The 72,089-nt window shown below is 37.0% G+C and overlaps 1 pseudogene; it reads left to right on the top strand.

The window, feature by feature from the left end:
* Nucleotides 1–36,352: 36,352 nt before the first annotated feature.
* LOC149773021 (snake venom 5'-nucleotidase-like) lies at nucleotides 36,353–68,120 on the top strand (annotated as a pseudogene).
* The last annotated feature ends 3,969 nt before the right edge of the window (nucleotides 68,121–72,089 follow it).

The following is a 72,089-nucleotide window of genomic DNA, read 5'->3' as shown; positions in this document are numbered from 1 at the left end:
CACAGATTACTCAACTGAGCGAAGACCAATTATCCAGTTAGTCTTGATGACTTTGTTTTTAAAATCACCAATATCTGTTTGATGTTCAAGTGTACAATATATTAAAAAATACATTGCTCCGTGAGTTATCATTAAAATCATTGCATATTGTTAGATTTTTAGGGAGGAACTCTAGGCTCGCGAAGGTAAAAAATATTCTTGCAGAATATGGAAAAATCTTTATAGAATTATAAAAATACACAAAATGTCCTTTTCAAATTCTGCTTCAAGTTTAAACTAAATCAGTAATGGGCGGGGGGTTGGGGGGGGAGGGGCGGGTAAACGAATTCGGTGCTGATTTGTGCATTTCTCAAAAAATGCTTTTCGCCTGGACGGCCTGGTGTCAGGATAATATGATAGGGTGGGACGTCATACTACATGTCTGCGGCATGATGCCCCAGTGCTAGACATCACAATAAGCTGCCACACTGCACACATCGTAACGATATGACTTGTTAAAAATTGTTAAAAATCCAAATCGCTCTCTCTCGCACACACACACACACACACACACTGATATGTACCATTTGTCCCATTGGTTGTGCATTGGTCCCCTTTAACAAACCATGATGTTAATGGAAGCCCGCTGAAATAAAAAAATGGTCCATGAAGAGAGTGGTTCTCCGTGAGGTGAACGTGTGTGTTTGTGGTTTTTTTTTAAACATAGCTTTAACAATTTTAGTCATATGACTACGATATAGAGTTCAGCCCAAAGTGTTATATGTGTCTTTTTAAATGTTCGGCTGGCGATAGAAGACACACTGTATGATGCAGATCATATATGGGGTCTCTCCAACAGCGAGATGAAAGTGACAGGGCATATAAATATGTCTTCTTTAGCAGGTAATAAGAACGGTAATATATATACTTACATATTTGCATCTTGAATTTTCTCAGAATTTACTTTCTTAGTTCTGCAAATCCAAATGACGTGTCCTGCAAAACCTGCTACACACCGAAACTGTACTGGAATTTCGAGCACAATTCCAACTGAAATCACAATCTTCTTTTTGCATTGAACTGACCCAATAATAAAGTCCATCATAATCAGAAAAGCAGAATGGAGTTGGATCAGCATAAGAACAAAATCCATTCATTCCAGAACCAACGGAAAAGTTGCTGAAATGCACATTCCTTCATAATTCTAAATTTAAATTTAAGTCGACCAAAACGACAATCCTTTTTGAAACTGAAGTTCAAAGGTTGGTGGTCGGTGCTATGTGTACATTATTATTGTTATTGTGTATTGATGAATCTATGGTTATGTATTTTTTTTAAAAAATAGTATGATTTCAATTACTGTGCTTCTTGTATTGTATTTTTATAGTTAAGCCTTAGGTAGAATAAGAAAATGAGTAGGCCTATATAATAAAATGGTTACTGCATTTGTATGGGAACATATGAACTCATTTTCTCGGATGAATACGTCACGCCCAACATTGATCCGTAAATAAAGTGGTTCATATTTTCCCATACAAATGCAGTAACATATATATATATATATATATATATATATATATATATATATATATATATATATATATATATATATATATATATATAACAAGTAAATCGCATTTGCTTTTTTCTGCATTATTTAATAAATGTACTAATTTAATTATCACACAGCTAATCTGTGATTTATCAAACAGCTGTATTTTCTACACTTATAAGGAGCCCAGTCTCTTAAAGATTTAAATGAACAACTGCAATGCAAAAATACATTCAATCATTAATTGCTAAATATAAAATAAAAATAATATATGTACTAATTTAATTATCACAAAGGTAATCTGTATACGGATGCAATGATCAGCTATCATCTATACTACTGAAAGCCAATGATACATGGGCCTCTGCCTCAATCGCTTTGGTGAATTCTTGGGGAATTAGGGCCTCCATTGAACGAGGTAACATGTAGGGACACTTTTTGGCTTAAATATAATGATATACAATCAGCCTATCTTTTTAATTTTTGTCAGTATTTCTGTCTAAATGAAAGTTTAATCTGCATTTCGATGACAACTCTGATTGGCACAAACTTTCTCCAAGATATATTCCTTACCCTCCCCATAAACTCGTTTTTGCTGCTTGAAAGGAAGTTTGTCAGGATTCCCCTTAGTCTTAAAGACGACTGTAAATGTATTCCCTTCATTTTTCAAGCAGAAATCTCGTTTACTATATTTTTCTCATGTAAGGTGTGCGAATTAATAATGCATATAATTTTGATTTTAAAATTCAACAAATAAAGTTCTTTCCTTCTGCCATCTGAAGACTATATATATGTATATATATATATATATATATATATATATATATATATATATATATATATATATATATATATATATATATATATATATATATATATATATATATATATGGAAGTTATTAGTAGTCTCCCTTAGACGTTCAAAATTAGTCATTCGTTTTCATTCGAGTGTTTTATTTATCGTAAACATTCATTCTTTAACTCAAGTGATAATAAAACTACTCAAACCTGTCCCAGCGGAAACTTTCAAGTATAAAGAATAACTGTTGATAAAGTACATCATTTACATCCTTCTTTAAAATGACTTATAATTAATTGTAAACCTCTGCATGAAGATTACCATCCATTCAAAGGGGCTTTTTGTAACCCAATCAGTGTCCTTAATACAGAGATTGGACTGTTCTCCAATTTGCAGGAAATATTACCATGGGTAATGTCTTTACTATAATTAAGCAGACAATGATTCAACATTTTTCTCTTATTGAGTCGTATTTTTGTCTCGTTTGAATTAGACGATGTAGAAACGTAATGTTATTACTAATTACTATCCATCAGAGGTGTGTGAGTATTTTATTTATTTATTTTTTTTCTTACTTTATGTACGCACTTAAAATGGTAGGATTCATGTAATAAAGGAATAATTTGCTTCTTTTTAAATAAAAGGACGTGCGACTTGTTTGGTAGTCAGAACTACTAGCTTTATTTCCCAATGACAAATCAGTATCAATAAACAGAATGATATTAAATATATTCACACTAAATTTATAGTTTCAAGTGTTCCCTAGCAGCAGAGGGGGCGAATCCCACAAAATATTTCGCTTAACAGAGCTTTCTATCGAGGACATTTTAGATAGAGATATTATTTTTCAGAAAATAAACACTTCAAGTCAGAAAAACATGACAAAATGGGCTTTCTCTGCTGACTTGAAGGGTTATCTCATGAAAATATCTACCTATACAACTATTTCTTGATACAAGGGTCTATCTTGCGAAAACACTCGGGGATGTTTGCCCCCTCTGCTGCTCTGTGAAAGTCCCTGGCAGAGTTTGCCTGTAGTCGCCCTTTTTTGCTGCTGTGAATTAAAAATTTAAGTTAACAATAATGTGTGCCAACATCGGAGAAGCACATTCCGCTAGACTAGCTCGAGAGCGACTAGAAACAATAAAAAAAAATTCTTCCTGTACGAGATAGTGTAAGACAAAAACTTCAAGAACGGCAGCAAGTGCAAGTTGAATTTGCGACAGGTGCAGAAGAATTATTTAAACCCGTTACAACACCTACTGAAAAGGCGGCGATGGTCACCGAAAGAGCTTTACTGGGAGAACCTAAGGATGATATCAAGGAGGAAGAGGAACGAAGAAAGGGTATTCTTCCAGTGTTACAAAAAACCGCTAAGCGAGCCAAACAAACAAAAAAACTTTTACGAGATCTTCCAACTGACATAGCTGCAGCTCAACCCGGCGATGAAATACTTGAAGGTATTGAACAAATTCGTACTGAACTCGCGTCTAAACCAATAAAGGAAAATATTGGACTGGTTGCAAAATTTAGGGAGGGTTTTACTGAAGATATTAAAAATACTACAAGAGAAGAATTGCCCAGAAAAATATTAATTAGTATGTTTAATAAATCTAGTATCTTAAAACCCGGGTTTGAAAAAATAAACGATGATAATTTTATTAAATGGATATATCGAATATATAAAAACAAAAAACAGGCCAGAGACGATGATTTAGAATACAGAGGTCTCCTTGATGAAGTAAGAAGCGTTTATGACGAATATGTAAAACAACTAGAACCCCCCCCCCAGCAGAAACCTTCTACGCCTTTGCAACAACCACGGCGGAGGATAATAGACCCTGACCTAGTCCCGTTAGGTGAATATGAGGTTGCATCTGAACAAAGTCCACGTCGTCAAAAATCCGAGCCATATAGGTCGCCGATAATTGGTTTAACAACATCTCCTGAAAGTTTACCGCAAGATGTTTTAACCCCGAGAATTGTACGACCAAAAACTGGAAAGGGTTTAAATATTTGTCCTGATAATATCATCAATGATGTATCACGGTTAGAAGTTCTCATCGGAGGAAGACGTGCCGGAAATAACTCACCAGAAATAATTAATGAAGCAGCTGGTATCTGTCAGCGATTATTTCGCGGCGGCATCATGGATGCTCACATTTATCGAGAACTTATTGATGAACTTGTTGACAGCGATTAGATAAATAACAATTAAATAAGATGATCATACATGACTCTCATCATATGTCTCAACGAGTCAGAGTGGTTGATTCGCGATATCCTGTTTACAGTGCATATTATGGAGATGGACTTGGAAATGTTATTCAAGGATTGTTTACAAGAATAGCTCCCAAGGCGGGGCCAATTGCAAAACAATTATCGTCAAAAGCTATTGATGTTATTAGAGATAAAGCTTCTGGTGTAATCGGTGATGCTGCCGGCAAAGCGTTCTTGGCAATCAAAGAAAGACTAGCACGACTAATACGCAGAAAACCTCAGATGGTAAAATTACCAAGCACCGCGGACATGCCCGCAGATGTTAGCAAAATAATAAACGAAAATGCAAATCGAAAACTAGCGTCGCTGATACCTTCCAAAGAAATAGAAAAAAAAATATAGCTTCAAGTAATCCTTGCGCGATTATCAATATTATTCCTATGACGCAAAGACACCCAACGCGCAGGGAGAATTGAATTTTAAATTCATGATACGAGTAGATATTTTCTGCCTTGTGAAGCTTATATTGAAATTGTAGGTAGAATCGTAAAAGCGGATGATACTGGATATGGGATAGGCGATCATGTTGGTTTTGTTAATAATGGTGTGATTGCGTTATTTAACAAAGCCACATATTCGATTGATGGAAAAGATATTGAGTCGTGTTTGGACAATGTCGATGTTGCCACGACGATAATTGGTCTTGCAAGATATTCTGATGATTACACAAGATCAGCTGGTCCAAAAATGATGTTTGTAAAGGACACATCTGATCATCCCGAAAATAGAAATGTAACGATGAACGCGGCTGGGGATGCAGTTGAGTCCATGAATGAAAATTTCAACTTGGGTTTTCCTGTGCTATTCCACTATCTCATATTTTTGGATTTTGTAGAAATGTCCGAAAGGTTATATTTGGCACTAAACATACAGTAGTACTCGTCAAAAAAAACCTCTGATAATGATGCAATATGGCGAGCTGATGGAGTTCATCCTGGTAAAGTAGTGTTAACAAAACTATCTCTGTGGATGCCAACAATGGCTCCATCAGTCACTGAAGAACAACGGTTACTTTCTTTTATGGATCAAGGTGGAAAATCGTTGTTATCATGGTTAGCAATGACAACAGATAGCACTTCTATTAACGCTGCTGGATTGTTTACGTGGCAATTGGGATCACAACAGGGAATATCAGCAGCGCGACATATATTTATCGCGTTTCAGGCAAATTCTAGAATAAATAACCAAGAAGCAAGTCCAATGATATTTGACACATTTGGAGTTTCTGAAGTTTCATTAAGAATAAACGGACATCAAGAACCTGCTGAGGACATTAATCTAAATTTTGAACAAAATGATGTTGTACGGGCATATTATCGATTGATGTCTTATGATGGGCGTGATCAAAACGTTGACACTGGGTTGCAGATATCCCAGCGTGATTTTACAACGTTGTATCCAATCTATTACCTTTCGCTGGAGCATTTGGATTTATTCAGAAAATCTGTCGTTGATATAGTTATTCGGGCTCGCCTGGCTCGAGTACCAGCAGCAGTAGTTGGTCCACTAGCAGTTCCTGGAGGTGCTAGAACAATCGCGGTCATCCTCAGTGACAAAGCAATGTTGCTTGAAGGTGCTGGTGGTCGAATGAGAGTCGTTGATGCACCAGTGGAAAACATGTAGACAATTAGATCAATCATGAAGTTATAAGAAATGTCATACAGTCACGTTAATGTCACTCTGACTCCTGGTCAGGCCAAGAAATTACAATCGAAAAACGCGAGCACACGTGGGACAAAAATAACACTAAAACATGATCAAATCGCTAATGGCGGTCCAAACAAACTGTCATTAACTAAAACACAACTTAATCATTTCAATAAGGCGAAGCAAGCGAAAACTGGGACTCAGCTTGATTTCTCTTCTGCAGCTGTCAAGAACATGGTTAAAACCGGCGGTATATTTCCTCTTCTCGCGGCAATAACAGCGTTGATAGCCGCTGCTGCCCCAGCTGTTGCTAAAGCCGTCGCGTTAGGAGCTGTTGGAACCGCTGCTGGAATGGCACTGAAAAAGGCGACAGGGAAAGGATACAAAAAAAGGGACGCGGGTTAAGACTTCCAGGAACTCCGCCATCATGGTACCCAAAACGGTTCTAAGTGTTTTCACACCGATGTCAAATTTTGATTTGCTCGATGCTGTTAAACAATTAAATATAAAAAATTTCAGAGGCGTCTTTATGCGAGATCAGCTACCACGACAACCGAATAATCCAGAAACCGGAATTATTAATCTTGATAACAGCGATGGTCCAGGAACTCACTGGGTTGCTTACGCGATCGATCCACGTGGAATTATCTATTTTGATTCGTATGGGTTAGCGCCGCCAGTTGAATTTCTCCGATATACAAAAGACGTCCCCGCGACAGTTTGGTACTCAACGCTGCCAACACAGACACTGACCGATACTCCGATATGTGGCCAGCAAGTATTGAATGTTCTTGATGCGATATCAGCGTCAACCAAACCACCTCACAAAGTCGTGCACGAGTATACCGCGGGTCGATTTAAACAGTTTCCTATCAAATAATGGTTGATATCTACGGAAGATCTCTCCTCAACAGAAAAGTGAAGCGCACCGATGTGGATTTATCAAAATATGCGACCAAAGATGCAGTCGGTAATCTTTTAAGTCTGACCGGGATAGACCCAGATGAGGTTGTTATTTTTCAGGACCGGCACGGAAAACTAAAAACCAGCGATATCAAATGGCATGAAATAATTCGTAGGGTTATTTGAGCTACTCCGGGTAACATCCCTGTGTTCACTGACAGCGGAAAAATCAGAGATTCGCTGATATCAATCGCGGCGCTGCGAGATGATATGCACAAAGTTGCAGTAAAAAAGACCGGTGATACAATGACAGGTGAGCTCAGCATGAACGGCAACAAAATAACCGTTTTAAGAGATCCAACATTGGCGGAAGATGCCGCAAATAAACAATATGTTGACGCAAGCGCTAGCGCCGTTGACATTAAACTAACAACGTTGCGAGCCGAGTATGATGTTCATGTAAACGCGTTTACAAATCTCTGTAGAAACTTTAGAAAAACTAATGAAACCGCAGAGGAATTCTTTGGTACTCCGCACACCGTTGATATGAAGCTTTCTGATATCAAGACCAACATTGACACGATCAAACAAACACAGCAGGATATCGTATCGGGGATTCCTGAGATCGTTAACAAAACTAGTTTGATTAAAATCCCATCTGGAGTAACTCCCGGGCAAATTACCAACATAGTATACACGGTATCATCTGGATTTGCAACATGGTCTCGACAAAATAATACTATCAAATATACCGCAACAGTCACTGGCGTGTACAGACTGTCTGTGTTCAGTGCCGCTAAATTTGAAATCTTCACAACATATCCCTGGAGACACTCCACCGACAAGTATTCCGGGGTTGTGACTATCATATTAAATAGCGGAACCGAAGAAACATTTATACTGGAATCCGCGGACAAGAAATTAACCGCAACATCTTACTGGTGGTGTTTGGAATTTGTAACTGAAACGCCTCAATTGGTTACTGCGTAAAATAATAAAATGGCCTCATTGACGAAGTCAATGACGAAGTCAACGACAGTGACGCAGTCACCGACAACAGCGCAGCAACATAGATATGATCAAGTACGCGAATGGCAGTCAGAGTTAAAAAATACCATCAACGAATGAACAGCAAAGGTAAAAAAATACAAGCGGCGTGTAACCGTGTTAGACACAATAGTATATTCGGTGTCAGCGATAGTTGCGTCCATGGGTGTGTTATTATCAGCGTTAACACCAGTGACAACTGCAATTGCAATCACAATTACAGTTTCAACTTCAGCGACAATTGCAGGAGTTGCTAATATTATTGCGAAAAAAATATCTTCATGCGCGCTAACAAAATTGTACGAGTATGAAAAGTTAAACAGTGCGGCCAAGAGCACCTACTCGAAATTGTCGTCGCTGATATCATCCAGTCTTGACGATACAACAATATCAGATTCCGAATTCGCCGAAATGGCAAAGATGTACAACGACTACACTCAGAGCATAAAGTACTTCGATTTGAAACGGCAGCAGATAAATAATGACGGAATTACTTCAGCAGATAGTCGCAAATACAAGCCCGGCGCGAACATCTTTGTTAACAGTAACATCAACTAAGCCACAATTCAGTATTAATTTTCCAACTGCGATTCCAGTAAGCGAGATCGCGTTAGCACAATTACGAGTATATCACAGTTGGCCCAATATCAGATCAAGATCGTTTGGCGGATTGCCAGCAAATAATTCGTTTGTGTTTGCATATAAAAATAAACCCGATGGCACGCCAGACTGGAACGTCATTGGGTTACCAACCGGGTCTTATCAAATCGAAGAAATCAACGAGGAATTACAACGTCGAATAAAAAATATCACAACAAAGGAATCCAAAATAGCAATAACTGTTCATGAGCCAACGCTGTCTTCTGCCATCGAAATAAACACCCCAGACTACGCCGTGGATATATATAATAGTTCAATCAGAACAGTGTTAGGATGGCCTGAATCAAAACCGCCTGAAATACCACATCCACCTGAACCTAAAAAGTCTGATTATATCACTGACAAACAATCATATCACGAAATTACACCGTCATACAAAGATATCTTACTTAGAATAAAAAACGAAACGTTGGGTAGTGAATTTAAATTCCGTGGTGAGTATTCCACTTTTGAGTTTCCTTTAAAACAGGAGTTCATAGTGCCAGGGGAAAGAACATTTGTAGCTTTATGGTTTTCTCTAAGGGATATCACCCGCCAGTTCTTTACGGTCATTAATCAAGAACATAAAACACAACTAGCGCGACTACAGCAATATTTCCAAGAACATCTTTTCGATATAACAAGTTCACGCAGCGAAATTATTACGCGGATTGAAATATTAAATCAGCTTGCGGCAGACATGGAATATATCAACCAGCTAGCAATTCAGGCAATAATTGACAATAAAACCAATCATAAACAAGATTTTCTAACCCGTTATTCACTGACAACAGCCACACTGCCAAATTTTAAATTTCCCGGGTATAACGTTCCCGAGCTGAAGAAATCAGTCAATGATCTAATCAATGAGTTCTTTGATGACATACTTGCACAACACAGGCGATCACTACCACCGGCAACTATCCTCAGACATAACAATAACCCCGAAGGGCAAGGCCGACATGTATCCCCGGGCATCGTAAACATCACCGATGTGGTCGCGGTCAATCTTGTGTGTGATGTCATTGATGGCAGCTACAGCACAGACACGACAGTATCAAATCAAGCCCAGCAGGGATTTATTCTTTATTCATTTACTCCGAAAGAACCACCTGGATTTCAGATTGTGCAAGAGCCAATCAATCAGGTCTATCTACGATGTCATAATCCGTGACTGACCAGAATAAATTTCGCGCTGACAGACCAGCGTGGGAATCCTCTTGATTTACGGAATGAAACACTACATATTAGTCTCCTGGTGAAGTCATAGACTTCCAATCAGGGTGAAGTCATAGACTTCCAATCAGGGTGAAATTCTAAGGACTTTCAATCCTAGAAGTTGAAGACTTCCATGACTTTCCAGTAAAAATATAATATTTTGTGCAACACTGACAAATTCACGGCATTTATAGGGTAATTACTAGTAAAAATCACAGAAATCGTCCAATTTTTCAACCTTGATAGGGTATTTACTAGTAAAAAACAAAAAAAATCGTCCAATTTGCTAACCTTGATAGGGTAATTACTAGTAAAAATCACAAAAATCATCTGAAATTCACAAGCAAGTACAAGCAACAGTAACAATATTTTATTTTATATATATTTTGTACACACTGACAATTTCTCAACCTGGAAGGGTACTTTACTAGTAAAAAGTAAAAAAATATTGAAATCTGCAGAAAAATACATTGAAAAATCGCAGGAGATTTCCACAATTAATCAAGCAAGTATTATATAATGTATCACCGCGTGAAATGTTTCATACATTATAAAGAACTTCTTGATAAAGCTGTCAAAACCGGAAAAGTTACCCCGGAAAAAATAATTTTTGATGTATACGGGAATGACGATTTTATACTGACTGACACGCAACTACAAGTATTAGAAAAAGATCATATTGTGATCGCGCATTGCGGTATACATCAAATCCTCGAATATATACGCGTATTTAGATCTTAGATTAGACTTATGAATATGTACCACCACACAGATGTTTTCGTGTATGACAAACAAGCGCTCGAGCAAGCAGTTAGGGCTGCATTTACACAAGAAGAAATTAACGTTAAATTCATCATTGAAGAATACGGAGACGAACATTTCTTACTAACACAGCAACAGTTGGATAATCTCAGACGCGAGCATATTACCGCAATAGTATGCGACAGAGATCAAATTCTCAATTATGCACACTCCTGCATTGAACCCAACCGATTAAGGGAAATACTATCTAACTCGGACTGATGCAAGTAAAAAAATACCGTTTTTTTTACTTTCAATTTCACTTCCAAGTACTTGACTTCTAAGTAAATCAGCGTGAGGTATTTACTTCCTTGATGCTTCATTTCATCAAGGTGAGGTATTTGCTTCCTTGATTTCGTCATTGACTTCGTCCTTGATTTCATCGTTGACGCTGTCAGCGGACATACAATTTTTTAACTTCCTTATCCGAGTATTTATTATCTTTTTCATTTCATACTCGGCCGCCAATGCCAGCCTAATCTTTTCAATTGCACGAGACAATGAAACAAATTCATTTATCTGTGCTTCTTCTACGGTAGCCAGCGATTTATACAAATTATTTTGAATTCTTTTTATAAACCGATACTGAGCAGGAAGAGTATAACGCCCTGCGCATTTAGCTTCATGTAATGATTCAAAATCAGACATGATTGTTTCAGAATTTAGTGATATATTAAATCCGCGCTCTTCTAATTTTTTAATAGCAGCAATCACATTATTGATATTTTCGTAATTCATATATATAATATTATATATTTAAAAGAAAAAAACATTACATCTCCTTGAGCCTCTAGCTTATCATATGATAGGCTACCAAACTCAGGAGTGGAAACACGACCCCCATGTGAGCCCCCAACCTGTCAAATAACAGTCTAGAGAGCCCAGAGGGTGTGTTTGCGAGCGACGAGACATTCCCCATGTGAACCCCTAGCTTACCTGAATGATATGCTAGCAAGATTCATACAGGGACAACACACAACATGTAGTATTTACATTGTAAAGCTTCTAAATTGCCACCGCATTTTAGCAAGCTTACAGTAGGACAGTACAACATATAGTATTTACAGTACTGTATTTACACTATATAACTTATCCTAGGACAGCACAACATATAGTATTTACAGTAGTAAGTAAGGACGGCACAGACAGATAGTATTTACAGTACTTATCCTAACGGAGTCATTTTCTACACTCAACAGCGGGATATATACCATCCCCTCAAAATCAACCCTTGGATGACGCAAAAAGCATCCGCCATGAGCGGATATGACGAGATGGTATTGATTGCTGTTGAATTTCGAAGACTCCGTCTTCTAATAGGATCGTATCGTATATAAACCGACTAATACTTGAAAGTTCAAAAATAGCTCAGCGTGATTTGTTTAAAATGTTTTTTCTTAAATATGATTGTGTAGAAAATACAGATGAACCATAACCCCGAACAAGTGCAATAAAATAAAGATTTCATCTGTGAAAAAAAGATAAATAGACAATTACGCCTTTGTCTACGATAAAATCATTCTTGACGCTGTTAAGGAATAAGGGGAAGTTATTTACTTCCTTGTACACAGAAAACCGTCTGCTCGTTGTGTTACCTCTGTAGTGGTAACAGACAGTTAACAAATTCTAAATTGAATTTAAATTGAAAAGTACGTGAACGCGGAAGTGTTATAAATAATAATTGTATACCGCTAAGTTGCGCTGGATAAATTTACCTGTAATGACATCTCAAGGAGTACTGCACAAAGGCAGGGAACTAATTGCATGAGATATGCCTAACGGAGTTATCTCCGTTTGGAAAATCCTTGGATTTTAGTGATAATTAAAAATAATCTTCTGCTTAGTTTTTGATAGAGCTGATTTATATATTTTTTCTGCGACTTTTCGTACCGAGGATATACAAATATCAAAATACTTGCCAGCTGAGTTCATAGATGGGAATATTATTTCTTCACTGGTACTTATGTTGAAAGATTTAACTGCTCTGGGAATTTTTACAAATTTACCAGTGCCACCTCGTGCAGAATTCTCGCTCTGCGTGATGGCTTGTAGATTGGATAAATTATTATTAAGTCTTTGTCCATCAATGTGATCAATTACAAGACCGTCTTTGATCTCTCCATGGAAACACTCGAACACAAACCTGTGATTATAGTGGGCTTTACCCCCAGCAACCTTAAATTTAAGATAACCAGAATTATTAACAACACCAACTGGTTTTTTCAACCTACTATTTCTGACTATTCCCTCGACACCGAAGTCATTGATGCTACAATGAATGATGCACGAGCGAAAACAATTATTGATTATCTCACCGCTGATGAACATCAAGGTGGTCGGAAATATTTTTTCAGAATAAAATTTATTGTGCAAGCAGATTCTGATACGTGGATTATCCGTGATAAACATGATCCTGTTCTTGCTAGCGGAAAGACCATTCTGTTAAGTAGTGGTTGTAGACCAGGAATGCTGACCGGGATTGATAAACCATATTACGCGAGAGCTTATCCTGTGACCGCAGTCATTTATGGAATCTATCCGATAAAAAAAAAAAAACAAAATTGATAAACTCACCCCGATGAGGACGACTTCGTCGTTGGCGCTGAATTGTGTAGCCGAGCGAGTAATGGAACATTTTAAAAATGCGATGCGCGGAAACGGTTTGACTGCGTTAAGACAGTCAAAGATACCAGCGTGGGCGGAGTGGTCAAACACACAGGAGCGTCAATAAACAATGTTGCCAAGCTAGAAAGCGCATTAAGATTTCCCATAACCGTAACAACGATAACAAAGGAAGTATTATACAAATCGAAATATAATCGATACGGGGCTCCAATAAATATCATTGATCATAACGCTCATGCTTGGACTAACGCAGTTACGATAATTCCGCGGGATCGTGTTGTGAAATATTATCGCGGAAACATATTGGATGCTATCAAGCAGATAAGCATCAACGACCCTGTGTCGATGTGGCTGTTTAAAAGTTCCGAAGATTCCGAGTATGATCAATTTGTAAAACCCAACGGTGAATTATACCGGACGGAGTCGTTGCAACAACAAATGAAAAAACTCGCAGAGAAATATTCAGAAAACACTGAGCAGTTGTTAACTAATTGTTTGACGGTTCCGAGTGTTGCCGCTCACGCTGTCAGAGAAAGAAATTCGTGGAGACCAACCCGAAGTCAGTTTCTTTCGGATATACAATTGAGTTGTATCACGTATGGACATGGCGGACTATGGAATACCCGGTATGACCACCGGGATATGATTTCCGTGGATATGATTGCGTGTTATCCGGGAAGCTTTCTCGGGATGGGCGAGTGCAGCGAATACTTTAAGCGATTTGGACATCCCACGAACTCGATGACACGAGTTGCTATAAACGGTCCTTTACCCGATTTTGATTTCACAGGATTTGCTCGTGTAACTTCGTTTGAATTTGCTAAAGAGCTACATCCGTGCTGTTATGTTTGGTTTGGCAGACACTTCAGTGAAAAACGCTGGGCACCAATGGTGTTATTGCGATATATGCTTGACAGCCGAATACTGGTATCGTTGACTGTCAGTGAAGCAATCATATCATATCGACCGCACACCTCAGTTTGGTTACCAACACCGGAGCGTGTCAGTGTAGATGATGTTATTAGCGAGTATGCACGAGAGAGTCCAAATACTCCCATGGATGTCATTATCGGTGAGGCTCCTAAAGTTATCAAGATCAAACTCAGCAATAGTGAAAAAATAGCAAAAGATCTCGGACGAAAAATAATCGGTAAATTTACTCAAGGTGGCGCATATGATCATAAACTACATCACTCGCGACTGATTATCGATGTTGCTGAATTAGATTTTATAATTGCTGACGCCGTTGCGAGAAATATATTTTGTAATCGGGAGGATGCTTACTTGTCCAACGGGGAAAAGTTGGGCACAATTGTAAGTTATATCGACGGAGAGTCACCTCAATACACACATTTAAGATCTTTGATGCTAGCTTATGTTTCTATAAATTTGCTATCAATGATAAATCGATTTCCTGACACTGCAGTTAGAGTTGCAACGGATTCATTTTATATCAGTAGCAGATACTTAGAATCACTGGCTCGTTTTACAAGCAGCGATGAATCATGGAGTTCGTGGAGAATAAAAGCGGAGATGTTACATGGATATTGTGAATCCGCTGATGTTACAATTAAGGATGATTATTGTAAATCAGAATTACCAGAAATATCAAACGCACCATCTGTGTATGATCCAATCACTAGACACAAAACTATTTATTTGAACGGACCGGGTGGGTCTGGCAAGACAACTCGAGCGATTGAATTATTTCGAAATTCGGATATGATTGTGCTAACACCTACACACAGGCTTGCCAGGGAGATGAAACAACGAGGAGTCAATTCTTGTACTTGGCACAGCTTTTTCAAATACAGCGGCGGTGTGTGGACGTCAGATCGAATGGGAACGAAATATATTCCTGGGAAAATAATTTGGGATGAGATATGTACAGTACCGTTAGATACATTAAAAACGTTTGTTGATTGGCTGCTAACAGCGAATACTGCAGTGATAATGTGCGGAGATCACGGCCAGCCACCTCCGTTTGTCGGCGCATCCCCACATGATTGGTTAAAAGATTTTGTTGATTATTATGAAGAAGTGTCTGATGATCATAGAGCACTTGATGCAACATTGAAGGAATTTAAAACATTAATTAGATTACAACCGAATACAATTCAATGCGAAATTATGCGCGAGATGATTCCTGAAACTTCAATGAGAGACTTTTGGAGCTCGTGGAAACCAGACGATTTGATAGTGGCAAGTAGAAAGATAGTCAGAGACACACTTCAGCAACAGCTATTTCAATTACAACAAGAAAAGTTTCCAATGTTGCCAGTGCCGTTATGTTATAGACCAGCTGATACGCGGTTACAGAATATAGATATTGATATTCCTGGGACCTTAACAGAGTCAAGGAAACAGAATTTAGTATTAAATGATATTGTGCTAGTTGATATCAACGCTGTCAAAGATGCACTAAAAATGAATAAATCCCCGTGGACGCTAGGATACGCAATGACGATACATTCATCTCATGGACTAACTATCAGTGATACAACTGTCTGGATCGTTGATGATCGAATCGAATGGTCAAATTTAGTTTACTTAGCTGTATCCAGAGTCAGAAGAATATCTCAACTGCGAAGAATTGTCTTGGAAGAGTTAATAACTGATAGCGATGAAAACAACAGCGACATAATAAAAAGAAAATTAGCCGGTTACAAACAGAGTGACAAAAAAAATAATCGCGATTTTGATCTTGATGTTGAATTTATCAGCGCGCCGAAACAACAGCAGAATAATCACTGTGCGAGCTGTATTTGTATAATGATATGGCAGTGTTCGAGTAATAATCCAAGACAATCCACCGTAGATATAAAAGATAACAGTCGCGGTCATACACGTGATAATGTGATGTTGACCTGTCTTGAGTGTAATTGACGTCGGGGTGCTGGCACCCTTGGCGCTGGTACCCTTGGCGCTGGCACCCTTGGCGCTAGTTAAGTGATCGCGGTGGTAATTGGGTGTCCTCGGGAATTACTTGTAATTGCTCACGTGTGAATCCATGTTGAGGAGCAGTTGAATCCAACCTGTAGATTGCTGGTCTGCCAGTAGATCTAGTTATGTTAGATATCTTGTGTGTGGTAACACTCCAGATAGGTTCAGTTGCTCTTTTTTTACCACCTTCAAGTTCACCTGGTTCATATAAATATCTTACAGTGACATCACCCAGTATTGGCTGCGCTGAAGAATCACGTTGCACGGGTATATATTTTTTTGTGCTCGCGATGGCAGGTTTCATGTTGGTTGTTCGAGTTATTTCATTATTTAGCGCAGCTATCACACCTGGTAATCTTGCAACCCATTCACGCGATCTCGTATCCTGAATAAATTCCTTTGCGTATTGATATCCAAATAACCGCTCAGCAAGTGTTCGATTAAATCGCTCAACAATTGCCTGATCACACTGAATTTCAGTATGCCCTCGTTTGATGGTAACGTTATGTTGCTTCATCAGCGACGATACTGCACCTTGAAATTCTTTGCCAGGATCAACTTGTAGCAGCTGTGGCCATCGTAGAGGTCCTCGTTGATAAATTTGTTCAAACGCAGAAGCAACCTCAGACGCTGGTTTAGTCGCTAACGGTTCCGCATCTTTATATCGACTTGCAACATCAAGTACAGTTAACGCGTACCTAAATGTGTTTTGACGTCTTCGGATTTTAATAGTATCGTGTGGCAGAAATAATATATCAGCCTGATGAACTTCATTTGGCACACTAACATTAAAATGTGCAAAGTGAATTTGTTTAGGACGCGGTAGATAAATTTGCCATATTGCCTGCTTGGATAACCAATTTTTAGCAGTAACTCGCGTAACTTTTTCCGCTTCAGCGAGTTTACTAATTGCTGCGCTACCTCTCCAGTATCCGCTTGGGAAATAATAAATCGACTCCATTATATACCAGCACCTAGCGCTAATTTACCTTTCATTGCGGATTTTATTAACCAGGATGCTAACCTCTCCTTGAAAGATTTATCAGTGATGGCATTTAACGCGTGAATTAATTTCACATCCGCGAGATGGCACTGTTGCAAATCCTTGCTTTGGTATGCTACATCATGCGCATGACATGCGCTATCGATAGCATTTATCGGATACTCACCTAGATTGGGCTGATTCTGGTCATTAAGTCTGATATCAAGTCGGGTTCCAGGACCACAGTAATTATATCCCGGAAGATGTTTTTCTCATGGGTATTTAGCCCACGGAGCCCCTGGTAATTTTCCTAACTTGGCTGCGATATCACCTCCTTTTTTTTTACTCGACGGAATAAATCTAAACTTGCTTGTGCCACATCGTTCACACCTGCCTGTAAGCGCTTGTCGATTATTTTTTGTTGTAGTGGTTGTTATGTCTGCAGTTGGGGTACGTGCTCTACATTTCACACAATATAAATCCATATTATTTTATAATATATCTAATGGAGATCACTGACTTTTCTGCTACAAAACGACGAGAGCCAATCAAACATAACTCAGTGCTACCAAATTCAATTCGAATGATAATTATAGGCCCATCTGGGAGCGGTAAGACGCAGTTGTTACTTAACCTGATCATGAAATGGATGGCGTGGGATAAACTGTATTTGATAGATCCGTCTGTGGACGATCAGCGATGCTACAGCGTGTTAAAAGATTTTAATGAAAGTGTAAAGTCGCTAAACGACGGTGATGATGGTATTGAATTTATCACTGACATCGATCATCGATGAAGCACCAAGTATTGATGATATTGATGGGAGAATTAACAATTTAGTCGTGTACGATGATGTGATGTTGGACAAGCAATCAAACCCCGCAAGGATATTTTCACGCGGCATACATAAAAACACTGATGTGATTTATGTAACCCAGCGATATACACAAATCCCAAAAGTGATCAGGGACAACTGTAAAATTCTTGCGATATTCAGCGGCGTTGACGCACACACGTTACGAAATATACATCAGACTTGGTGCAGCGGCGACATGGACATAAATAAATTCAGAAATTTCTTTAGTCGTGCTCAGGCAAAACCACACGGATTTGTAACAGTAAATTTACATGATCCTCGAACACGGTATCGAGTTGGGTTAGATACAATTTTTAACTAGACAGGCGACTACAGGCAAACTCTGCCAGGATATTGTCCAGAGCAGCAGAGGGGGCAAACATCCCCGAGCGTTTTTGCAAGATAGACCCTTGTATCAAGAAATAGTTGTATAGGTAGATATTTTCATGAGATAACCCTTCAAGTCAGCAGAGAAAGCCCATTTTGTCATGTTTTTCTGACTTGAAGTGTTTATTTTCTGAAAAATAATATCTCTATCTAAAATGTCCTCGATAGAAAGCTCTGTTAAGCGAAATATTTTGTGGGATTCGCCCCCTCTGCTGCTTCCCTTGATGTCGTAAACCGAAATGTTGTAGTTTCAAGTGTTATATTGATGTGGTCAGCCAAAGGGTTATGATTACAATTGTCCTCTTCATGTGTTAATGCGAAATGGTATAGTTTCGAGCGTTCCATATTTGTGGTCGGCCCAAAGTATTATAGTTTCAAATGTTCCAGTGATGTGGTTAGCCCAAAGTGGTATAGTTTCAAGTTTGTCATTGATATGGTCAGGGCAAAGTTTTATCATTTCAAAAAATGTCCCACTGCTGTGGTCAACTCTCCGTCGTGTAGTTTGAAGTGTTCCATTGATGTGGTCAGTCCAAAGTGTCATATCTTCAAGTGTCTCATTGACATTATCAGCCCAAAATCTTCTCGTGTCAAGTGTTCCCTTGATGTCGTCAGCCCAAAGTGTCATAGCTTCAAGTGTCTCATTAATAGTATCAGCCCAAAGTCTTATCGTGTCAAGTGTTATATGTGTGCTTTTAGATTTTATTTTAGCTTTAACAATTTAAATCACATCGCTTCGATGTCATGTCTGCAGTGTGGCAGTTTATAGTGATGTCTAGCACTGAAATGTCATGTCGCAGACATGTGACATCATGTCCCACCCAGTCATATTATCCTGACACTAGACCAACCAGTCCAAACACTATGCTCTTAATGCGGCGCGCCAAGCGAGGCAGCTGATAATGCCATTTTTGTACCAGTGTCATAGTTTCAAGTGTTCAATCGATATGGCCAACCATGAGTTTTATAGTTTCAAATGTTCCATTGAGATGGTCAGCCCTGGGTTTTATAGATTCAAATGTTTCATTGAGATGGTCAGCCCTAGGTTTTATAGATTCAAATGTTCCATTGCTGTGGACAGCCGTAGGTTTTATAGATTCAAATGTTCCATTGAAGTGGACAGCCGTAGGTTTTATAGATTCAAATGTTCCATTGATATGGTCAGCCTTAGGTTTTATAGATTCAAATGTTCCATTGAGATGGTCAGCCCTAGGTTTTATAGTTTCAAATGTTCATTTGATGTGGACAGCCCTAGGTTTTATAGATTCAAATGTTCCATTGATGTGGACAGCCCTAGGTTTTAAGGATTCAAATGTTCCATTGAGATGATCAGCCCTAAGGATTATGGTTTAAATTGTTTCAATGACAAGTCAACCTTGAGAGTAAGTACCCAAGACATTCTGGGCCCGTTTTCCCATCCAAGGAGGGAAGGATACAGTTTGTCAACAGAACACCGATTTTAGACTCCATTCAATTAAAACTCTCCGTGCCTATATTTCAAATACTATTGTTTTTTATATTATTATCTAATGACAACGCTCTTAAACTAGTCTTAAACGTAATACTATAATGGAATTTGTGAATTCTCATTTTTACCATTTCGTTCCTGATAAATCTTGATCGATATGTTGATATATGGGACCAAAAATGGAAATGGGGGCGGGGCAGATAAACCCATATAAAATAACGTTGATTCGAATACTGAAAGAATATGTATATTCGCTTATTGGAATGTTGGCGGCAGAACGTACACATCACATAATATGCATACAGGAAAGTGCGAATATTCACAGAATCATAACAATAAGTATTATTAATTTTCCTAAAATGTATGTAAATCAGCAAGCTGATTGTGGCGTTCTATATCGTTCTGCTATGAGTTGGGGTGGGGTGCTCCCAATATTTTATTTAAATTACTATGGAACTCCCACCCTGGCTCGTTTGTAGGAAGAGAAATTAGTGATAGAGAGAGGTAAAGCTCCAAGCCCCCAGTCAGTAATGCCGCCAATTAAGTTATTGAGAACACAGAGGTGAATTTCAAAAGAATAACAATTTAATACAATTTAAACGATATTAATTTCTCAACCAATCTTCTTCCTCTCGACCATGTAACAACCTATTTCATCATGTGATTACAGTGTGAGATGGCTTTCCCTTGTACTTGGTTTCTACTCATCTGTGTTCTACTCTGCCAATTCCTTTCCTCCTTCCGGCGTTCTCCGTATTACGATTCCTCCTATACTCTACCACTTCTTGTCTCTTTTTCTCCTCCTCCTTCTCTCTCTCTCTCTCTCTCTCTCTCTCTCTCTCTCTCTCTCTCTCTCTCGGGACTAGGCTTGTTCTCTGCCTACTGCTTTGTTCTATCCTGTCTCCCCTCTCTGAGACTCGGGACTTAACTATCCGGTAGTTCTGTCCCGAAAAGCTTCCTGCGAAAAGCACAAAGACGTTAGCATGTTTCGTTAGCAATCTCGCCTCACACTAAATCAACAATGAATCAACAGATAAAGGCTATCTACATCATCGGTCACGCATTCGTGCACATCGAAAAACCCACACGTTCTTTTAGAAAACAACGTTGCAATAAAGAGCGGTATCATACTTATTAAACAGACATCACTAAATTGCGTCATATATATATATATATATATATATATATATATATATATATATATATATATATATATATATATATATACACACATATATATATACATATATATATATATATATATATATATATATATATATATATATATATATATATATATATATATATATATATATATATATATATATATATATATATGTCCACTTCGCCTAGCGCCATGTGACTTCCCAGTTGTATTTCTTCCAAATTTGGATTTAAGACCCGTTATGATGTTATATTTTATCTTTTAATTTGTTTTATGGTTTTCGAATTTTGACGATGGAACGGTATACTATTTAGACATTGTTTAAAAAAAAAATCATATTGTATTATTCGAGTGATAATATGTGTCGTTCCTCGTAATAGTTTTTAAAAATGTTGATATGTAGGTTACGCTCGATCCAAGGTCCACACTTCTTTATTCTCTATGTGTTTCTCCTGGGTCGAGTTAGGCCTCCTTTATTTATCTGAGTATTCTTTATTGAAAGATCCAAAATTGTTTATGAGACCACATTATTGTGTAGTGGTCAACCATACAGTGCGGGAGCTGTGTGGTTTTGAAGATATAGAAGAAGTTAGCAGGGTTTTAAACTAAGTATTATCAAGTTTGTATTTGTGTCTCTGTTTTGTCTGTTTATGTTCTACATGGGGTGTTTTCAAGGACTCTTTCATGGGCCTGTCCACTTCGCGTAGCCATGTGACTTAGCCCCATAATGTCATCGCCTTTTACTTCCCCCATATAGTTTCCCTGTATCCCTTACTATATATGTCTTTAGAATTTTCTTTCAGAATTTTTTTTTTCTTTTTTGTTCTTTTTTTCAAAAAGGTCATATGTTTTTTTTTTTGTGAAATATTTGAAATATAATTTCAAATGTTCTTTGATATATGGCTGTTGTGGGTTGAGAGGTGGGGGTTTGGGTATGGCATCGGCTCGCAATAGCGCTACTCGACCCTTCGGTATGTAATACCAATTCCTCTCTCCCCCTCTCTCCCCGAATTCCAACATAAATTGCGTTATATCAGCCTGACGGTAAGTATCCGTTCGTCGTAAGACGTATTGAGTTCGTATTGTGGTTAATATTCTTATTTGTACCACCTATCTTATTTAAAAATCTTTATCACCTGTCCACAGGATATCATCGTAGTTACTATATAGTCTGTTATTTTTAGAATCATTTTATTTTCGTAGTCTACATCTAAGAAAAAAATGTTATTTTTGTTATACTTATATTTTTGCAAATTTCCATTATTAACATTATCCTATTATGTTTACTTTTATCACATTGGGAATCGTATGCAATTTGGTGAAGTTCGCTGTTTTACATAAAGGGCATTTCGGCATTATCCTGATCATACGACGTTGCAACAATCGAGCAAATAACTCAATGACCTTTACGAAGCTTTCTGTCCTTAGAATGAACTAAGGGTTTTCGGCCAGTTCACGAGTGGCTTCCTCGGATTAGATTGCTGCTTGACCGATACGATGGCTTACAATCCGTTCACAGCCCAAATGACTGTTAAATTCTGGTTCGAATTGATGACCCCACCCTTCCTCAGTTCCGATTGTATATCAAGTCTACCCCAGTCGGTCCAGATTAACACACGAGCCTCAGGCCATCTGTCAACGCGGGGAGATTTACAACAACAACAAGGGTCCTTTATTCTAGTACAAAGCTTCCAACGTCTACATGTGAGTTTTGACACCCAACGAAGCAGGGCTCTTATACAAACACGAATTACTACGATAACCGCAGGATCTACATTTACACATGTCTGCTAACCCATTTCTTCCTCAGTCTGCAGCGAACACAGAAGAAACAACACGTAACAATGGCGAAGACACTAATCCCTAACCAGGCGTTGAACTCAATCAAAGGGCTTGGCCTAACGATAGCCTCCGGCTGGAGCTTAAGGGCACAACACAAAAGAACTACGCTCTTATTGATTTGGGAAGAAAAGGAGGAAAAAAGAATTAGGCCTAGCACTCGACGTGGCGGGAAGAAAAAAAATGCAACAACAGCGGGAGCCAATTAAGCAGACCCAGTATGCTAGCAGCCCCACCACAACGAGAACAACAAACACAACTTGCCTGCAGCCGACAGTCCTGAATACAGAACCCACGCCGGAAAGTGTGGTTCTGGAACAAGGGGCCCAGGAACCAAACTTAGCTGTAGAACAAGTAATATCACGGATATCGGATATGTTAGCGGAGATTGGAAAACGCAACGCTCCCTCTCCGATGTCCCGGGCAGTCGAACCTGAAAGGCAAACCACCACAATGGCCAACGTCATGGCAGCTGACTTAGAGGTGTCGACTTCAACTGAAAAAGAAGAACAAGTATCAGCGGTTAAAGAGTGGGCGACGGAGGTAGCAGAAGAAAGAGAGGAGGATATTGACCCCCTAGTGGAGAAGTACACTGAAATGGGGCTGGATCTGCCACTACATGACATAAAAATTGCAGGTCAGTTCACCAGAGCTGTACAATATGTCGCATTCCGGTCCCTGGACACTTCTCAACCAAGACCATATCAATGGGCATTTGGGACCAGAGTCCACCGCCAATTCTACAAACGTGCCCTCTCTGGATACCCCCTCAGCCAAGTGACAGAAGCCGCCTCCTACATCGGTACACATCATGGATACGCATTCCCTGATATCATCAAACAAGATAAAAGGACTGCGGAACAAATCGTGAGGCTGGACGAGCGGCGTGGCACCTTTCAGTACTAAAAAACAGCCCTTTGTAGGGCTCTAAATATTGCCTATAATATTTGGCTTTCATTTTGACCCCCGAAAGCCTTTAAGGCGAAAACTCTGTCCCTGAAAAGATACAGATTGACAAGCTGCTAAATAACTTACGAAATGTGACACTAATGGAGATCACAAAAATGTTATGGCTACTCCTAGCCAGATCGATTGGTTTAATGTTTTGCAAAAAATAAAAGTACGCATTGTACACGAAAATTATAAAACTCTACAATAGGTAAATTCACAACTCGGGAATATTTGATTCGGATGTGACTCTCACATATTTGGCATTAGGTTAGGGACAACCCGATAGATAGGAAACCTGGCATGGATTCGATATAATTGTAAATATAAGGTTGCAGCCTCGGTAGCGGAAGGAGTCATTTTGGCGCCCTTATCTCGGTTGCTTGTATGGGAGGCATTGTTGTAATAGCTGTCTTAATAGCGGTTAAACGCAAAAATCAAAAAGTACACAAACGTGTACAAACTAACCAGTCGCACATACCAAATGGTGCACGCGACTTTAATCCAATAATGCAATGCCCATTCCTTTGTTCCTGACTTACGCAATCGCGGGCAGGCAAACGTGACAACCGAAGTAATGGAGAAAGAGGGAAGCACAAGCCTGATTAAATAAATATTTAGGCTTGAGGGATAGAACAAATGGAATCATGGCAATAAGAATCTAGACTAATACACCCTTTCTAAAATAGTTGAACCTAATGCAGAACAGCGTGTTCCAAATTCTATTATATTTGTTCAAGATATACTCTCTCAGATAGTAGAAAATAGGGATGGGGTTGGGGACCACATAAAGATATAAAGGTCTTTATGTTGCAGGCTGGGAAGGAGGTGGTGTCACCTCATAGGCCTGTTGGCGTCCACTTAGCTGGGGATATTGAAGTTTCCATACAAATAAAAGAAATAATTGAATGGAAAATCAGATGAACCTGCACTAATTACCCATACGGTAATCATTTAAATGAGGGATATTAATTGGACTCCCTCGCAAGGAGACCCAGAGAATACGTGACAGGTTTTATCTAACAAAAAAAGCTAAAGTCATTCAAACAAATTGTCCTGTTATTTTAATTAAGGACGCTTTACATATGCAGTGGAAACAGGGAATATACATAAATACATGTGACAGGTTTCCGGTGAGGTTTACTAGTAGACTTTTAGCATTAGGGTAAATGGCGGCAAGTCTGTTTGTGCAATGTAGGGGTCTGTAATGATACTATTTCAAATTTCGGTTAACAAGTGTCACTGTGTGCGAATGTTTGCAGAAACCAGGCATTTTTGTTATATATTTGTTAATAAGTTGTATATATGTTGATTCCTTGGAATTTGACAGGTACCTTAGTCACAAATAATATTACCTGGAAAACAGAAGCATATAAGGATTAAATTACCCGAAATAAAGTAATTTCTATGAATATTAAACCACAGGTATACAAAATATAATCATCATGTAGGTTTCAAGCGCTGGTAATGAAGATAATACAACCACAAATCGCGTGCATCATACAGATAAATGCTCAACCCCGTAGCTCTCAAAGCTACACCTGATGCTCATCTGGAATGCAACTTTCTTTCCGAGTGCCGCCTGATTTAGTATCCATACATCTGCAATTTAACTCGACTTAAGTGGAGAACAAGTCGGTAACTTTTTCGTCCTGAATATGTACACCCTTTCGTCTTTTTAATACAAAATCTTTGCTAAGTTTCACGTTACGAATTTGTCATTAATATAAAATTCATATCTTTAGCGGACCTAAAGCTAACTTGTTGTTTTTTTCGAGCTTTTTGTGTCAAAGACCTTCAAAAATATTTAAATAGTCCCTTTCATGAGACCCTTATGGAAGCGTACATGACACTCTGTGACAGATGAAGTAACTAATTATTGATATCTATAGCGAATTACATTCTTAGCCATTCGTATAAAACAAAATGATCAAATTTGCAAATCCTGCGGTAGTTCTTTTATGAACCTTTAATGAATACATCATATGAGCAGAATTAAATATGTTTAAAAAAAACAGAATTATCAAATGACTTGACTATGGGAAGATTTTGTTGTTTGTATACCATTAAGAGTCAACACGTTGCTACCCTGACTTTCATCTTTCCTGAAACTTGATTTTCGCCTGAATATCCAAAGTCAACAATGTTTTTTTTTCCAAAAAAATCTTTTCTCATTGGTTAAGGTGCATTTTCCCTTTTTGGGCATTGCACTATGTATTTTGGGCATCCAACTTCAAATAAGCGCAGCAGAAGCTATACATTTTAATTAATTCTAATTAACAGAAGTGCCTAGATTATTCAATTACATATAGGTACAATATTTCATCACTTGTCACTGGAACTAACAATTTAGCTGTTCTTAGTTTCCAGTCATTTCCAATATCAGACTTAGTCATAAACATCCAAATTAATGTTTAAATTTACCCGTAAACATGAAATTGCAAAGTTAATTTAACTTACCTGTATCATCATACACTATGGCTTGAATATATGAGTACTGCGGTGTGAATAAATCCGTGCTTGCGCTCTTCTGTATATTTTATACGGGCTGTTTCACAACAGTTTTGAAATGTTTTGGACCTGGCCAGTGTTTGGTGAAGTTTTGGAAACTGCATTTAAAGTATGGTAATCTAATATCAGTTAGATGTAAAACATTTAGCTTTTACTGTGCTCATTTGTAGTGATGTATGATGACCAAAAAGGGGAGATAAACCTTAAGTTCCGTAAGTGTACTAATTTTAAGGCCAAACATGCCGCTCATGAATTGTTCCATATCTCCAGGCTATTCAGGTGAGAGTTTATGAATTCAGATGAAAAAGCGATTTATCCAATGCATACAAACATCTCTCAGTTTAAGAAACCCCTTCGAATGTGATTAGACTAATTTAACATATACTTGGTGATATCTGAACAAATGCACACGGGGGAGACTTAACGAGAATAATTTTCGTGATAATAATATATATTGTATCCATAATAATTGGATTACGTTTTGCCCAATCCCATTTCAGAGGTTCAGTATGAGTATAGGTAATTTTCTCAGATAATATTGTTCGAGTGCTGTGACTTGGTATACGAATGTTTTAAAATGAATACTAAAGCCCTCAGTGACTGTGGCATAGTTCGCTGCCGCCTTTGCTGTTTTTAAATGATTATGTTTTATGGTTTGGATCTAACATTCGTGTAACATATAGGAACTTGCAACAATTTTGTATGAGTTATAGAGCCAGCCTATATGTGGTGATATAATGAATACTGTATGTAAAGGAAGGAATGTATCTGATCGGCTGGTAATAATTATAGGTAAAAAATAAATAAAAAGTACAAAAATAATAAAACCATGTACCAGGAGTTACATAATATAAGTGTGCATAAAATCTTGATCTGCCTTGATCACATGGAGCAGTCTCCTCTGCATACAAGTCCTTCAGCCCATCTCGACCATTCCTGTAGGAACAAGTAGAGGCCAAAATTGTTGTTATAGGGTTTAACGCCATTTTTCAACACAAGATACATGATGGCTAGTACTAATGGTGGAGGAAGAACCCGTAATAATCCGGAAATAACCACCGACCCACGAGAAGCTACCGGCAAGCTTTCTCACATACCCACATTGGCCGAGCCCGAGACTCGAACCCACGCAGCCAGCGGTGAGATGGCAGTGTTCTGTAATGATGAGCACTTTAGACCATTCGGCTACTCGGGGCCCCAGAGGCTAAAGTACAGTGTTGCATCGGGGTGCTGCTTTTGAGTCTCCAGTTTCCTCAACAATTAATGATCCTTTTCTCCCTCGACATGGGTCGCAACCCAGGGCCAACAGGTTGCTTCCACTCAATCGCTTCTTACAACACGCAGCGATTACTCATCGGGCTTATATTACAAATCCGGACCCGCCGTGAGAGAGAGAGAGAGAGAGAGAGAGAGAGAGAGAGAGAGAGAGATGTCTGATACAAGGCAAATATCAATAATATTCTCGAAGAAATGGTCACTCTAATATAAAAGTAGAGTGATGTACAACTTTTTAAGAACTTTTACCCATTTCATCGATTTTAATGCATAGTTACAAAAACAATGATTTGTGCTAAACGAATCTTTGAAGTCATGGCAGTCTCCTTTTTGACGTATAATAAACTGTACGATATCTACTTTGATAGAGAAAAAACAAGTATTAACCTTTCATGACATCAAAAGAACTCTTTTTAATTGCAGATTTTACATAAATGAATTTCTAAATAGGTTTTCATTTTTTAGTGCTTATCCAGAGTCCATTGTATTTTGTTTTGTTTTGGTTTATTACCACAATCATACATTTATCATAAAGAAGAGGCTTTATAGATTTCAACAGAACAAGCATATGCACAGTGGAGCTTGTATATAAAATAATTTAAAATTATTTATCGTGTTTCCGATAAAATAATGACACCTGTTTCTCTCTAAAACTGGCATCTATGAAAGAATAGCAAATGTAGAACACTCGTACAAATCATTCAAAAATTAGGCACATATTTATTATTCTCTGAAATATCTTCACCCTTGAATAACACATGATTTTTGTCTTTCGTTTTGCGTTAAAGTTTGGTTTGAAAGCTTTTGATTATCCTGACGTAATAAGCAAACTCCACCAAGATCCAGAAGAGTTACGTGACAGGCTGAACCAGAACGGCACGCCGATTATATAAAAATGGCTAGCAAGATGTGCAAGTTCTACCACATCTAGAAAAATTGGTAGAATTTTAACACATTTCGAAATAAGGTAAAACCTTTCATGAGAGGAATTGATGGAAAATATTTTTCTACTTTAATTTCCGGTATAAGAACACAGAACGCAACAGAAAGGATTTCAAAGACATTATCGCATCGGATTTTTAAGCATATCTGTCAAGAACTTACAATTGTGAAAATGTTCATAAGGAACTCAAAGTCACAAATAGCACATCCTGCCATATAATGACTACCTTACACGTGTCTCAATAACTGCCCGCGTTCCTTGTTCGACAAACATGCCCCAGCTACCAGCTATCAATTAAAAAAGTGTTCTCCATGTTATAGCAGTGTTAGGGACCAGCTTCACCCCGCTAAAAGAGACCGCCGTAAAGCTGAGAGGCTTTGGCTTTCCACCAGACTCACTATTCATACCAAATCTATGAAGCCGCTAAGAAGAATGTCACAAATATAGTCCATGCAGCGAAATCAGCCCACTACAGTACTAAGATCATGGAAAGTTCCAGCTGCAAAGAGCTCTTCGAGATTACTAACAAGCTAATGTCAAGGAACAAATCTACACCCCTTCCAACTACCTTCTCTCCAGACGACCTTCCGGACCTGTTTGCAAATTTCTTCCGTGACAAAGTACAAACCATTAGAGATAAGCTTGACACCACAATTTCAACTGACTCTTCGTCACCATACAGTTGGGATACAGAATTTCAGCGGCAACCATTAGCAGCATTTGAACCTGTCTATGGATTTCGTACGTACAATCCTGATGAAGAGTTCACCAAAGTCATATGAACTTGATCCAATTCCAACATCACTGCTGCTTGAGTGCTTAGATCCAGTATTGCCTTCGCTAACTGATGTTATTAATACCCCTCTCTCATCCGGGGAATTCCCATCATTTTTCAAAACTGCTGAAGAAATCATCACTAGACCATAACGTTTTAAAGAACTACACCCAGTTTCTAATCTTCCATTCTTTTAAAAATCTTAGAAAGGTTTTTCTAACCCAGCTTGTATCTCATCTACATTCAAACAGTTATTTTTAGCAATGTACACTCTGCATATTGCCGTTTCCACAGTATTGAAACTACTCTTCTAAAAGTAGTTAATGACATTCACTCTGCTTTGGATAGCGGAAAGATTACAGTCCTCACCCTCCTTGATTTGTCTGCAGCATTTTACACAATAGACCATGATATATTACTTCACCGTCTCCAGCATGTGTGTGGCATTCATGATACAGCCTTACTCTGGTTCAAGTCCTACTTGGTCAACAGGACACAAATTGTGTCTGCAAATGGAATACACTCCAGCCCAGTTAATCTCTGTTGTGGTGTTCCACAGGGGACTGTTCTTGGACCTGTTCTCTTCATTCTATACACTCAGCCGCTCTCAAGTGTCAGAGATCATCATCCAGTGTCTCACCAAGTGTACGCTGATGACACCCAAATATACAAATCTAGCCACCCAACTGAAGTTGATGCTACCATCCAAGGTGTAGAGAGGTGCATTGCTGATGTGATATCATGGTTGACATGTAACAAGCTGCAGATGAATGATGATAAAACTGAGGCCATTCTGATCACAACACAAAGACTTTCTCATTCACATCCTTAACTTCAAACAATAAATATCAGCAACACCAACATTAAATTCATACAGTCAGTACTAAACCTAGGTGTTACCCTGGAAAGTACACTCATATTGCACCAACATGTCATGAACATATGCGGTGCCGCGTATCTTGAGCTGAGACGCATCAGCTTCATTCGCAAATCCCTTTCCGTTGATGCCACTAAAACACTTGTGTGTTCATTAGTACTTTCAAGACTGGACTATTGTAACTCAATTCTGTCTGGTTCATCTCAATATTTACTCCAGAAACTTAAAAAGTTCAAAATACAGCTGCTCGGATCATACATAGAGTACCACAATCAGAGCACACCTCCTCGCTGCTCTTTACCCTCCACTGGCTATCCATTTGATCCAGAATCAAACACAAAATTTGTTCTCTGTGCTACGTTTCACTGACGGACTCTTGTCCAACATACATATCCGACCTCACCCGTGTGTACACACCAGCAAGATACTTACGCTCCTCTTCTGACAATAGTATACTCATTATTCCAGCTATGAAAACAAAGTCATATGGACAGAGTTCTTTTGCATACTAGGGTCCAGCAACGTGGAATGAATTGCCCACTGAACTTAGACACAAATATACAGCGATCACATTCAAGAGTGCTCTTAAAACTCACTTATTTCGACTGCAAGAACAAACTTAAAGACCTAATAATGTTTCCTACCTTAAATATTCTCAGCATATTTTTATGTTTTCGAATTTCATGGTGCTTTTTGCTTTTGGAATCATATTATTATATAAATGTTTTATCTTATAGGTGTTGTCTAATGTTGTAAAGCGCTTAGAGCTTCTAAAGATTAGGCTCTATACAAAGTCCTCATTATTATTATTATTATTATTATTATTATCTAATAAAGTTTCTTTTCTGCTCTTTTCACATTTGGCTCAGGTGGTATATCTCGCCCATTAATGGCCGGACGAGATTCTAAAAATAGGAGAAAACAATAACAACGCACAAGTGGATTGAAAGAGCAATACAAACAATCTTAACATTTTCTCTCATATTTACCCCTGTGTGGCAACATTGTAACCTGGTCTAGTCGTCAACATGAAAGTGGGATGTAATAGTTTACCTAGGAGGTATAATTATATGATATTCCAGTAGGATGCAAATATCCGCTAGAAAAGGCACAAATTCACTTTAAGATGGTTATGACTGCGTATTAAGTGGCGAGATGACCATACCTTATTGTATTGCTTTTCGATAAACGTTATCTGACGTAATATTGAATGTGAATATTGTTCTATCCCAGAGAAGAAAATCTGACACGTATTAGGTTGGGTATTATATTTTTATTTTTGACGAAATAGTAGCTCCTAACTGTTCTGCACATTGGACCGTTAGCGACCCGAAGAGAGAGAGAGAGAGAGAGAGAGAGAGAGAGAGGTGGGTGGGTGGGTGATATTTGGAGAGACTTACCAAAATGCATTTATTTATTACTGCCCACCCATTGCCAACACTGATTTGGATAGGAACGGAGGCACCAAGTGATGTCTAGATGCCGGCAATTTGAGTTCGAAAAGTCACTCAATTGTATGATGAAATTTCTTCTAAGCATCAGAGAATGGTCAATTGTATTTTGCATAAAAAATTGTAAACTCTATTTCTAAGAAAAAGTGAATAATTCAAATGTCATGTTCAATTTCATTTTATTTATATGATTGATTTAATTGTTATATTTTACATACAAAGGCTCATTTTGTTCTTTTCTATATCTCGGGTCAGATCTTCTTTATTCATTCATTGATGTCATATTTTATAGTATTATTTACTAGAACCGTGTAATAACACCGTGGTCGATCATCTCCTAGATAACGATAACCGTAGCACCATACGGAGTGCGAAATCTCTCACATCATGCCACCACTACCTCCTGACATCTGAATACAACGCCTTCCAGTTTTTACTGTACTGGAAAATGTTACCTGACACGTACTGATAGAAAAGTGCGTTATAACCGGTTTGCTTGTGGTTATTCTTACACTCCTTGTTGAGAAGTACAGTTTGTATTTGGCAATGGCGCGTACCAAGCAAGGACAAAGCAAGTTTAAGTGAGAATTTTGGTGAGACGTTTATACACACAAACACCTTTTGTATATTTGATATTGTATTTAACCATACATTCTATCTCGACTTTATTTACTGCATGTATTAATCCCGGCTGGGATTAGCATGCAGCCGGCAGGACTGAGATATATACTTACCTCAGTTTAAACCTTTTGTTTTAAATCTTTTGCCTTAAGCTACCAACATAATACCAAAGAAACAACAAACATTGGCTTAAAGAGATTTACAAAAACCTATTTTTGAGACACATTGACCGCCTTAATTTCCCCAAAAACAAGATTGTTCTTAGCATAGCATAATTATAGTAGTGTGCGACCTTTCAGCCTTGACTTCAGCTCAAACGCCTACCCGGAAAACATAGAAGGAGGTACAATGCCAGCCAGGTCAGCGCCGCGGGGCTCTAGACTTGAGTAATATTTCCAAACCATGGTTGAGGACACGAGACTCATTGTTTGCCACCCCGAGGGAGTACAGACACTGGACTTCGGGATAACACAAACCATGCCGAGGCAAAGTGAGATACTAAAAGCACTAAACACCCTAGGAATCGACATAGGAAAAATAGACGCACTGTAAAATGGAGGGCTCAATAAACTAGTGTTATACCCTAAACAGAGAACCCCCCTAATAGAGACGGATACCCTACAGATCAAAGGAATGCTGGTTACGGTCACCAAAACACCACCATTTATAAGAGAAATCGAACCCAAAGCAACCGAAATACATATTATGGGTCTCCCACTTGAAGTTGATAACACGGAACTGGTGCAGAAGATTGAATAAAGTTCGGAACCAAAGTCATCACACACAAGATGGCTACTGTGTGGGGCTTTGCCCCTATCAAATCCGGGATACGCTTTATCTTCGTGAACAGAGAAGAGGCAAAGAGGATACCTATATATTTCCATGTATTAGGTTTTAGACTAAAAAGCTGGTATAAGGGCTGTGAAAAAGACAGAGCGTGCCCCTTATGCCATCAAACAGGGCATGGCCCCAGAGAATGCCCAGGAACAAGAGCAACAACAGAGATAAATGCAAATGAAACAACTTATGTAAGCAAAGTTACCGCAAATAAACAGATCGATCAGCAACAACAACAACAACAAAAAGAACATCAAGAACAAATACTCAGCTTAATCCGGCAGATAACAGAAGAAAAGCAAGCAGCGGAAGAAGATACCATACACTCACTCCCGGAAATTGACATTACAAATATTGGAGATGGCCAAAAAAAACTCGGAATGGGAAGAAATCTTGAGCCCGAACAGAACTGGAAAAAGCCACACACCTGCAAGGGAGAGTAATATACTCTCCAAAAATAGATTTGAAGGACTGGAAATAGAAACAACATAAGAAGAAGCAGAAAATGAAATGATGGGAATTAAACCATTGACGTCGACACCCCTATCCAGAAGAAACCTACAAAAGAGAAAAGCGGACTTCGTATCACCACAAGAGAAAAATACAACACCCATGAAAGAACCAACCGAGATAAGAAAAAGCACACCCAAAAAGATAAAGGAAGATGAAGACACAGATGAGGATGAAATGGGAACCGAAAATGAGAGCGAAAAGGAAAAAGACGTGACTAATGAAGAATAAGAAATAACAAAAATAGAGACAGAAATTGAAGCAGAAACAGAAACGGAATATGACAGCAAAGAAGGAACAAGAGAGACTGTAATAACAAGCGAACCAGATAGCACGCTACAAGAAACAAATCATACAATGATAACAGAAAATGAAACCTCGCCCAACTCTTCTGCTTCAAACACATGCATGATGCATGGTTGACGGGAGAGGCTGCAGTGAGACGGCATATGGTCAGAGTACCCCCCAAAGTGTCCACTGTGTAAGAAAGGCCCTTTTAGTAAAACACACACAATATTACAATGCATGCAAACCAAAAACAATAGAGAACAAGTTATAATAGAAATACAAAAAAATGAGACATACAAACCACAAAACCTTTTGTACCTTGATGGGAACTTTAACAAAAATACACTATACAAAATAACAAATTACAACTATGAAAGCATGTGGACAGATGATAACAATAGATAACAGATGATAATATCCCCTATGAGGAAAGTACAGATAAGGACGCCATGGGGCTATGCCACATGGCGCTACGCGAAGTGAACAGGCCCATGGAAGAGTCTGGAAAAGGAACCCTTATGGAAGGGATGACAAAAATATAGAAATAAGTGACACTTTTAACAATATAAATACATCACACTAGGTCCCCCCCCTTTTTATATAAAAAATACTAACCATAGTACAGCTCCATACTGTACTAAAAAGACAAAATATAATTAAAAATATTTTGAAACTTTGGCATAAACTTAAATAAAAGAGAACCTGCTCGAGATGGGAGACATACATAAAATAAAGAAAGTACAGACCCCACCTCGAGCACAGTTCAATCTTTCTCAATATACGAGAGCGACATATAGCGCACACATAAACCAGTAGGGTTTTAAAGTTATATACAGTATAACGCTACTCGCAGAAAATTCCAAATTAAAAGAACACTCCCGGTGTAATGTAAACACGGGAGAAAATAAGACAACTGGGAATAGATTTGACCCAATATGCTGTCCCCACAAGAAAACAAAAAATAGCAATCATAACACATAGCACACTCATATAGCAAACATGGGACATAGGCGACCCTAACAAGGTCGACAAAAATACAAGGGAAGGAACTCGGAGAGGGTAATGGAAATCACTCTCGGATGAACAACCCTATAGACACGCTAGGAAAAATTTTGAAATACCCCTTTCGAAATTACTAAATAATCTTAAATTCTAAATTTAAAAAAAAAAAACAGCAACCAAACAACACACCTTCGGGGGAAACATAAACACATAAACCCTTTACAACTTTTTGGCTAGATTGGGGGGGGGGATCTGTCTGGTGCACCCCCCCCCAAAAAAAAAACAAAATTAAAAGTACATGTATTTTTAATGTAGGCCTCTACGAGTCCAACACCCTCGAGTCCAATCCCACAACCATTCAAATTATAGTTAAGGTTTTGTGGTCTATTATTGCGGAATCTAGTAGCGAATGCCAGGTACTATTAGATACAGTAGAACTTGATGTGTATGCAAAACGACAAGAAGTAAAGCAGATGACACCTGATGCATATTGGTTGTTTGAACACAACATTATGAAAAGAGTTAATTTTTTAAAGAAAGAATTTGAAAATTATTTTAAAAACAGATCAAATAACCACATTGGGACTGTAAGAAGGAACCTCTGTCAGAAGTTAGCATTGGTATTGCCCTATAAATCACATGGGGGTGTGTGTCAAAAGTCGTAAAATGTATGAAATTATTCTATATAAAACATGTTTTGTTTATCAAAAAAAAATATGAAACTTTAAGTGCATGTTTTGCATAGTTGTATGAGTCTAACACCCACGAGTCCAGTCCCACAAGTTCTAAATAGGGAACAATTTAATGAAATGAAGACAAATAACGAAAGAAAAATATACGTGATTCAAAATAGACCTAATAAGCGACAGCGACGCTGATTTCTAGGACAAATATTTACTGTATCTGATTATGAATTAGTCTCGACTAACATAGCAGAGGAGACGGTGTTCTAATGAGGTTGAATGAACAGTTGAACTCCAGATGCATATACTATACAGGATTCAGGTCTGCCAACCGGTCAAAGGTCAAATTAAGGTAACAGAGCGTAAACAGGGGCAAGTTTAAAAGTTAAGGCATCAGAGTGTAAACAGGGGCAAGTATAAAACATCATGTTTGATCGGATGAGGTGAAGTATTCCTGTACTAGATACCGTACTCACGGTGTATCTTGGCGATTACTGGTAAATCATGGGCGTTTCAAAGACACACTTGTTGTTCTTTATTGCTGTCGTCGATCTAGTGTCCGTACGCTGTTTTAATCTGACTATACTTCATACAAACGATTTTCATGCTCATTTTGAACAGATCAACAAGTATTCTAGCGACTGTACAGTGGAACAGGCCCAGAAGGGAGAGTGTTTCGGTGGCATTGCACGAGAGGCGACAAAAGTTAAAGAAATCCGATACACACATCAAAATGTGATTCTCCTTGACGCCGGAGATCGGTTTACTGGAACCCTCTGGTTCTTGAAGTACAAGGGCTTCGCATCTGCGTACTTTATGAAAACATTACAGTATGATGCCATGGTAAGTTACTACTACTACTAATAATAATAATAACGTATTTAAAGAGGGGAGCATACTTACATTATGGCCGCATTAAAAGTTTATACGTAGAACACTCGTAAATTCATAAATTAAAACTCGTAATCCCAAATGACATTGACCTATACAATAGTAGAAAATGGTATTGTTAATTTAAAAGAATAAAATACGAGGACACTAATTCTGCTTCAACCTCCCTCCCATTTAATGATTGTTTGCTACGCAACTGATTTATATTATGGTACAAAAACATTGCATTTTCACGAATATCGAAGATACCAGTCAAACTATATGGGATTTTGTGTTGCAAGATGAACTATATATATAAAAATTATAAAATAAACAACACCAACATGTAGAATGTGTGACCGATTTCGCATTAATGCTTCATCAGACTGAAATCAAATTGAATTCAATATCACTTGTATCTTTATTTTATAATTTATCAAGAAAACCTTGACAACACCATGGCATCAACATATGATCCACGAATTAGCAATAGAACGACTTATTTAAGTGTGCATTATACGTAATACAAATATTGATACAACTGTTTATCTCCATTTAGTAATAAATATATATGGCGTTCTAAGACGTCTGCTATGAGTTGGGGTGGGGTGCTCCCAATATTTTTTAAAATTACTATGGAACTCCCACTCTGGCTCGTTTTTGTAGGAAGTGAAATTAGTGATAGAGAGAGGTAAAGCTCCGAGCCCCCAGTCAGCAATGCCGACAATTAAATTATTGAGAACACAAAGGTGAAATTCAAAAGAATAACAATTTAATACAATTTAAACCATATTAATTTCTCAACCAATCTTCTTCCTCTCGACCATGTAACAACCTATTTCATCACGTGATTATAGTGTGAGATTGCTTTCCCCTGTACTTGGTTTCTGCTCATCTGTGTTCTACTCTGCCAATTCCTTTGCTCCTTCCGGCGTTCTCCGTACTACGATTCTTCCTATACTCTACCCCTTATTGTCTACTTTTCTCCTCCTCCTCCTTCTCTCTCTCTCTCTATCTAGCTACTAGGCTTGTTCTCTGCCTACTGCCTTGTTCTATCCTGTCTCTCCTCTCTGAGACTCGGGACTTAACTACCAGGTAGTTCTGTCCCCAAAAGATTCCTTTACGAAGCTTTCTGTCCTTAGAATGTACTAAGGGTTTTCCCGCCAGTTCACGAGTGGCTTCCTCGGAAAAGATTGCTGCTTGACCGATACGATGGCTTACAATAACTAATCCGTTCCCAGCCCAAATGACCGTTACATTCTAGTTAGAATTGATGGCCCCACCCTACTTCAGTTCCGATTGGATATCAATTCTACCCCAGTCGGTCTAGTTTAACAGACGAGCCTCAGGCCATCTGTCAACGCGAAGAGATTTACACAGCAACAAGGGTCCTTTGTTCTAGAACAAAGCTTCCAACGTCTACATGTGAGTTTTGACACCCAACGAAGCGGAGCTCTTGTACAACCACGAAATGCTACGATAACCGCAGGGTTTACATATACACCGTTCCATTATATCGCGATTATAGCCGTGACGTTATTGGGGATAACCACAGGGGTGGGAGAGTCTCACTGGTTTTGTTGTCAGAATGACCATTGGCTTACTCCATGTTTGACGACTAAATGCATTCCAAATTTTACTGTCATGTTAATTTAGAATAAATGTTTCTAAAGAGAGATTTTAATGGTAGGGCTAATAACGTCAATTGATTTATGAGAAAAGACCAGTTTCGTTTCAAACAAATCGATTTTTGTTCCAACTACGTTTCTTTCAATAATAGAGCAAAACTTATTGACGAGTTTCTATTGCCTAAGCATCGAATAATACTAAGTGAAGGTGGTATCACTGAGGTGTTAAAATGTTGGGTTTCCGGTCTCTAAGCCTAACCCGACCGATGACATCACTGCTAGTTGCAAACAAACCTAGTTTCTCCCACCTCAGCAAGGTTATTCAAAGGTAATAACCGAGAATTTGACAGTACCGCAATGGCTAATTCACGGACAGGTAGTTTCTTTGTTTCAGAATCGGTCTAAAGTTGTAATATTATATAACACGTACTGAGATTACCCAAAGTACTTAAAATTACAAATTCTATCAGAAGACATTTATAAACATGAAGCTGAATTGTTGACAAATTTTCTCAGACAACGTGACATGCATCAGATCTGACTTCACATCACGAGGAAATAGTGGTTACATATCTTCACAAATGGCTCTACCCACCTTTCTAGCATTTTAAAACACGATACGTTAAATGAATTTTTCATTGGACAACTTACTGACGTGACTGCTTTTGTGATCTTCTTGGCGTAAATGTTCATCTCACTGTGTTATATTTTCGAACAATCTATGAGTGAGATTAGCAGCTGTAAAATTAGGACACTTACAGAAGGGACAATCCATTATCTATTATCAACACAGAGAAGAGAAAAAACCAAATAAATCTACTATCAACACAGACTAGCCAAGGAGTTACTGTATATAGTCACACTATTCCACTTTCACAAATATTCTTTAGTTTAGAGACAATGTCTATTGTTAGGGGAAAACAAACACACACACACACATGCACACACAAAGCCACACGCATACAATGAAGTGTTTACAGACAAACTTCCATTTTTTTACAATTCCTACAAACAAACACACAAAGACAGATAAATCGCTTGGCAACTTGAATTAGTCTCTTTTCTAGCGATCTCGTTAGCCCTGAGAAAAGCTGTTTTTCTCTAACTCAAAATAAACATGGTTAATGGTGAAATCTCCCTGGGCTGACACCACAGACATAACGGCGGCTCAAGTCATTGTCCCAATTGACTGTAGCTGCTGGGAGTGCAGAGGCAGCTTCAGTGGCCTCACCATCCTATGCTTCAGTTTGCGGGACCCTGAAGACTCTCTCCCTTATTATCCTTTGTCCTGCTTGCTGATGTGGCTGTGGAGGTGTCCTCACCTCAGGATTAACCTCACACAATGGCCTTAGTATGAGGTAAAGCAGGATCATTTTCTTCTATTTTTTTCTTTTTCCTCTCCTCCTCCTACTCTTCTCTCCTGGCTGATTCTTCTATGACCTCCATGGCCAGATCGTCAAGTATGTGCATGGCACACTCCATGTGCATTTGGAGTTTGAGTAATTTACTGATTCTGCTGATGTTGTCACTGTTGTTTCGTTGACGATGGTTAGCCAGACTTACTAACGCTCTGCTTTATATTCCTGAAATGCAGACGTGAAAAACATTCCCCTTACGCAAAAACTAACAATGCCCATACCACCATCAATAACATGGAACGTGCGGACTTAAAAGAAACACTCATGTTCACGTTTTTACCTAAAGACAAACACATACTATCATATAAGTCATAGAAACGAAGTGCTTATAGACACACTTTTCGTATCTACACACAAACACACACACACTATCTTACAAAGTGAAAGAAAAGAAGTGTTTATAGATACACTTCTATTTTTTATCTACACAATCACACACTATTTTACATAGTCAAAGAAACGAAGTTTTTATAGGCACACTTCTATGGTTTCATAGCACAGACAAACACAAAGACAGCCAAATAGTTTGTGGTAATTTGACTATTATCTCTTTTCTACAGTGCTGGGGTATTCCTGAAAGGGATGTTTTATTGGGGAGTTATGACAATCTCTTATCGTCTAGGACTGCGTCCCCGTTTGGCTGCAGGCTTTCCGACAGGATAGTGTCTGCTTCAACGGAAAGAGAAGGAGATCTCTTTTCGTGTCCACTTGACAGTCCACAAAACTTCAGTCTGGTTCCTGCGACTGCTGCTGCTGCTGCTGATCTCTCTGCTTCTGAAGTCTATACTTCTCCGTCCATTCTTCTTGTCCCTTCTTGCTTTCCTCTTCAAACACTTCTCCTATTAGGTCTTGAGCCGTATTCAACATCCTGACATTCTCTGTCTCATAAGGTTTGGGTATCAGGTTTTGCCTGACACGATGTGAATTCACGTGGGCTTCGTTCAACTTGGTTAGTCTTGAAGTCGTCTTCATAGGTGGACGAGTGAACATAGGATGGTCTGACTGGAGATCGCCTTGATTTATATGGTTGAAGCGCAAAAGCGATTGAAAACATCCCTGCTGTTTTTAGAGTCTGAACGTTATAGTTTATCTTATGGTGAGGGATAGAGAGAAGTCAATAAGCATGCATGGAAGTAAAAAAATTTAAAAATAAATCACCAACAATTTTCCAAACATAAATTTTTTATTCTACAAATCATTAACCAACACATCATATAACATCATTACAAGTTTTCAAATAACAAACTACTTTTGACAAGGTTGACAAAGTTGTGAAATTAAGTTAGACTTTGACTATTGAAAGTCATTGGGCCATTGACGTACACTACTTGTCCTACTTAAAGACACGATATATCCATAATGGTCACAAAACCATCGATCTACTTTTTCATCGTTTCTAGAAGAACCACGATAAAAAAGTCATTAATTGTTCAAAGGAATATTAAAAACTGCGTTGATGAAGAAAATACACACAATATTGTCCACACACCATGTATTCTGTGATTTGTAATTACACGTTGTTTAATCTTGTCGTCTGGGCATTTCTTCTCATAAAGACGATGATGTAGTTTTCCAAAGGCGGTAATCCATACGAATCAAAATACTCCACACACGCATCGTTGGGGAAGGTAGTCGACTGCCCAGTGGGTTCCTGGGAGATAACTGTCGTCCGTATTGATGACATAAGCTTGATGGTCATTAGGTTTGCGACGAGGCGGTTCATCTTTAGCGCACACAACAGGATTTCAAGAAGCAGTGTATAAACTGTTGCTCAAAAGGTAAAAAAGTTCCCAGGTATGCATTTTCTTTTGTTTTGTTGCTGGTCTCACAGGTAATAATTAGTCATCAATTCAGTTCTGACGTTTAGCTTGAAAATCTCTGTCAAGTCATTGTCTCTTCGCTTCGTTTCCATACTTTGGGCCAAGAGAGCTTGGATGCGATGGATCTCTAGAGCAGTCAATGGAGGGGATGAATGATCACGTAAGTCTTTATACCACTGATGCAACACTGGTTCTTCCGAAATGAGACCTGAATCGTCCTCTAGATGCTCGTCCAATTTTTATTCTTGAGTCATCACCATGCATTTATCGTGTTGAATTTGACTGGGATGATCGTTTGTGACATCCATAGCAATTTTTGTTGATACAGCCTGTAATGGTTTCTGCTAGGTCTTTGGCGAAACAGGGGACTAAATGTTGTTGTTGTTCTAGCCATCTATATATGACCGTCCCGTCTTCGTCTTTGTTGATGGGTTTTGATTAAACGATATTATTCCATTCCATTTCCAAAGATTCTCTACCATTCAAAGAGGTATTCCATAGCTTCCAGTCGTCTAGAATGACTTCTTTCATACTGTTGAGTTGTATCGTATTGTCAAATTTGGCATACAAAATGACGTTCACCGTCTTGGGCAGAGGATCTTTAAACTGAAGTTCCACACGATTTTGGCCTGATTGTATAGGGTGGAAATGTTCCTTGTCGCTGCCTTGGTCTGGAGTGAAATCAAAAGTTCATAAAGCGTAGTCTCCTGCATAATCGTCGTTAGAAATACCGTGCCTGTTGTTTTTCCGTTACTGACATGTAGCTTCGTACGGGAACAAGTACGATCTCAAGTAATTATTCTCGCCAAACTTAGGTTCGAAGGGTCACACAACGTCATGCCATCGCGACTGACGTCAGGAGCGGTGTCGTCCAGTAGCAAATATCTTGTCGTCGGGGTGCTCGTCTCTCCAGGCTACTAAATTATCTCCTTCGATGTTAGGGTGACGGTGACACAAGCGATCGATGTAGATGCAACTGTCCGTGTCAAAATAAGCACACGATCTTCTAACAGTTTTAAAGCTTCGTGCAAGGTTAAGCGAGCATGGGCTGTCACGTTGGCCGCAATGATGACATTTCCAAATTCGTCATCCTCTAGAAAGTCCAGTTCTTCTTTGTAATTGACTAAGATCAACGTTTCACGAAGAACGTCCACTTGTTTCATGTATTTGGTTTTGTCGTGAATCATCTGGAAGTAGCCTGAAAGATCGGACAAATACTATGTCTTGGGTAAACTCGGTTGTTGTGACATTTTTCCCCACAAACAGTACAACATCACTTTGGCAAAGGATCGTCGACCTTCGTTTTTCTCTACGTGGTCTAAAGTGATGCCTTTCTGTTCCAAGTATTTCTTTTGGTCCTCGAGTGGCCGTCATGTCGTTAGCGCGCAGGTCAAAAGCACGCCTACCAATGCGCGCCGATAAAAGCGTTCACCGACAAAAGCGCACAAGGCATACATTATAAAAGTTATTATGTCAAATAGATAAGTAAATATTCGCTATTTAAAAAATGTTTAATATTATTAATATGAGTTTCAGTGTATTATTTCTGTCACTGTTCAAAATGCAACGATATGCGCATAATCAAGACAAACAAACAAGGCAAAATGATTATAAAAATTGATATAATTTTCATTTTTTATATCTATAATTTTTCAAATTGCAACATTATGTGCGATTCCGCGCAGATATTCGATCAAGGGTACGTTACCATATTTTGGAACCAAAGCTAGCAGACGTCAGTTATGTCTGACATACTTTGATTTCGATGCCTCAGGCTGTCTAAATCCTGCTCGATATCCTTCGATCGTAATCTCAGCATGATCTTGCTTATTGCGAAAGTGGTCAACCAGCTTGTAGACAGACGGATGATGACAGTCTACTGTCTGTTGAAACGATCAATGCCATGTCTCAACCAAATTATTAGTGCGTGGTAACCTGTCGTTTACACGGTTGCGTATGTCCATAAATTAATAGGAAATCTCGTATTTCCTCTACGGTTTCTTCTTTGTCTTCCCACATAGTTGTCTTCCCAGTAATCTTTGATTGGTGTATGTTCCGGAGGGTTGCTTTCCACCAACTCATCAAGAGCGTCTGGAACATCTTCAACTGGAACAAAACTGAAGGCTAAAAACATTTCGACATACATGTGAACATGTACATCATCACGGTAAGCATCCGCTAAATGATATTCCTGTACTTTGCGCCACAAACATTGTTCTTGATGGAAGAAGCATCCTGATAACCGTGCTCCTGCGAAAATGGTTGCACGTGCGTTTAGACTAGCTTTATCGAAATCGGCCATAATGCTAGCAGGATTAAGACCAGGCTACAGTTCGAGAAGTTTCTGCATGTCGCGTTCATAGTCATGCTGTTTTCTCCTGCAGCAACACGTACAGGATAGGCCGAGTTGCTAATTAAAGCATGGATAGTGAATAGCTGAGTAAATGATGTCGGCGCAACTTAAAAAGTACCATCGATACATTAGTGATCATTTTGCTGTATAAGGATAAGTTTTTCAGTTGTTCCGAACATCAGAATGCGAATATCATCATCCGCACCCGAACCCTACAGAAGCAAATGAGTGTCTCTTGCAGATTTTTGCAGAGATTATAGAATGGCAATATCGTTTTACGAAATTATGTTGGCGTATGGAAGATGTTTTTTTTTTCTTCGTCGTTCGATCGCACTCTGTGAAGCCGTATACGATGGCAACATACTCGCTGTCTGCAACGAAATTCCGAGATAGCTTTGCATGATTATTTCCATTGGTCTCTCGGCGGTATTTATTGCTCTTCAAAGGATCTCTGCTACTGTCTTCTTCGCTTCGTTGCTGTCCGGATCTGGAGCATGGTTGAATGAAAAAAGCGTGTTCTGCTTTTTCTGCTGTTGCAAAAATTTCCCAAATTCTTCTTTCTGCCTCTGTTTAAAATCCTCGACGTGTGGTACGGAGGGAGAAGGCGGCAAAGTTGCTGTTACAGGAACAAATTCTTGTGAAGTAGAGAAAAAATCCATTAAATCCCAATTAAAATCGGTCTCTTCTGGAAGTAGGACCGTGTTTACTTTGGTAGCCAATGCTATGCCATCACTTCTCGTCGTTACACCCGGTGCATCCCATTTCATCATCTTCTTAGTTTCCGTCATGTTCTAACATTGTCGCATTGATTCACTGTAGACAGACGCTAGCGCATCTATATAAGGAATGTTATATCACAGGTAGCTCTCTTCGGATTGGAAGACAGACTCCGCACTCTGACTAAATTTTTTAACCCGTCTGTTTGGGTTGGTGAAAGAACTCAATCTGTTTCGATCCGCTCTTCCACAATAGATAACCGCAGTTCACTTCATTCACTTCACATGTTCTCTTCACAAGATGTCGACAACTTAGAATCGTGTACCCTCGTATCGTCTATACTGTTCAACTCGCACTATCCCATGTTTGTCAAATCATCATGGGCTATCACCCAAATCATAGAGATAGCCCTTTGAAAAAGAAGGATCTATGTGAAGAGACATGGCTGTCTGAAGAGAGTCTTAATCTACAGACCAGAGGCCAGACGATGTTTGAAGAAGAAAAGAAGATCCGTGAGATGCCCTCTATGTTAACTGAATGGTGTTAACATAAAATCCCAAATGCTTTTTTCAGGGCCACTCCAATGCTTCGAAAAGACAGTTTTTTTTTATTGACATATTAGTGTATTCGTTTTTTTTTGGTTTGTTTGTTTGTCTATGTTTATAAAGTTATATGTTCCGCCTCGCCAGGCGTTATATAAAATTATATGTCTCGCCAAGCGTTATAGCATTTTTCCGCTGTCCTGCTTCGCCGGATTGAGGTCAGCTACTTGTAACATTGTTGCCAGTGTCCATTACCATGACATCATCCTGTTCCGTTTCCCATGACGCTAAACAGGCCCAATCCGTTGTTAAAATTCCCTTGACGCTGTATACGGCCACCTATGTTAAAATTCCCCTGTTAAATTCCCTTTGACCCTAGGGTACATCCAGCCGATCTAACACTAAAGTCCCCTTCACACTATAATGCACCCATACACTACTAATATGACTCATAGGCAGTATCTGCAAGTCACCTCTCGTATTAATTTTCCATTCTATGTTCCGGTATGTTTTTTGCTATCATTCCGGATTCCGCTACTCATTTCATATCTTGGTCAAGTTTTATGTTAGTCCCTTTTTAATGTAGGCTGATTATGTTATCTCATTTCGTCCAAAAATTTGTTCTAAAAAAAATAAAAGGCCAAACGGCAAACAAAGAGTAAAAATAATATATAAAGATTTATTCTCCATATATGACGGTGTGTCCGTGTTTGCACGTGTTCTGTTATTGTGTGGGGAAGCCATGCTAGTGGTATGTACATGTCTCCCCTTGTCTGGCTGTTTGAGTACCCATGTGCTGTGCACCAGTGTTTTATCTGGCTCCTCCTCATGTCTGTCTGCTTCGCGTAGCGCCATGTGATAGAGCCCCGTGGTATCTACGCTCAATACTTATTTCGGCACACAGGACCCTTGTTCCCGTCTGGAAGACTTCTTGTACCTAGATTGTAGTTGTTAAAGTAGTGTTACTTGAAAGTGAGTTTCCCTTATGTATGTGGTGAATATTAGGTATTCGTATACACTTTGTTTTCCTTCATCAAGCCTGTGAAGCCTGGGAAATGGGAGAGAGGAGCACACCAGCCAGAGCACAGTCTGGAACCACAGCCTAGGCAGGGCGGTGTACCACAGTGGTCTTCTTCCTGCAGGGTTTGGGAGGAAATTGTTGTTCCTTGAGTAATCTACCTCTTTATCCTGATAACCTGCCTGCATTTCAACATTGTTGTAATTACATGATCTATAAATGTTTGGATTTTATTTCTATCTGAAATTTGGTCTAAATACAATATATTATTATCATGGTACCTTACGTTCTGGCCGATTAAGTTCTTTAAACGTTCCCTTTTTGCTCTATTTTCATCACACTGGGTGATTACGTACTTTTGTGTGTAAGATTTGCTCTCCTGCATTGTGGGCAGTTTCGGATCTTTTTTTTTATCATGTGTCGATTCAGCACCACTTCTCCCGTAAGAAATGTGTCGTGCATGTATTTCAAGAACATACTTTGGCTCTTTAGAGGTTTAACCCCCAACTACTCTCCTCACACTTCCACCCATTTTATCTGCCCATTCTTTTGTTCGACTTTCATTAGCATATTCTTTGTTGAGTCTTCTCTAACCAATTCGTACGTTTCTTTTTCTTCAGTTTCCCACTCGTGTTTTTTGTCCCTATACTTTAATAATAATATTTTTTTTAAAATCTGTACATCTTGGGTGCCTCTAGTTGTTTAACTAAATTATCATTTCTCTGAATGTCTGCATTGTTTCTCAGCGTAAATCCAAAACCAAGAGATATATAAACTTCCCATGCAAATGCTCGTTTGCTTTTATTAGCTTTGTTCTATTTAGTATGATTACGAATTTTGTATAGAGTAGATTTGAAATGTTTATCCCTCTCTGTTCTTTGTCTCTGAAAAGGTATTCTGTTGGTAAATAATGTAATGCTCCGTTCCATAAATAATGGATACTTGGCTTATCCAAATCTTCAATTTGTTTGTTTTTGATATCAATTGATTTCATTTCATAGTTAGCGTTACTATACACGTATGTTTCTGCCACTTAGGCACTATCCGTTATGCTGAGCAGCGCATACACCCAGATGTCCATGTTCACTTTTTCCTGTCCATGTTTATGTAATTCTCTAAGCTGCCTTGTGCCCTAAGATTATACCTAGGACCTTGACCTTGCCCTTAATAGGATAGGTGGGGAAGAGTGAGTCCTGTGTGATTCCCCTTCGAGTTTACTATTAGTAAGATTTCGGGGTTTTTTTTCGTGATTAATTCTATATCTCGAGGCCTTTCTGAAAGTTTCAAATTCAATTTGTAGGTGTTTAAAGGAAATTTACATCAGATATGAAATCAGTAAAGTCATCACCATGTTTAAGCATTTCAAACTTTTTAGTTCATATTTCAAATATGGTATGGGTATTTCTGCGATGTTTTGGATGCCTCTTATATTTTGGCATATACTTTATATTGCTATTATGTATAATAGCAAGGACAGACGGCATACATGCCTTACTGATTGTTCAACGTTGTATATCAAATTTCTTTGTTACCGCTCCATTCACGTGTTCGTTTGAAAAAATTTCATTATACAAGATTTGGTCCAATTTTGGAGAAAAACATTCGGAAATCAAATTTCTCTAATAACATTTCTAGGTACTTATGTTCTATTCTGTCAATGGCTTTTTCCGGGTCAAAAAGTACCATAGCACATTTATGACCAGTTATTTTTAAATAGTCTATCACGGTCTGTATACTGGGGATGTTGTTTTGAATAGCCCTCCCTTTTTCCCCGCAACTTTGGTTAACATTTATTATTGTTTAAATGGTTTGTTTGTCCAGTTAGATATAACTCTACTGAGAATTTATTAGTCCACATTTAGCAAGGAGATGGCTCTCCAGATTTTCAACTAATCCATATCCACCTTTCTCTTATATAATATTGATATTAAATCCTTTCTCACTGATTTCGTCACCCCCCTCCTCAAATGCAGTTGTATAGGGATTCCAATATTGGTATTGGTTCCCTATTTAACTTTATATACAAACTACAATTAGTCTGTCTATCCCTCTGCGAATTTCCTTTCGCGAGAGAGGTTATTTTTTCTTCTTCTATCTCTGTACTTCTAATAAAATCTTCGCATTGTTCCTTCTGCTCTTTTAGATCTTTCCCCTCATTCTACCCCTTGCATATAAATATTTGCCTCCTCCGTATCGATGTTCTGCTAGGCATATATGTTCTCATAGTATTTCCTTATACAGATTAGATCACATAGGTATATATGTATATGGATGTCATGTATATTTAATTTAAATGCTTGTCTGTTAGTTTGAATTTTTAAAAATTATTTCATCACATGTTATTGTGATGTAACATTGTTTAATGGACTTGACCTTGTCATAATTTAGTTTATTTCTGCTTGACCTGATTGACTTTTTTATTTTAAATTTCATTAATGTAAACAACTAAAAATAGCTTCATTATACTCTATGTGTATGAGCTTATTAGCCAAATCATTATTCAGGTAAACAAGAAGTGGTAAATATGTTCATCAAGGTCAGGGACCGTGTGAATTTAATAGGTTATTGTGTTGTTAGTAAACAAGGCTCATTAAGATCATTCTAAGAAGGTTTTTTCCATTAGGTAATGGTTGTTTTTAGAAAATGCTAATGTGACCTGAAGTCAAGTAGACAAGTATATTATCTTGTGACTGAACATTTTCCCAGTTGTGCTTTAACAACTAGCACTATAAGTTGTATGATGTTGTGTCCAGTTTGGGCTGAATTTTATTTTCTTCAAAAGTATTGAATTCAAGTTATTATTTTCTCTGGAAATACAAAAGTGCTCTGACAAAATTCTTAAAGACATTCATTTGAATGTATACTGAATTCAAACCTGGAATAATATTTCTGTTATTCAACAAGAGACTGTTGACACATTAGCACTTCGCTGACCATAACAGACACGTCTTTCCTTCAAATTTGGTTATCATCGGGACTTGAAATTCAGTTAAATTCAGGACTTTTATTACTAGGACTTGTATCTTTAATTTTTGGATTATAAATTGGATTTAATTCGCAATACCGTACGTTCGTTTATCTCATTTTTCATTTTGCATTCTAGGGAAATAAATTATTTGTTAAATTTTACAAGGCTTGTTGTCTTCACTCTTTTATGTTACTTATTTTAAGAGCATAGACTTGTTACATAGGTCATTTATAGGTAATTTTTAAAAGCAGTACTCTCTCATCGGACTTTCTCATACTAGTACTGGACTAAATGTTAATTGGTTTCTTTTGAAGAAATAACTTAGCAACACGTGAAGATGGTTGAACACGTGTCACATTGGGATAAATAAGGATCTTGATAAGAGTTTTGCGTTGTAATAGTCTTTTGTCAAAGGTTCCCTTCCTTTTTGCGTCGGAATTTAACAATTCACAGCAAAGCAGACGATATCGTCAAATTTCTTTGCATGTAATATGAACAGCAAATTGATCGTGTTTGACGTATCGTTATTTTTTGTAACTTATTTTACACAAATAGCCGCTGTTGAAAGTGGCTCCCGGTCCGAATAGAGGACACTCAGTTTTACTTTTGACCTGAATTAAGCCCTGAATATCACTGGATATTATGGTGACACCCCATAGCCCATCCTGACATGTCTTGCTTGTTAGGACTTAGAGATGACACATCGTTCTTCCTGAAGTTATGATTTGGTATCATATGTTTTATTTCTCTCTCTCTCTCTCTCTCTCTCTCTCTCTTTATATATATATATATATATATATATATATATATATATATATATATATATATATATATATATATATATATATATATATATATATATATATATATATGTATAGTTGTGATAAAAGAATAATAAATACATATCATAGCTTTTCCTTATTACATGTTTGTCGAGGTTGTTTTTTGTTTTGTCCTGTCATATTTGATAGTTATCTTATCCCTTGTTTGTATTGACCATGGGTTTCGTACTCCCATCTCATTAGGCACTGAAAATCCAGCAAATCCGTTTCCTTTGTCCGGCGTTCCCTTTTTGTTAAATGGTTTTGTAGTAACTGTTGCCAAAGTCAGTTTCCTTTTGTCCTCTTTTGTGGCGATATAGAGTTTGCAACGTTGTTTGTGAATCCCGTTGTAAGAAGACTGACACTGGCAAGATCAAATTTAGCTTTTATTCTATCGGTAAATTATTTGAAGAGATACAATAATGTTCAAAGGATGAAATTTAAAAAAAGGTGTCTTCATGCTTGTGTCGTTGTTTAGTGGCTTCTTGTTATTTTCCTATAGGGGTATTATAAATTGGGTTTTTAATCTGTGAAGTTGTCTACGATTTAGCGTAGGCAATCTTTATTAGTTACTATGGTTGTATTATGTATTGATGTTTTAATCTATATAGTTGTTTACGATAAATAGTCGCTAAAATAGGTCATGGAACTTAATTGTTCGCAAAATAAATACATAAATGTCTATTGCATACGCATTTGTTAATTATTTGTAGCAAACGTATTAAAAATAATTGTATGCATGGAGTCAGGAGGGGGAAGGTTCCTGTGAAGGTAACTCTACCTGTTGGGAGAGTGTGCCTCTTCGCTTTTGCTATGTTTCTGCTGTGAAGATACGTGTGTTGTTTTATAGATGCCCTGGTAGCGAAAAGTGGTTTATCGGGTTTTTCGGATGGTTGAAAACATTGTCACGCTTTGGTTTTATGGTGGATAGGTAAAGAAGATTTAGAGTCAGATTTCCGTTCTTAACTCAGTAATCTTCGCTAACAAGGGTTTCCGATATATTGACCCTATTTACACCTTGGCGGATCGAAGAGATATTTCAATGCTTTGTCCCAGCGACATCTGTTGGATTTCATGATTTGCTTTCTTTAATATGTAATGCCAGCTAACCAGCAGAGTGCCACATAGGTACATTGTATATCAGCCGAAAATGTTGGAGGCAATTTACTTCAAAAGGACATATTGAACGTTTAACATCGAAAGTATGACTATGTACTAGAGAGAAGCCATTATATATGAATTTGCTTATTTATGTGTACATTCTATTTATGTGCTCTCTATCCGCCAAGGTGTAGATTATGTTAACATATCGAAACCCTGGCTAGCGAAGATGGAATCCAGTAGGTGTTCAGGAGATTTTGACATATATTGCTGTAATTCTGAGATGTCCGGAAAATTTGGTTTTTACATTTTGCAAATATTATATAGTTAAAATCTGTAATTTATAAATGTGTTTAAAACTTTACCTTCTGCAGGTTATTTATTAATAATCCGCTATGTATTTAGTAGAGTCTTCCTTTATCTCCGTTCACTTCTATGTAGCTATAGCTTAATTGTTTAAAAAAAGATCCCTTTTAGGTTGCAATACATGTTCTTTTTCATTTAGTCAGCAAAGGGTTTCGTCTATTCTGGTTTGACTCCGCTTGCTATAATAGCCATTAGTGCATCTTCACTTAAAGGGTTCTTCGCACAGAAATTTATTCTTTGAGTTTCTTTATCAGATCTGACATTATTATTGGTTCTGGAGTAATTTTTATCTTTTATTTTTCCCTGTTTTTTCGTTATATTCCAGTTTTGTTTCAGTTTTATGTTTCTATTTTCTTTTTTTCTTCTTTCTTCTTTCTTTCATTCCTTCTTTCCTATTTTCTCTTTGTATTCTTTCGTTCTCTTCATGTATTTTTTCCTCTGCTGGCTGCTTGTATTATTCTGTTTCTGCTTCTCTTCTTGTATTCTTTCATTCTCTTTGTTTTTTATGTTTGTGTTCGTATTTTCTCTCTTTTTGCTTTCTTTCCTTCTCTGCTTGTTGTTTTTTCTCTGCCTGCTATACTTTATTTTTCTTCTGTCATTCTTTCCATCTCTTCTATATGTATTTCATCATCTTATATTTTCGGTGTAGTCCTTTATTGGCTGTTGTGACTTCCTTTCCAAAATCTGTTTTTTGTTCTCGTTTATTTTTGTTTACAGATGCTTCGGTCAAGGCCGGTATTTACGCTTTTGTTACATTTTCTGTGATATATGCATGCGATTACTTTGAAACCATGCCTGTAGAAGAAAGTTGCCAATTTTCGTTTGTCCAGGACTCGTACTCCTGGCAAGATTCCATCGTAGTCCTTGTATTTAGTCATATCACTATTTTGCACTTCTTATAAAAAAAAAGCAAATCCCCACAACTGATCTGTGACCTAATTCTGCAGGTGTTCATTAGTACACTTGAAGATGGTTTTCTACCCATCACATGTCATGATTATATACTCAGCAATTTCAAAGAGACACTTAAGGGATCAACACAACAACGTCAACTACTACTACTACACTAACAACACTTTTAGGAACATCGTATGTCAATTAATACCTATGTCTCATATACGCATTGCAGGCGGGACAAACACTCGAGTCCAAGTCGTGGATCGGAGTTTTCCTACCTGTTTTAATCGTCACCGATATTTTCGATTTTAGAAAATACAAAATACTTATTACTTTATGTTGTACAGTGCATTGGTAACCACGAGTTCGATCTTAAAGTTCCCGGACTGGTCGATTTCCTGAAGAACATAACGATTCCCGTTGTCAGTAGTAACATTGACGTGGGCGATGAACCTCGTTTACAGGGAATTTTCAACAAATCAATCATTCTGAACGTAAATGGCACAAAGATAGGAATTGTGGGATATATCACTGAAGAAACTGGTTCTCTTTCCGAAGCAGGTAATTCTACTTTTTGAAGTTGTCGAATTGGACAAAAGGGAAATTTCCATTTGGGTGATACCTTTCATCCCTTTCATACGTAATGTGCATGATATACAGTGTCTTCATTTATGTAAATAATTCAATGATACACATTGACAATGAAATCATCCAGACTGGTTCTTTTCCTATTTTGAGGCCAACCATGAGGCAAGCGATGAAGTTATTTGAAATATTTTAGAACTTTAATAAAGAGACAAATAATTTTTGTTTGATTTATATGTATGTTAAAACGAATAAACTTTAAGAGAACTGTGCACCTTATAGTGTTCATGGTGTACGTACATACATTTATGCAACGATAGATAGATAGATAGATAGATAGATAGAAGATAGATAGAAAGAAAGATGGATGGATGGAGGGATAAATATACAGACAGATAGATACACACACACACACACACACACACACACACACACACACATATATATATATATATATATATATATATATAGAGAGAGAGAGAGAGAGAGAGAGAGAGAAAGAGATAGATAGATAGATAGATAGATAGATAGATAGATAGATAAAAGTATATTATATAAATCATACAATTTAATATTAACTTAAAATAAACAAATTATAGATTTATTTTCTGGTCTCAGGTTCCACTCCCACTGTGAAGTTTGTTGATCTTTTGAAAATGCAACCATCGCCTAAAAATAAACTTTTCGATGAATACTGACTAATGTAAACAAATGAGTTTCTCTTTTTTCCTGGCCTCAGGTCCCACTGTGAAGTTTCTTGATCCGATTCAGAGCGTTCAAAAAGAGGTTCAAAAACTGCAAGCGGCTGGCATTTCAATTATTATTGGACTGAGCCACGCCGGATATGGCAACGATCAGAAAGTTGCTTGTGAGGTTGACGGCCTTGACGTTATAGTTGGAGGTCATACTCACAGCTTTCTCTATACAGGTACGCGCTAAGCATAGTATTGTTTTAACTGACATTAACATAATTAATTTTAATATCAATAAGAATACGAGAGGGTTTACGACTAACATTTCGCATGACAAGACGATTGAGAGCAGAAATAAAAAAGTACTAATTCCAGCCAATGTATTGATACGTAAGAAATAACGTGTACACCAAATGAACGTATTTTGTTTTTAAATAAAAGGTATGCAAGAGCTATAATCAATGGCGTAGTAACAACCCATACAACCCCCGCAACTGTGGGGATGCATGGGTGCCGGACACGAGCCTGGTGGGGGCCCAAAATTACCACCATACACATTTGTCTTTTCACCGTCAGGGTCCCTTGAATTAAGTTTTGCTGCAAGCCAAATCATTTCATGCCCCTCCAATTGCTGTAATGACGTCTCATTAAAATGATAAACGTAATGAAGAAACACTTTTTTATTTTATTAAAATATATAACACTTTTTATATTATAACTCCAAGTATCCGTTTAGATTTTCCAAATAAAACAAAAAACCTTTATTATTTGAGATGTGGAATGAAAATGAGTCTAGATTAATGGCGCCAATTATCTTTCTATTTACACTTCTAATTTAGGGCCACAACCGTCCAATGAGGAAATCGAGGGTCCATATCCGACCATTGTCACTACAAACAATGGCCGGAGAGTTTTGGTGGTCACTGCTTATGCTTGGTCCAAATATCTGGGGTACCTTAATGTGCTGTTTGACGACAGTGGAGAAGTTTCCAGTTGGAACGGGAATCCGATATTACTAGACAAGACTGTCCCACAAGGTAACGACAATACAGTTTCCTCAGTGGTCATACACGTTAATCAGATATGTTTTAAGACTCGATATAACTACCAAGTGGCTGCATTTCATCGACAGTCATGTAATAGTATAACAAATATAGTTAAAATTTATCCATTACTTATGCATGCTCTAGTACTAAAACTTCTCCAGTCAGAGTAAGAACAGGTTACACATATTTAAGAAATACGTTCATCTATTAAATTTTTAAAAAATTATATTATTGCTCTGCACAGAATTAATGACTTGCTAGATTGAACTGAACCTTATATTACTACATTGCACGTTATCTTACTATTTTGCACCTTGAAAGGCAAAGTCCGCATCTTCAGATCATGTGAAAATGTAATACTCCCAAAAGGAAATATACATAATCATCGCTTAATGCACGAGTACATCACGGTCACAGTTTAGCTTTAAATCATACATTGAAAGAAACTGTACATATACTAATACATACCTACATACATATATGTCCTTTTATTGTCCTATCTGGTCGAGGATAACCCTGGCATCTATAGCTTATAGAAACAAAAACCAACATGTCCCGAATTTATATGCCATGTTGTCGCATACTTATTTAATTGGAAATCTTATATATGCTGTTTCATTCGATTCGAACGTTGGTCCCTATTCCTTTATTGCGGACCTAAACATTTACGTATCGCACATCTGATATATATATATATATATATATATATATATATATATATATATATATATATATATATATATATATATATATATATATATATATATGTCTAGTCATGAAGTCAATAATGTGTGCAAAAGTGTTGTTAAAACCAGAAACAAAACAAATATCATTGTTAGCATATTCGATACATGTAAAGTATGTGATCGGAACAGGAACAGTATAATGATTATTCCTATCACTTTGGAAACAATGGATGAAAAACAAGTGAATAACAGAGCGCATACAAAGTTTCGCTAAGCGATTTTAAGCTTTTTCAAGTCAGGATAAACGTCTTGATGTGGTGCTTATAAAATACCATCCATATATCTAAAACAATCCAATTAGTTTAAACTAGAGACTACAGTACACACTTTATTACAGTTTTGTTTTAGAGTCTCTTATCAATTACATTAAAATGTTCAGCTGGCAAAAACCGTGGTTTAAAGAACCTGTTGCACTTTGTTAACGATTGAACTGTGACTTACACATTACAGGAATTGTTTAGGCAGCCGAATTAACCATGGTATATATGTATACATATGCAAAGCTAATTATCTTTTCTTTTTCTAAAATAAAAAATAGTTTTCTTTTAAGCTATTGAATAACTTCCTTAACTTGTGAATGGCTATTGGGAACAAGTTGCTTAATATATTAAATCCAATTCCAGGTGGAATATTTTATGTGTCGCTCGCCATTCAAATTCATCATCTCAATAAAGTGCTTATATATATATAAAGTTGCATCGATTTAATTTTAATTCTAATCCATTTTCTTCATAACTGAATCCTATCATCCGTTGGCATACTTTCTTGGCTTCATTATTCCACATTTTATACATATCAAGTTGATGTTGTTCGTAGAATAATTTTGGTTATATATATATATATATATATATATATATATATATATATATATATATATATATATATATATATATATATATATATATATATATATATATATATTAGGGACTAACTCACAAAGAATTGTATTATATAACGAATGTTTAATCATGTTATAAAATTTGCCACCTTCATCACTACTCACTGTATTATTCATATTCTCTTCGACACAATTCTTAGCTATATATATATATATATGTGTGTGTGTGTGTGTGTGTGTGTGTGTGTTGTGTATTTATATACAGTTATGAAGAAAATGGAATAGAATTAAAATGAAATATATCGGAACTTCATATATATGAAGGTCCGATATATTTAATTTTAATTCTAATCCATTTTCTTCATAACTGTATTCTTCCTTGTCATTGAACTCCTATCATCCGTTGGCATACTTTCTTGGCTTCATTATACCACATTTTTACAAAGTTATGTTTAATCATGTCATAAAATTTGCCATCTTTATCACCACTCACTGTATTATTATGAAACATCGAATTCGGAAAGGACGATTGCATTATATTCTCATTGACACGATGCTCATCGTCCACGTTCACACATTAAATGGCATGCTGCTTTGATTTCAGACACCAGTTGTTCTAAAGTACTATACATATCTGGGGAGTTCGAAATGTCGTCGATATTTATTGCAATATACATTGGGATGCAATTATCTTGATATATTTTGCATACTTTACTCTCTGAATTGATGAGGCTTTTTTGGGTTCTTTTTCTGTTTGCAGACAACGATATATTAGCTGAAGTAAAGGAATTGCAGAAACCCTTAGAAGCCCAAAAGCGTGAAGTTGTTGGTCATACGTCTGTCCTTCTGGAGGGTGAAACGTATTGGTGCAGGATCCGGGAGTGCAATCTAGGTACTTATCTAAATTTACATCCACTTAGCACTTTGGAGCTTCTTCATATATTGCAAGGATGCATTTGCCTACAATTCGTGATTTTCTTTACATCATTCGTATGCATTTTCCGCAGATAGTAAAAACTTATAAATTGCCATAAAATACTTTGGAAATATTTTCGTGAATTCTGTAAATGTTACCGGTTTCTGGCTAAACCTCTTTAGAAGTGAACAATGTTTGAAAGTACAGAACACGTTTTGATCAGAAAGCGTCCGCTATAAAGCGCTTTTCCTGAATAGTCACGTATCCTTAGCTCTGCTGTATCAACAGACGGCAAAACAAAATGATACAATATTGAAGTTATATTTTTCTGTGTATATTTAAACTCTAGACAAACGATATGCAGAAACAAACCAGAAAAGATTTGCTTATTTAAAAGAAAGGAAAAGGACTTAACTTGATAACGACAGGTTAAAAATTCGGTGAAAATGGAAAATAATATCGGATTCGAACTTGAGACATCGGGGACATACACTGATCACTCAACCAAATGAGCTAAACTAATTATGCCAATAGTCTAGGTGACTTTTTATGACCATTCTTTATGTGAAGTCACATTTTAAAATATTTTAAAACATACTTATCTTCATGATTTATAAATAAAATGACTGCATTTTGCTTAAAGATTTTTTGAGAAGAATTGAAGGACTAACTGGATGCGCACTAGGCAAAAAGATTGTATCAGGGTCTGAAAAAAAACAAAACGTATAGAATTACAAACTATAAATAATATCCTTTTCATTTTTTTGCAGTAAGTTGATAATAAATCTGTAATAGTATTTTGGGGGCATTTTCAAAGAAATTGGTGATTTGTGCAAAATTTATGAAAATATGATTTTATTCTACAATTTGTATTTGGGTTTGTAAATCCGCCATGTTTGTGACAAAATATCATAAAAATCGATATTGACCATTGAGAATGTTTGTGAGCAAAACTCAAATTTTTCAGACTTTTGATTGAACTCACATGTTCTATACTTCAAGTGGATTTGTTTTGGGAACCTAGCCAGCAGAGATAAAGAAAACGCCAATAACATAAAAACAAACAAACAAAACAACAAACAAACAACAAATATAAAAAAATAACAAAGACACCCATTCCAACGCGCAACGTATCCGCTCTTATTTTGCTGACACTGATATGTTGGTTTGTCCCATTTTACCATTTCAACAGTTTGTCCTACAACAATACCATGTTTAAGGCATGCCCTCTGGTTCTTCGTGAGATGAATGAAACGGTAAATATGTACTACCATGCTGCAGAATATGGTGACATCTAAACGGGGATTAACCTCTCTTGAAAGATGTCTTATAATGGAAAAGGGTGGCGAGAAGGGCTATATATACGATATTGTTAAATATAAAATTAACACTAATGTATGTGTGTGAGTATGCATATAAGTGAACATATGCATCTAGTCAACACTTATTTATCAAGCAGCCGTAATTTCTACACTTATATGGAACCCTGACTCTTAAAGAATTAAATAATGACTGCAATGCGAACAGTACATTCAACCATTGTTACTTATGAAACAAAATAACAAATGTACTAATTAAATTATCATACAGCTAATCTGTGATCTATCAAGCAGCCGTATTTTCTAGACTTATAAGGAGCCCTGTCTCTTAAAAATTTAAATGAACAATTGCAACGCAAAAAATACATTGAATCATTAATTGCTAAGTATAAAATAAAAATAATATATGTACTAATTTAATTGTCACACAGGTAATCTGTATACAGATGCAATGATCAGCTATCATTTAGACTACCTGCAAGCCAGTGATACATGGGCGGCTGCCTCAATCGCTTTGGTGCAATCTGGGGCAATTAGGGCCTCCATTGAACCAGGTAAAGACTTTTACTGACTTTTTCCGTGCAAATTGTACCCTCATTATACCTGGTAAAGAGTATGGTCACTTATTGGCTTACATTTAATTATAAATATACAATCAATATATCTTTTTAATGTTATTCAGCCTTTGTATTTTTAAAAAAAATTAATCTCCATTTCGATGACAAGGCAGATTGGCGAAGAATTTATCAAAGGTATACCTCTGAACATAACCATATACTAATATTTGCTGCTTGAAATGAAGCCTGCCATGATATACCTAAATCAATAATCCTGACAGGTGACTGTAAAATTATTCGTTACACCTTTGCAGCAGTAATTTTGTTTTCTATATTTTATGGAGATAATTGATGCAAGATTATACTTCTCATGTCACGTGTTTCCGTTTGTAAAATTTATAATCAATCAGTTTTGCAACAGAGAGTATTATTTAAACTTCCTTTATTTGGCACATCTCATAATTACAGGTTACTGAATTTGTTTTTCTGAAAAGTACTGCACGACCTTGAGGAGTGAAGTATTTTTCAGAAGAAACAACTTCATATTTTCCCATACAAATGCAGTAAACTTTTTTTTATTATATGCTCATTTTGTTTAACTTTCTAATGATTAATAATAAATGATTAAACAAGAAATAATTAACTGAATTTATAGATTCAGCACTACACAATAACAGTATTCATGCGCACACATTTCCGCCAAGGGACATTTTAACTTAGTCGCGCGCTCTACATCAGGTTAAAAAAGAATTGTCGTTTTGGTCTACTTAAAATCAAAATTTAGAATCATATTGTGAAAGAATGCGCAAGGATTTTGTTTCTATATTCCTCCAATTCAATTCTTCTTTTTTAATTATGAGGGGCTGGATAGTTGGTAGGGGTGAAACGATACACCTGTGCCTCGTATCGATACGATTCACGATGCACAGCCTGCTATATGATACATATCGATACACATATGTTATTGATAATCCTTCCATCTTTGGAAGGTAGGTGGTGCCATTTTATGTACGTTGACAGACTGGTAGTATTTCCAGTATGCAGAATAAAAGTAGAGATATAGTTATCATATATTTATATGCAATTCTCACCTATGAAAACTAAAATACTTTCAAAACAGACTACCTGTTAGTTGTCAGTGATTGCACCCCCACCCCCCCACCCCAAGCGTTTCAGGTCATTTAATTGTGGTTACATTTAACTCACTTTAGCCACCAGGCCCTTTGTTCTGTATGGCATGAATGCTTGGAAAACATCTTATTAACAAAGTCATGTCTCACTTAAACTTGGAAGACATTACGATGTTATCTTCAAAAGAGAAGAAAAAGTAATTTCCTCGTGCATCTTGAACTAGGGCATGGAAATGAGGATGAATACCAACAAAATCTATCACATTTTACTTCCTGCAGATGCAAAAGACTGCTGCATCCAGAGGTACTTGTATTTGGCAGTGAAGAAGGAAAGCTACTGGAACAACCAGTCCTATTCTATAATTTTGTTTTACAAAGTTTTATACAAGGTGATACACTTGAGTGGTCTGATTCTGTGCTAATTTTATTTATTCCATCATCACCTTCATTCAAGGGTTAAACATCTCCGCATAGAAAGAGAAATTCAAATTTTTTTTTCACTATGTACAATTTAAGGAGATATGCTGCAAGATGTTATCTTTAAGGGGACTTCACCCTTTGTCACCGAAAGAAGGGGAGATTATAAAAGAAGGAGGGGAAGGAGAAAATGGCCATAGTTCAATATTTACCTAACTCTTCAACATGTATCTTTCATTTTTTCTGACCTACTTGTTTAGAGCTCTATTGACATCAAAATCTGTAAAGGATTTCACTTCTACTTGTACAAGTATTAATCTGTTAATTATATCTGAGAATACTCTGTTCCTTATCTGTATATATTTCTATGCTTCCTTCTGAAGGGGCATATGCATAGCTAGATTTGTCGGCTTGAATATGTTGGGGAACTGATCTTTATGGTTGTTATGTACAATTTTTCAGAGCTCACAGATATTATCTTATGGATACATCTGCTCCAAAATAGGATTTGTCAATAACATAAACGACCTTTCTTGAATCAGTAGTTTACTATCATGCTAGAATTCTTAACTGTTCCATAATGCTGTATTAGGGTTTTTAGTCCATCAAAGCCATAGTCTGCTTGTGCAGATCGAGATATTCAAATAAATTTGTTTACTTCTTAATTTCATTTTCTTCATTCTTATTATTCAGTTTATCTTAACTCTGATATGGATATATGGTTTTCTAGCATATTATCCACAGGGCTGAATTAGTTGATAAAAAAATGAAAATTGCATTCAACTTTCAAATCATCTGTATTTTTTGAAAGGTTCATTATTCCGCCCTTTCTACAATATTCCTGAAATGAAGATTAACCTTCATGCCGTCTATTTTTGTCCATCAAACATGTACATCTGGCTCGTATCAAACACAATTTTCGGGCTCAAACTCACTCACTGGTATCTCCATTAACAATTTTCAAGCTTCAATAAACCAATATACTTCATAACTCGAAAAATTATTTGCCGAACAAAACCATGCCAGGAATCAGAAATTTTGGCTTTTCTAGGTAGCCCGTATTTTAAACACGCATTTGTAAAATTCCTTTCATGGAATGTTTATACTACGCCACAATGCATATTCCAGTGAACAATGTACCAATCAAAAACAACCATTCATGTCATGCTTGAAGAACCCAGATGTGTAAACAGTTGCCTACCCGAAAAACAGTTGTCGTGACAGGAGCGGTTAAATAAAAATTGTGTACTTCGTTACGAGTCTATGCTCTTAAAAAGAGTAACAGAAAAGAGTGAAAGACAAGAAGCTTTGTACAATTTAATAAATAATTTATTTCCCTAGGATACAAAGTGAAAATGAGAAAAACTAAGTTACGGTATTTCGAATTAAATCCCAAAATAATACAAGAATTATAAACACAAGTCCTAGTAATTTAATGTCCTGAATAAAATCCAGTAAAAGAAAAGAAAACTGAAGGCGATGACGTGTCTATTATAGCTCCTAGTGTGCTGATGTGCCTGCAGTCTTTTGCTGAATCACATAAATATAAATCCAGGTTTGTATACACTCCAAATTCCAGTGAATGTCTTTATCCAAGAATTTCATCAGAACACTTTCGTATTCCCAGAGAAAATAATCAATGGGATTCAATAATTCGATGAAATTGAATTTCCACCCAACTACACCCATCATAATACAACTTCAAAGTGTTAGATGTTAAAACACGAATGACACAATCATCACAATCACAAGATTATATAGTTCTCTACTTGACCCCATGTCAGAATTAGCATTTCCTGAAGAAGAAAAACCCATTAACTACTGGAAAATAACGTTCTAGAATGATCCTGATGTTTACAAAACAGTAACCTAGATTATCTATAATTCATTCAGGAAACTCCAAACATTTGACCCGAATAAACATATTTACCTCTTCTATTAATAATGGTCCTAATATAAAGCCCATACACATAGAGAATAATTGAGCTATGTATTATTTGTTTCCATAAAATGAAATAAAACAAGCCAATCGGGTAAAGCAGAAACGAACTCAATTTTGGACACGGTCAAGTCCAGCGAACAATGTTACATTACAATATCATGTAATGAACTATAATTTTTAAACTAACAACCCCCTCCCCCCACAAATAACCCAATTAAATTAAATATACATAAAAACTTCCCATGCACATTTTCATATGCGGGACTATCAACTAATTTGCGTTAATTCTCGTGCATCACTGTCCTCCAAGTGTGCGAATTCGTACACAGTTTGCACAATTTGCGCAATCGCATACCATGACATCATCTCTTTTTAAGTACTTTGCATATTATTGTCTTATGCACGAAGTTTCTCTGTTGCTTTGCTCGTACTTCTTGTTTGTCACGCAGGGAATAAGCTACACTAATTTCTGACTGGTAGTTATTATTTAACCTGGAACGGAACAAGCAATAACCACCAATGAGATTTCAATGTAACATATTTCACCTTGTAACACACTGGTAGTGTAGGTCTCAAATAGAGCAAAGGTTGTTATTAAATGATGAGTAAAGCACTTCATTATACATGTGGAACACTTTTGGAATGTATCTTATATGCTGAACATGCTGCTGGGTTAAGATAATTAGCGGGGGGGGGAGGGATCAGATTATGAAGCATTGTTTAATTTGGAGACTGCGAGCGAGTATTCCCAATAGTCTTTTTCGTTTTTACTTATATACATGAGGACTGCAAATGCTGTTTCAGACGAATTCTGTATTTAAAGAATACCAAGACAAACTACTAATAAGCGGTCACGACTGCTGTAGACTAAAATAACATACGCATGGTAAGTATCGTTTTGTATCAATTCTCCATCTCTTGTATCGATTCGTTACAGCAAAAGTATCGATATATCGATATGTCGACATATCGTTTCACCCCTCATAATTGGCTTAATTCAGTGGAATATGGTGAGCGGATTTCGGCTGGAAATGTAGGCTACTCAAATTTACAGTACAGCTTCTGTGTGTATAAGTTGTTGCAGGACATGTTAGTCGGATTTGAAGAACTAACTAAGAAGTATAATTCTGAGGAAATTTAAGATGCATAAATGTTAAGTATATTCATTGCCATTCTTATTACTAGCTTAAGAAAACATGCTTATGCTCTGTAACTTGCATTTCGCTTTTGCAAGGCCCCCAGGTATGACCTGTATCATGCAGTGTGTCTTATATCGTTAGCCTAACATTGTATCATATAGTTACACGAGGAAAATTGAAAAGCAACTGTTATGTTGCACTCCAATTATCCAGCGGAAAAAATACATTTCAGTGGCCTTGAATTATTGGCTCTGAGTCACTTTGTTACCTACCAAAATCTCCAGTTGAATTGTTTTTTTCTCGAATCTAGTATTTTGACAGACTTGTAAAATGGTACGTCTCTGATAGATATGCGATATTCCTTGGCCTCGATATGCTTTTCTATTTTTTTTTTATAGATCCTATAGAGCACGCGTCATAGACTTAACCATACTATGTGCGAAAAGAAATGAATATTCTCCTAAATAACTGTTTCAGGGATCATAACGGTATTTCGAGTACTGCATCTTTCGCGTTTGTAGTTGACATTACGAATATCACATTCATTCGTTTGCTTCAATGAAGGTCTTGTTTCTGACTCAGTGAACTCGTCCTCATCATTAACTTTTACTGTACTATCTTTAGGCACACGTGTCGTGCGCGTGCGCGCAATATGAAGGTGTTCAGTATCGTAAAATATTGCACGATTCTGACAAAGTAAAGTCAACGGAGACAAAAATGAGCATATAATAATGACACTAGAAACATTGATATATAAAGAATACTTATTCATAAAGGAAAACATTTGTGTCCTTTTCATGCTGCCATATAAGTATAAACCTCTGCATGAAGGATACCATCCATTCAGATGGGATTTTTGTAACCCAATCAGTGTCCTTAATACGGATGTTAGACTGTTCTCCAATTTGCAGGAAATATTACCATGGGTAATGTCTTGACGGTATTTCCTTTTGGAAATAACATCGACTTGATCCAAATACGGGGCATGCATCTGCTGAAAATGCTTGAGCATTCAGTTGCAAAATACGATCCACACAACCGGCATGGAGCTTTTCTTCAGATGTCAGGTATTCTTTTGTCTTCTTATAATACACTTACTTCTAGGGAATCCTAATTTGTCATATGACATCATCATTGTAAGTTTCAAGACCTATTTCATATTTATAAATCTGATAAACATCTTTGATGTTAAGATTTGAGATCTCTAATGTTTGTATTAGCTGTTGAATATAAACTGTTGTCTGTTTTACGCAATCTGTCATTCTCTAATCAGACCCATTCAAAGTTTAAGGTCTGTTTATTAGTATCGAAGACTGCAATACATTTTTCCTTGATTAAGTACCCCTGAACATATTTGCTATTGTCTTTGATGAGGCCACTTTCGACATTTAGTAAATGAAATGCGTGACAGTATTTCGGTGTTGAATATCAAAGAAAATGTTTTTAAACAAACTTGTGCACATGTCATCTTAGTGAAGAATTTCATTCATACACATTTTTAACCATATATTAATTTATATACGAGATCACATTCGTTGTTGAAGGAATATAAATATCATCCAAAACCTCTATGTCAAGAAGTCTAGATTTAATAGAAGGGAGTCAGAGTTTGATATTTTGATTCAAACCGTTTCATTTTTATCCAGGCATTTCACCGGAATGATTACAATTCAAAACAATACCTCTAGTTTCTGAGATGTGTATGGGCTAATCCTTCTTGGAAGCAACTGTAAATGGTGTTAAATATTGTTAAAAGTATGCCATTCTTTCCAGGTCTAAAGGTTACTTACAATCTTGGATTTCCTAAAGGTCAGAGAGTGGTGTCTGTAGAGGTGAGGTGTCATGTCTGTAAAGTGCCAACGTACAGTCTTCTGGATGACAACACAGTGTACAACGTACTTCTGACCGATTTCATGATCAACGGTGGCGACGGATACACTATAATTAAGGAGAGAATGATTCAACATATCCCTCTAAGTGAGTCGTGTTTTTTGTCTCTGATGCACTAGGAGATAAAAGAACGTAAGGGTATCACACCACATCAGAGGTGTGGGGATATATATGTACAAATACATATTCCCACTTTTGGTAAGCGCATTAAAAAGATCAATCCTCGTGTAATAAAGGAATAACTCCTTTCAAAATTTGCTAATTGGTACATGTAAATAAATAGACTTTGAGACTTATTTGGTTGTCAGTCCTACTAGGTTTATGAACCAGATAGAAAATATGATCATTATCATAAGGACAGTAAATATATCAATACTAAGTCTTATTGTTTCAAGTGTCCCAGTGATTTAGTCAGCACAATGTGCTATAGTTTCAAGTGTCCACTTGATTTGGTAAGCAGCAATGTTTTAATTTAAAGTGTTCCATTGACGTGATCAGCCCCAGGTACTATACTTTCAAGTGTCCCATTGATGTTGTCAAACTAAGCGTTATAGTTCTAGTTTCATATTGATGTGGTCAAATTAAGTATTAAGTTTTAAGTGTCAATATGATTTGGTCAGATTTAACTGTTACAACATCAAATGTCCCACTGATGTGGTCTAGACTAAATGTTTTACTTTCAATCTTCCATTGATGTATCCGACCCTAAGTGTTATAGGTTGAAGTGTTCCATATGTGTGGTCAACCCTAGGTGTTATAGGTTGAAGTGTTCCATATGTGTGGTCAACCCTAAGTGTTATAGGTTGAAGTGTTCCATATATGTGGTCAACCCTAAGTGTTATTGAAGTGTACCATATGTGTGGTGGCCCCTAGGTGTTATAGGTTGAAGTGTTCCATATGTGTGGTCAACCCTAAGTGTTATAGGTTGAAGTGTTCCATATGTGTGGTCAACCCTAAGTGTTATTGAAGTGTACCATATGTGTGGTCAACCCTAAGTGTTATAGGTTGAAGTGTTCCATATGTGTATCAAACCCTAAGTGTTATAGGTTGAAGTGTTCCATATGTGTGGTCAACCCTAAGTGTTATAGGTTGAAGTGTTCCATATGTGTGGTCAACCCTAAGTGTTATAGGTTGAAGTGTTCCATATGTGTGGTCAACCCTAAGTGTTATAGGTTGAAGTGTTCCATATGTGTGGTCAACCCTAAGTGTTATTGAAGTGTACCATATGTGTGGTCACCCCTAAGTGTTATAGGTTGAAGTGTTCCATATGTGTGGTCAACCCTAGGTGTTATAGGTTGAAGTGTTCCATATGTGTGGTCAACCCTAAGTGTTATTGAAGTGTACCATATGTGTGGTCAACCCTAAGTGTTATAGGTTGAAGTGTTCCATATGTGTATCAAACCCTAAGTGTTATAGGTTGAAGTGTTCCATATGTGTGGTCACCCCTAAGTGTTATAGTCTCAGCTATCGCTTTGATTTAGTCAGCCCTGTGAGTTACAGTTTGTTTTCAGTCATAAGTGTCATTGTTTCAACTATATCATTTATGTGGCCCGCCCAAAGTGTTATTGTTTCAAGTGCCCCTTTGATGGGGACAGCCCAAACTGTCCCATTGATGTTACAAACTCTAAGTGTTATAGTTTCATCTGCCCCTGTGATGTGTTCAACCCTAAGTGCTATTGGTTCAACTGTACCTTTCTGTCAGCCCTAAGTGTTATAGTTCAAGTGTCCCTTTGGTATGGTGAATCTAAGTTTTACAGTTCCATCTGCCCCTTTGATGTGGTCAGCCCGGCGTGTTATGTTTTTATTTTTCTCTCTGATGTAGTCATTCCTAAGCATCATAGTTTCAACTGTCCGTTTTAATGTGGTCAACCCTATGTATTATAGTTTCGTTCATTTGATATGGTCATTCCTAAGAGTAATAGTTCCAACTGTCCCAGTGATGTTGTCAACCCTAGGTAATATGTTTCCAAGAGTCCCTTTGATGTGGTCAACCTTAAATGTTATAGTTTCAACTGTTCCTTTTGATGTGGTAATCCATAAGTGTTATGTCTTAAAGTATCACTTTGATGTTTCAGCCCTTCTTATCATAGTTTCAGCTGTCCATTGGATGTGGTCATCCCTAAATGTCGTAGTTTGGACTGTCCAGCTGTTGTGGTCAGCCATAAATGTTATAATTTCAGCTGTTCATTTTGAGTGGTCAGCCTTAAGTGTTATAGTTTCAACGGTCCCTTTGATGTGGCCACCTCTAAGTGTTACATTTGTAACTGTCTTTTCGATGTGGTCAGCTCTAAGTGTCATAGTTTCAACTATTTCTTCGAGAAAATGTTCATACTCTGTTTGATGTCATGTCTTCTTAATTTTCATATTCGTTCGTCGCATTTTTTCAGATTCTCTGGACATTGATGTGATCTTGCAGTACCTGAGACATTCTAGGTCCGTTTTCCCATCCAACGAGGGAAGGATAAAGTTTGTCACCAGTACATAGACTTCAGACTCGAATCAATATCAACTCTCCGTAGCTATCAACTCTCCGTAGCTATATGTCAAATATTTTTATTTATGTATTATTACCTAACGACAACACTCATAAACAAATTTCAAACGTTGTACTGTAATGGAATCTGTAACGTATTCATTTTTATTATTTCTTCGTAACTGAATAATAATCAATGTGTCCAAAAGATGAAAGGTTTTCGGGGGATGGAGTAATAGAATATATATGAAATTATGTTGATCCGAACAATGAAAGAAAATATTCACTCATTTATTGAAAAGTTGGCTGTAGAACTAAGACATCACTGCACACAGGAATGGTAGGATTATTTATATAATTATGTCAATGAATACTTTGTTTAAAAATGTATGGAAATCAGTAAGCCAGAGTAGACCATGTGGAGGGAAGAAGAAACCTGATTAAATAAAATTTAGGCTTGAGGGATAAGGAAAAGGTAAACATGGAGATCAGAAACAGGATCAGTACACACGTTCTAGACTAATACGCCCTTTCTAAAATAGTTGTAATCTAGCTTTGAATTAGTTTTTTTCAAGATTATATTATCTTGTTGAAAATATACTAACATAAGTAGTACAAACCGGGGATGGGGTTTGGATACCACGTATAGATATGTTATGATATGCGTTTGTTTTATCATACTCATAAGTTAGGAAATGTCTTTGCCCATGTTCAGAGAGAGAGAGAGAGAGGGGGGGAGAGAAAAGGAATTCAGACTCTCTAACAAGGGTGTCACCAATAACCGTGAAGATACGACTACATCTTTGGGGAATGAGGTACGGAATCGCTGTAAGGAAAAGACAGCTGTTCTGACTGGCGCAACTCATGCTTTATATATATATATATATATATATATATATATATATATATATATATATATATATATATATATATATATATAATGCTAAATTCTAAAGATACATATATAAAGCCTTATATTTAAAATACAAGAAATACATATAAACTTACACTTTCCCATCGTGCTTACCTACTTCTAAACTATTAATATAAATTAATGAAAAATTACGTTTAATACAATTTAGAATAAATTTCAATCGTAATACTTTTACTTAAAGTTCTCTCCTAATAGATAGATATACAAGCCTTTAAACGTTCAGACTAGGGTGGAGGTTGGGTCACATCATAGGCCTGATAGTGTCCTCATTGCTGGGGATATGGAGGTTTCCATATAGATAAACCAAATAAATGAATGGAACATTAAATGACCATGCATTGGTTAACCATCTATTTACCATGTTAAACATGATCTTATTTAGACTATCGTGCAATGATACCCAAAGTGAATTGCAGATTAAATGTACTATATAAGCTAAAGTTATTCAAACAGAATTTCCTTTTGTTTTACTAACGACACTTTACATATGCATATGAAACAGGGAACATAAATATATAGGACAGATTTCCGGTGAGGATCTCTTGTTCACTTTTAGTATGAGAATATATGCGGCATGAAGTCAGTTTGTGCAAACTAAGGGCATTTAAAAACATTATTTCAAATTGGTTAATAGCAAGTAATGTACACAGTGCATCACCATACAGGGAAATTGCTGAGGTAGGACACAAAGGATACTCTACTTGAGACACATAAACTATTTTACTTTTGTCATAGAGGCGGTTCTAATTTTCTCGTGTTGCTTGACATAAGAGACAATAAAACTTTCACACTCTAGATCAAAAATAATGTCTTTTGCAAAGCTAATTCTACGAACAATAAATCTGTATTCAAATTAATTGCGTAATTCAACTCAAGCTTATTTTATCCTACTTCTAGACTTTCTTTGTGTGCAGAAGATATTCATTGTGTACATAAGATATTCATTGTGTACATAATATATTCGTTGTGTACATACGATATTCATTGTGTACATAAGATATTCATTGTGTACATAAGATATTCGTTGTGTACAGAAGATATTTGTTGTGTACAGAAGATATTAGTTGTGTACTATAAGGATTGCTTTGACTTAGGCTACACAAATACAGTTGAAGGTTGATTTGAAGAAGTGGATAATGATGTGATATATTGTGAACATTGTCTAAAATTTGACAAAGCAAAATTATAGTAATGTTGGAATGCATATACCTTATTATAACAAGTTCAGATCGATTTGGGATGGGGAGGAGAAGGAATAAAATATCTCCCTTTATCTCCAGTTCATGTGGCTGTGTAATAATCAGTATTTGTGTACTTGGGGGCTAGTTAACCTGATCGTATGCGTACAGGTATCGAATAACAAGGCCATGTGAAACAACAAATTGGGCTAGTAACAGTAGAACAAGAACAGTTGTGGTGGTAATGTGTGCGTAGTTTCTTCAGCTAGCAACCAAAAGAAGAACATTAACAAGGATCAGTTTCAAGAATGATGAAGATCAGCATGGTAGTTGTGGTTGTAGTAGCAGTAGGAGAGTGGTGGTGGGGTTGACAGACGACAGGCAAGTAGTGGCAGTAGTATGACAGACGGGACAAAATTCAGCAGAACCTTTATATTAACATGCTCCTCATAAGCACACGGCTCACAGATGATCAGAAGATTCAAGCAAAACAAATACTTTAGACCGCTTTAGTGGCCTAGTGGTTAGAGCGTCTGCCTTGGATGCGAGAGACTGTTAGGACTGGTCGGCTTGGTGTCAGGATAATGTGACTGGGTGGGACATCATGTTAGATGTCTGCGACATGATGCCCCAGTGCTAAACATCACTGTAAACTGCCACACTTTACACATCGTAGCGATATGACTGGAAAATTGTTAAAGCTATGGTAAAAATCCGAAACACACACACTTACAGTTTCAAACAAAACATGTTTAAAGATGTTTATATATATATATATATATATATATATATATATATATATATATATATATATATATATATATATATATATATATATACTAATGTCATTTGAATTTAATGAACAATTAATAAATGGGCTATTGACTACTTATATTAACGTTTTGCAAAGAAAGCTGAAAAGAAATGGCCTTCTGTGCCTGATATAATAAAAAGTTATGTGCTAGGTAGTAATTGTAAAGTGCAGTATGGTAACGCTTTAGTGCTTCGATGATATGAAATATTTAATCTAACTTTGCCCATCATATTTGAACCGAATGGAAATGTGCTTACGTGATTGTGCGTTAAAAATCAAGTCACGCAGACACACTCACAGTAAGAAAAATGCAAACAAGCTAGCCTTGAAAACAGACAATATTACCTCTAAATCAGAATCACATAAAAACATATTTAATTACCTGATATTATATAAGGATATGGGCTTGGTTGTAGTTCGAAACTTGTAAAGAGCACTAACGACAGTTTGCTTTGATGATATAAAAAATTTAACCTAATTGTACCTGTCTTATGTACACCGAACAGAAATGTTGTGCTTTCGTGATTTTCACAAGGAGAGTCTGAATATGTAGCAAGCCAGCATATGTATCCATGACTACAAACGAGATTACCTGTAAATCAGAATTATAAACCTATTTAATTACCTGAAAGAAGTCTTCTTTCTATAGATATTGAATTACAGATATATTTTAAAAGATGTTAGTAAAGATATTACAAACAAATATAAAATGTTCAGCCCAGTTGTCAAGGCTGCACGTGCCGCTCATCAGTCCTTCCAGGTTCTTTCCTAGTGTCCCTAGATCTAATATGCATGCACCAACAGTTTGATTCGATGTACGTGGTGACAATGTCGGTAAATTTTACGCCCGGAACATTCAAATTATTTTATCTTTTCAATACAAACTATTTTGCATTATGCCCTTTACGAAAATGTAATTAATAGACAATTTATGTATTTTTGGGACTTATTTAACGCCTTCTTGTATTCTATCGTGCGTTCTATGTCAAAGTTCTTAAAACATTTCTAAGTAGTTCCTTGCAGACCCATGTGGAAGTGTACATGACACATTGCGATAGATGAAGCAACTAATTGTTGATGTTTATTGCGAATTAGTTTTAGCCATT

This window comes from Sinohyriopsis cumingii, unplaced genomic scaffold, assembly GCF_028554795.1.
Source record: "Sinohyriopsis cumingii isolate HCF-2022 unplaced genomic scaffold, ASM2855479v2 utg000913l, whole genome shotgun sequence".
In the NCBI taxonomy this organism is placed as follows: Eukaryota; Metazoa; Mollusca; class Bivalvia; order Unionida; family Unionidae; genus Sinohyriopsis; species Sinohyriopsis cumingii.
Note: the sequence above shows the minus strand (reverse complement) of the source record. Positions and strands in the feature narration are given on the sequence as shown.